Source organism: Sturnira hondurensis, unplaced genomic scaffold (genome assembly GCF_014824575.4).
Source record: "Sturnira hondurensis isolate 20B ecotype Veracruz unplaced genomic scaffold, ASM1482457v3 Scaffold0020237, whole genome shotgun sequence".
Classification (NCBI taxonomy): Eukaryota; Metazoa; Chordata; class Mammalia; order Chiroptera; family Phyllostomidae; genus Sturnira; species Sturnira hondurensis.
In genome coordinates, this window is record NW_028092868.1 from 10,783,031 (window position 1) to 10,854,253 (window position 71,223).

The 71,223-nt window shown below is 44.9% G+C and overlaps 2 protein-coding genes and 1 non-coding gene across 4 annotated transcripts in view; 2 read left to right on the top strand and 1 right to left on the bottom strand.

The window, feature by feature from the left end:
• Positions 1-6,174: 6,174 nt before the first annotated feature.
• LOC118975393 (probable G-protein coupled receptor 148) lies at positions 6,175-34,370 on the top strand. Of its 2 annotated transcripts, none has more exons than XM_037029313.1 (3): positions 6,175-6,352; positions 22,370-22,514; positions 33,352-34,370. In XM_037029313.1, the coding sequence occupies exons 2-3, from the start codon at positions 22,435-22,437 to the stop codon at positions 34,286-34,288; spliced, it is 1,017 nt and encodes a 338-aa protein (XP_036885208.1). In that variant the 5' UTR covers positions 6,175-6,352; positions 22,370-22,434; the 3' UTR covers positions 34,289-34,370. The 2 variants fall into 2 exon arrangements, with proteins under 2 accessions (XP_036885208.1, XP_036885207.1); XM_037029312.1 differs by lacking the exon at positions 6,175-6,352 and adding an exon at positions 19,152-19,405.
• A 3,520-nt stretch (positions 34,371-37,890) lies between these two features.
• LOC118975445 (U2 spliceosomal RNA) lies at positions 37,891-38,084 on the top strand. Its single transcript, XR_005064052.1, has one exon. It is a non-coding gene; the product is annotated as a U2 spliceosomal RNA (small nuclear RNA).
• An 11,347-nt stretch (positions 38,085-49,431) lies between these two features.
• The window catches only part of SP110 (SP110 nuclear body protein), a 42,349-nt gene continuing 20,557 nt past the window's right edge, over positions 49,432-71,223 (bottom strand). The window contains exons 11-21 of the mRNA XM_037029340.1: positions 69,934-69,999; positions 68,293-68,442; positions 65,113-65,181; positions 61,004-61,102; positions 60,470-60,612; positions 59,607-59,651; positions 54,110-54,225; positions 52,711-52,819; positions 52,357-52,428; positions 51,711-51,851; positions 49,432-50,675 (exon numbers count right to left, since the gene is read on the bottom strand). Of these exons, the coding sequence (XP_036885235.1) occupies positions 50,562-50,675; positions 51,711-51,851; positions 52,357-52,428; positions 52,711-52,819; positions 54,110-54,225; positions 59,607-59,651; positions 60,470-60,612; positions 61,004-61,102; positions 65,113-65,181; positions 68,293-68,442; positions 69,934-69,999 (1,124 nt within the window). The 3' untranslated portion in view covers positions 49,432-50,561. The remainder of the gene's footprint in view (positions 50,676-51,710; positions 51,852-52,356; positions 52,429-52,710; positions 52,820-54,109; positions 54,226-59,606; positions 59,652-60,469; positions 60,613-61,003; positions 61,103-65,112; positions 65,182-68,292; positions 68,443-69,933; positions 70,000-71,223) is intronic.

Genomic DNA, 71,223 nt, shown 5'->3' on the forward strand with positions numbered 1-71,223 from the left:
TCGTACTCTTTGCTGTTGGGTGTGTCAGAGGGTCTCACACTGTACCCAGGTGCCTTGGGAAGCCTCTTCTGGTGTGCTGCTCTTGTCCTCTCTTCCTCTGTCTCTGGAAATCAGACTTTCTCTAATTGCCATCGGCAAAGCAGTTGCCGTGGGAAAACATCCTTTTGCTTGTTCAGTGCAGAATCATGACTCATCTTCTCCTTTTTTCAGATAAGTTCTGCCTTGGGGACTAAAAGGGGTGTGTTCCTGGCTTGAAGTTTGTCTCAGGGCATTTAAATCAGCAGCAGTGAGAAGCACAGAAAGGATGAGATTTTCAGGGAGCCATTTCTGAAACAGAGGAGGAGCAAGACAAAGTCTATGGCTGCCTGAGGTTCAGAATTCAAATGATACCTATGAACAGGAACAGTCCAGAGCAAAGTTGCTAAGCAAATTATGAGTCTTTGGAGCACAACTCATTCCCCATTCTGTGGTCCCCCTATTCCCTTCCTGCCGTTCCTCTCCAGGTGGCTTCTTGCTCATTAAGTCATGAAGGTCAACTTGTCCTTTAATTGCGTCCAGCTGGCTCTCTCTCACCATTTACCTTAGACTATTGGAAATTAATACTCCTCATCCTCATCCTCTGGCCCAACTGCCACCTCCTGAGTCCCCAATGTCTTAATTACCACAATTCATTTCAGAAGTAAGTCTCAGATCATGTCACACCTCCGTGGAATCAAGCCTTCCATTCGAAGCACCCACATCCTGCCTGCTTCTCTTCACCCAACCTCCGCCCTCAGCACTTAGTCCCTGGGCCTCTGCATGACCTGGGCTCCAGCCAGACTCCATCTGCCTTCCCTTACTCACTCCAGTCTCTGCATAAGGTTTATATTCTCTACCTGTGTGCCTTCGGTCGTGTGATCTCTTTTCCTGGGATGCCCTGCCCCCATTTCTTCCTGTTGGTCCTTTATATACCTCAAAGACACTTTGACCCTATGTTGTCACTCAGCAAAGATGCTCTTGATCCCCCGTGAACTAACCTGCTGACATAAGAACATCCAAATCCGCAGAGAATTTTTATAAGAAATTCTTCCAACCCAACTGAAGGCAACTGCTAGATAATAAATTCTCAAATGCTTTGGGGGATAGTGCTTTCGCAGCTTCTTTTAAGCTTCAGGAATGAAGGATTACATGAAGGTGGGAAGAACTGAGATGAAGATGGGATTATGAGATAATTGACAAGATTATGGGCTCTCCTGAGGGTGGTCAAGCTTGAGGGGTCTGAAAAGAGGTCTTTCAAAGGTGTGTTAACCTAGGTGCACAGAAGCAATGGGCAGGGCTTGTCCATTGTTAAAGCAAAGATGAACCTTTTATTAAAGGACTTACATGCAAAAATAGGAAAAGAGAAGTGTGACCACAGTGTGACTACACATGACGACCTACCAGATTAACGACCACAGCACCCTGAGAGGTTCTTTGCTGTAGGACCCTTTCTGTCCACAGCCCCGTCACCTGACCTACACCTCATGGCTTCTATCCCATTCCAGCTGTGGCGGAGCCCATCACCTCGGGTTTCTCATTCTCCACCGGCCATTTCTTTAAGGGGCCAGGTGTGTCTTACCATCTTTGCAGAGTAGTGTGGTGAAGTGCTTGTGATCACGGGCTCTGGGTTGGAAGTCTGGCTCTGCCGTTCTCCAGCTGTGTGACCTGGGGCATTTTACTGAATCTTTCTGGTTTCAGTTCTCTGAGGAAATGGGAATCATCATACCTTGTGCCTCACTGGATGACTGGGAGGATTAAATAGAATAATAAATCCAAGAAGATCAGAATAGGGCCTGGTACAGAGTAGTTACTCATAGTGTTGGCTGTCATTGTCATCATCATTATCATCATCATCTTAATCTCATTTGTTCAACAAAATATTCATGGAATGCTCCTATGTGACAGACACTGTTCCAGGCAGTGGGATTCCGTTGATGGGAGTTGCCCTTGTCAGGTTCGTGTTGGGGAGAGGAGAAAGGAGACAACTAGGTCAGTATAAACAAACAGGTAGTCTGAGTTCAGCTAGTGATGAAGGCTGAGAAGCAGTAAGCGAAAACACAAGATGATGTGACAGGGAGGGAGTTGGTGGCTTGGAGATGTATTCTGATTACTTTTTGTTTTTTTTTTTTTAAGATTTTACTTATTTATCTCTAGAGAGGAAGGTAAGGAGAGAAGGAGAGAAATATCACTGTATGGTTGCCTCTCGTGTGTCCCCTGCTGGGAACTGGCCTGCAACCCAGGCATGTGCTCTGACTGGGAATTGAACTGCGATCATGTGTTTCGCAGGCCCGCGCTCAGTCCACTGAGCTACACCAGCCAGGGCCTGATCACTCTTAAGTGGTAAAAATGACAGATGTCTTGCCTATTCACAAGGCTCAAAAACAGCTGGCAAAGATAAATAAATGAATGAACAATTAGTTATGATATTTTTCCAAGGACTGTTTATTTTCATTGATTCCGTGGTCTTAAGAAGATCTTATGATTCAGTGGGTTTTAGGTATCTGACAGAAGGCAGGTGGGAGAAGGTCCTGTTTTGAGACAGGACCTCTTCTCTGCCTGCCGCCCCCCGCCCCCTCCCCCTGTTTCATGTGCTGTGGTCTTTCTTAATCTCAGGTCAAGTCTGAGTTCTGATGAGGTGGTCCTCAAGCTCAGACACTTAGACCTGGCCTAGTCTCACAGTCCCAGCTGACTGACTCAGTGGCCAGGTGGGGTGAGCTGGCTGCTTTGTGGGCCATGGAAGATGGCCTGGCCAGAGAAGTCCTCCTCCTCTTACCCCCCTCAACCCCACAGAGCCCAGTGAGCGTGAGTTTCTGAGAATGAGTCAACTTTATGCACAAGAACTAGAACTAACCCCCAACTGTGCCTTCCATAGCACAGTTTAAAGCTTCCCTCACCGGGTTTGGTTAAGGGGAGGCATTTTGTTATTGGAGGAAAGTGTCAAGCGCATGAGCTGCCTCTTGGTGCAATGGAGGCATCTCAGGGGGTGACGCCTAAACAGAGCACCCAGGGGTGAAGGAGGCCTAGGTCGGGAGAGGGTGAGTGTGCAGGGAGGAGGCTGGGATAAAGGAGTTGCAGAGACGCACCAAGGAGATGCACCAAGTTCGTCCACATGGTGTCTGGCATCAGGTTCCTGGGATCAGAAGCTCTGTTTTGCATGAGGTACTGAGATGGAAAACAACTGGGCACCCTTTGCCCTTCTGGAGTAGTCCTTCGTGCATCGGGGGAACACTATTTGATAACCTCCTCTGTCCCATACTGTCTCCCAGTCCACTTTGAGGACAGCAAGGCTGACGTTCAGCTGGTATTCCCAGGTGTTAACAAGTTGACACACTTCCATCATGGCTGGTAAATAGGAAAACAGCTGCTTCCTGGCCTCTGAACGACCGCTCCCAGTCCCTGCTAGGGCTCGGTCTGTTCCGACTGGTGGGTAGCTGCCTTACCAGATAAGACATATTCTGAATATCACTCCCTGGATACCTAAGAATGCTGCACAAATTAGCTATTATTCTAGACCACACATTTAGACAGTTAAAAATACTGGGTTACAACATTTGCTACCAATTCATACTTTTTGAGTGTCTGCTAGGTGTCAACATTCTGATGAGGCCTACGTGCTGGGCTAGACAGAACATGGGGGAGGCCCCCGTGCCCCCACACAGACACACGTCATCCCCCCAAAGCCCAGGCGCTTGCCTGCGCCAGTCTCTCGTTTTCCCACAGTGAGGCGAAACAGGAAGAGGTGAGACAAACGGTGGACACTGTGAAAGCCAAGCCCAGGCAATCTTTCTCCTACCCTCTACTCTCGGGGGATCTCATAGGACTCTCGTTCTGCAGAGACACATAGCAGGCCTCTTGGGGAGCAGGTGCTGCGAAGTTCTCCCCTCTGGAGATCTGGTCCAGAGCTTCTGTGTGGAACAGTGAGGCCGCTGCAATGAAGACTAAACCCATCAAAGGAATGAACTCACAGCAGAGGCCCCTGGGACTGATTTCTCAGCATCTGAGTGCTGACTGAGGCTTGTGTGTGTGTAGAGGAAGGGCAGGTGGCTGCGTGGCAGAGTCCACAGGACTGGGACACCTGCAGAGGCAGCAGAAATGGGCCAGCAGGTCTCAGGAAGAGCCAAGCGCACACTGTTCTTGTAGTTCTGCCTCCCTTTCCTGAACTGTCTGTTTTCCCTGAAGTGTCCAGCTGTCCTTGGATGAGTTGTGTGAAATGTATTCAGTCCAGAATGGCATAAAATGAAGGCAAAAAATGGAAAGAATAAAAAAGCAAGGGAAAAAAGAAACACTGAAGTTTTTAAAAGATTTTTCCTTGCTCTTAACCCCCTGAAGGCTTGTTTTACTCCTCCACCTCCAGGCCTCTTAGAGAGCAGGTGCCCCTTGTAGATCGGAGGCCCTTACTCTAGGGACTGGCAGGCATCAACTTTCACCTTGCCTCACTGGGGGGTGATGAAACGGGCCTTTCCTCTGCTCTCGCTCTGCACATGTTTTAATGTCATTAATTTCAACACATGGAGGTTGCAGCAAGTAGCACTCTTCTGGCACCGGCCCTCCACTGCTGGGGGGTGGGGCAGCAGGGGGAGGAGCTCTGACCGAAGCTGGCCATGCAGGGTCCCCTCTGAGTTTAGGTCGTCTGCACCCCGAAGGACCAGAGTTTTCGGCAGCCCTGACCCTCATCTGCACACTGACCTCTCCCCAACCATCCCTGGGCCCACCCAGGCCCATTCTCATGTGCAGAGGCAACTTTTTCCACGTGGGATGTAGAACTAATTCTAGGTTCAAGTTCACATAATAGCTTTGGGGGGGGGGGTGTTAGCATTTTGGAGGTTAATCTATCAGTGAATCTGAGGGTTGAAAAAGATGTTGGAGATTATCTAAGCCCGGGGTCAGTAAACTGGGCCAAATTCAGCTTGATTCCCATTTTGGGGAATTCAAATTTTGTTGAAATACCAGGTCTGTTTACTTATAAATATTTTTGTGCTGTAAAGTAGCACCAGTGGCAGAGTCCAGCAGTTGTGCCGAGACCATATGGCTCCCAAAGCCAAACATATTTACTATTTCCTTCTTTACACACAAAGTTTGCCAATAGCTAACCCAAACTAACCCTGTTCACCTCCCCTACAGGAGACCAATTTTGAACACCTTCTGTGGCAGAGAGCCACTTCCTAATACTTCCAAAGACTTGCCAGTTCTTTAACTCGAGAAGGTTCCTTCTTATGTTAAGCTGCATTGCCTTTCTTTCTTTTCTTTTTTTCTACTACTCTCTTAGAAAACTAAAAAGTCAGATAATTCCAAAGAGCTTTTTTCTTTTTTAAATTTTATTTATTTTTAGAGAGAGGGGAAGGGAAGGAGAAAGGGAGGGAGAGAAACATCAATGTGTGTTTTCCTCTCTCGGGCCCCCTACTGGGGACCTGGCCCAAAAGCCAGGTGTGTGCCCTGACTGGGTATCAAACCAGCAACCCTTTGGTTCACAGTCTTGCACTTGATCCACTGAGCCCGTGTGAAAAAGCTGATTTCTAATGGTAGAATTATAAACACTTTTACAGAAGAGATCATTGGAGAGAATGAAAGGAGCTTTAGAAGTAATTACTTTTCAAACCACATGACATAGGTATTTGCCTTTTTTCTACCCACTTGAAAAGTCTGCCCTCGAAGACTTGGGGATTCAGTCTTGCTGTAGACTGAGTCACATCAGCTTTTGGGGGTGCAAGCAACCACACACCAACATTCCCTGTTCAGTGCTTTGGAGATGGCCACAGTATGGCTGTGACCCACACACAGAGAGAATGCAGAAACCATAAAAGAGAAATAATTATGCAAGGGAAGAAAAGTGTCTGAGATTTTATAATTTTAGGGTTCCATTCACATACTGTTCCTTTTGCTATCGCTGAGTAACAACTCACCCCCAAACTGATTGGCTTAACACAATCATTTAATTTTCTCGTGATGTCATGGGTCAGGAACTCAGGAAGGGCTCAGCTGGGCAGTTCTGGTTTGAGGCTCCTCACGTACACACAGTCAGGTGTCAGCCTCCTGGCCGACCACTGATGCTGCCCGGCAGCTGGGCAGCATCAGCCCGGCACCTCCATGTGGCCTCTGCGCATGGCAGACTCAGCTGCTTAATTGGATTCGCTGGCAGCTCAGAGTCCCAAATTCAAGTGCTCCAGAACACCATGGAAGTGTCCTCTATTGATGGAAGCAGCCACAGGCCCACAAGGATTCGGGGGGACTTGCAGTCTACCTTTCAATGGCAGGAGTGGCAAAGTGACCCTGTAGAAGAGCAGGTGGGGTGGGAGAAATTGTTGTGGCCATCTTTGGAAAATGCAGCCGACCACAGGTGTTGTCCCAGAGTTCTATTCCCTGCTTCTTCGGGAATCATGCTGCATCCCAAATAGGACCTGTGAGGGAGGAGCTTTGAAAGGAGGGTTTCTCCATTTCCTACTCCTTAGCCCTTTCTTCTCTTTTGCTTCCTGGCCCTCCATGAATACCAATGGTATGAATGAACTGTCTGGCGCACTGAGGCTTGATTTGGTTTTGGACATTTATGGCGGTGCCATTTGGTTCCACTGTGCTTTGGTGCTAAATTCATGGCTTTGCACAATCATTTTCTCTATTGCATAGTGCTTACAGCTTTGTTTTTCTGATGTTCTACCAGGGTTGGCTGAGGTTAGAGATTATCTGGAAGATCTTTTAGAAAGTTTCCAGGAAGGTGAGAGGATTTATTCTTCATCTCTTCCTCACTAGGCTTCTTCAGGAAATTGTGTTACCTGCTCCCAGAAGGCCTTCTGGCTCTGGGAACGCTGGATAGCATGCCCCATGCAATCTTTGCTTAGTTTCCAATGCAGTGCTCTGAGTGGCATGCCTGCCTTTCCTCCCCTCTCTCTCTTTTCCTTGGTCTAACAACCCTTCTCTTGGTTCTCAGAGTTTTTGAGTAGTTGTTTTGGGAACAATAAAAACAACCACCATGTGAAATACATAAACACAAGAATCACATTTCAATCATTCTCACCAGTACCAGCAGTCTGTGTGCTTGGCAAGCTGTTTAGGAGAGAGAGGTAAGAGCCCGTGGGATAAAACATGGATTATTTACTGATAAGTATCTCATTCACCCTTTGCATATGACTAAGCTGCTTTGCAAGTTAATATAAGTCAAGTCTGTATCAAAATTAAAGGGAGAACTTGCCACAGAGAAATAAAATTTGCAGCATTTTAGGAAGGTAATAGGCAAATTTATATGTATATGTGTATATAGTATGTGTATACCCACGTTATGAATGGTCACATGGCCTATGCACGGTTTTCATCCCTGCGCTGTTGGGAACTCGCTGTGGGTTGGCATGTGACCATGAACTTGCTGTGTCAGCTAGTCTGCTGTTTATTTGGTTTTGCTCCAGGGGTGCACCTCCCCCTGCAGCCCTGTGCTAGTCCTTGCAGGAACTCAGATGGTCTGGGCGCAGGTAGAAGATGTCACCAGGCGTCTGTTAGGCCCAGTATCTATTAGTTTTATCCTAGGGTTGAAAAGGCATTTTCTTATGTTACAAATGCACCCAAACTTTATTTGCACTAAAAACACTGCAGGTATTTGTTGAAAGAGCTTTCTGGGCCCCATCCTGGAAGACTCTGGTTTAGTAGGCTTGAGGTGGGGATCGGGTTTTTTTGTTAACAACTGCAGACCCCACTTTGCCAAGTGTTCCGTCCATTCCAGCTGACATTCATAAGGGTGATAGGAGAACTCAAGAGTTAAAGATTTTAGCCTTTGCTGTAGTTGACAGGCTTAAGCAATTAATGACTGTGGAAAGCTGTTATTCCAGGAACTGGAATGCATGACTACTCCAGGAGCTACCTTTGTGCCCCAGGGGGTCTGGAGGCAGGGAGATGGTATCTGAGCCACCGGGTTCCTGGGAGGGAACGCAGCCCGGGATGCAAATAAAGAACTATTGATCGACAAATAAACAAGTATTAGGAAATTTGCAGCTGGACTGCAACTTTTATATAATTAACCTGTTTTTCAAACCCCTTACCTACCCTTTCTTCTCCTGATAAAAAGGTTGGCTTGAAATGAGATGTTAAGGTGGTTTTGAAGGTACATAATCCACCATCTTCTCAGATCCCCAGCTATCTGAATGAAGTGCCCATAAGTTCATTCCTTGTCTCTTATTGGTTCTGGCAATGAGTGACAGACAATCAGATTTCTCAGCTAGGGAGAATTTGGGAGAGAGGGATTTATTCTGAATGTAGCACATCTCTTTGGTATCCATACTCAAAATGAGTAAATAAGTGGAAATACACACTCGTTTCTTCCTTAAGGATTACTTTAATAAGAGCCAAGGAAGGCAAAGAATATTAGTTGGCCCAAGATACACTTCTAATAATTATCAGTCTTTAAAGATGAAGTGAGTAAATGTGTTTGATGTTTGTGCTTGCACAGCATATAGCTATGGCTGAGCACTGTTTTACTGGCTTCAGAGAAGATTCATTTCTTTTTGTCTTAGACTTGTTTGTTTAAAGTACATAAATGGATGAGGGTCCTTAGTGACATTTACACTAAAGATCAAGTCATCAGGAACTGATGTGTTATCAATGCTTTTCATAGCCTTTTAGCTGCTGTTCTTAAAATAATTAGTAAGACCAGATGAATCGAACCATGATAACAGTACTGAAAATCATTTAAAAGAAAAAAACAACAAATTTCTTTTCCTTGTAGATAAAATATCTCTTCAGAGACTTCTTTGGATTCTCTGTGGTAATCTTAGGTCGGATGGAGGGAAGGCAAGACTGGAACTCTGATTTGAGAACAACTTTCTGCTACAAGGTTCAGACTGAGTTACTGGTGCTCAACAGAACAACCCAAAGCTTTCCTGAAATCTCTGAACATCACAACGCTTCGGCAAAGAGTCCACCATATTTTGCCATGTATAACGCACACCCACGTTTTTGGCCCACATTTTTTCCCTTTCGGGAAAAAAATCTTTTGTTTTAAATTTTTAATTCAATTTAAATCTATTAACTAATTAATTGATTTATTTCTAGAGGGAAAGGGAAGGAGAAAGAGAGGGAGAGAAACATTGATGTATGGTTGCCTCTCACANATCAAGTCATCAGGAACTGATGTGTTATCAATGCTTTTCATAGCCTGTTAGCTGCTGTTCTTAAAATAATTAGTAAGACCAGATGAATCGAACTGTGATAACAGTACTGAAAATCATTTAAAAGAAAAAAACAACAAATTTCTTTTCCTTGTAGGTAAAATATCTCTTCAGAGACTTCTCTGGATTCTCTGTGGTAATCTTAGGTCGGATGGAGGGAAGGCAAGACTGGAACTCTGATTTGAGAACAACTTTCTGCTACAAGGTTCAGACTGAGTTACTGGTGCTCAACAGAACAACCCAAAGCTTTCCTGAAACCTCTGAACATCACAACGCTTCGGCAAAGAGTCCACCATATTTTGCCATGTATAACACACACCCACGTTTTTGGCCCACATTTTTTCCCTTTCGGGAAAAAAATCTTTTGTTTTAAATTTTTAATTCAATTTAAATCTATTAACTAATTAATTGATTTATTTCTAGAGGGAAAGGGAAGGAGAAAGAGAGGGAGAGAAACATTGATGTATGGTTGCCTCTCACATGCCCCCTACTGGGGATCTGGCCCTCAACCCAGGTATGTGTCCTGACTGGGAATTGAACTGGTGACTCTTTGGTTCTCAGGCCAGCACTCAATTCACTGAGCCACATCAAATAGAGCTTTAATTCAATTATTTATTTATTTAGATACTTGTTTTTTGTATTATAAAGGAATTTTAGCATTTATTTTTGAACATAATATGGTATAAAAATTTTTTTAAGAATATGTAAGTCTTTTTTTAAAAAAAGATTTTATTTATTTATTTTTAGAGGGGAAAGGAAGGAGAGAGAGAGAAATATCAATGTATGGTTGCCTCTGGTGTGTCCCCTGCCGGGAACTGGCCTGCAACCCAGGCATGTGCCCCGACTGGGAATCGAACCGAGATCGTGTGGTTCGCAGACCCATGCTCAATCCACTGAGCTACACCAGCCAGGGCTGGTATACAAATTTTATGTGACAAATAATTACAAAACATAAGAACAGATACAAGGTAATTCAGGCACTACCCATATATAATGTACATCTTTATTTTTTTCTCAAAAATTTAAGCAACAAAGTACCCATTACACATGGCAAGATATGGTGATTGATGCTTTGGATACCATATCTTTTTAAAATGCAGGTAAACAATTGAGTAGACCTAATAGAAGAAAAGCCCTGAGCTGGGTTTCAGAGATGAGAGAATGAAAATCTTGGGGATGTCAAGGAGGTGATGTTCAGCTAGTGCGGATTAGCTAGGTATCAGACAGGCCCTAGGGGGTTCTTGGTTTTTTTCACTCCCCCACCTCCTCCATCAAATCTATTACCAATTGAAGCTCAAAAATTTACCCTGCGTCTGTCCACTGCTCCCTTTCTCTCCTACCACCATCCTTGTCCAAGGCGTAGACATCTCTCACCTGGACATAGACAGCAGCTACCAATGGTGTCCGTTCCACTCCAGACACATGGAGTGAGCTGAATACTGCCCCCCCCCCCAAGATATCAAGTCCTTTTCTTTGGAGCCTGTAAATATTACCTTATTTACAGTTGTGATTAGGATCTGGAGAGGAGAGATGATCTTGAATTGTCAGGGTGGGCCCTGAATGCAATCACAAGTGTCTTTGTAAGAGAGAGACAGGGGGAACTTTGACTCACAGGGAAGAGAAGGCAATGGGATGATGGAGGCAGAGTTTGTAGTGATGCAGCCCCGAGCCAAGGACTGCCTGCAGCCACCAGGATCTGTAAGAGGCAGCACCTGCATTTTGGTCCAGTGATGCTGCTGTCCTTCTGTCCTCCAGAACCATGAGAGAGTCAGTTTCTGCTGTTCTAAACCACTGTGCTTGTGATAATTTGTTATAGCAGCCCGGAAACTAAGCCTCTTAATCCACTCTTCCTGCAGAAGTCAGAGTGAATTTTTAAAGGTGAAAATCAGACCGTCCCAGTTTCTTGCTTATACCCTACTCATGCATTAGTATCACAGTGAACATAAATCCAAAGTCTCAGAGAGATAATTGTCGGACAGCTGGGAAATATGAATATGGGCTGGCTACTAGATGATATTATAGAATTATTATGAATTTTTTTAGAATCAGTAATGGTACTGTGGTTATGTAGTCTTGGGAGAAGCAAGCTGAAGTATTTAGGGATAAAGTGCCCTGCAACTTACTTTCAAGCAGCTCATGAAAAATTGTATATTTTTAGAGGGGCCTGGTTGGATAGGTCTAGCTCAGCCTGTCAGCCGGATGTTGCCTGGGGCTGCATTCTTCCTGAAGGCTTTCCTAAGGCTGGAAGACCACTCATGTGGCTGGTGAGTTTCTGATGTCAAGTTTGTTTCTCTCCACATGGACCTCTCCATGAGACTGCTCGAGTGTCCTTACAATATGTGGCAATCTTCCCCAAAGCAATTACAAAGACAAAGACTGCGAGGTCTTTATAAACTACTCTCAAAAGCAATGCACCAACCACCACTTCTGCAAGTTCATGCAAGGCAGCCCCAGATCAGTGCGGGAGGGGCTGATACATGGGTGTGAGCACGAGGAAGTTAGGATTTTTAGGACTCGTGTTAAATGCTGGTTACCATATTGGGAAAAAAAAATCAAACCAAATTAAGTTATAACTAAACTCCTTACTCTTGCTTATAAAGTCCTACATGGTCTGGTTCCTCCTTTTTTCAAACAATTTTCCTTGTCCACTCTGGTGCGACCACACTGGCCTTTCAGCTCTTTCAAGTAGCCAAGTATTTTGATGCCTTCGGGATTTTGCACTGCTTGTCTTAACCAGATATGCTCTTCCTCCTCCTCCTCCTTGCATGGTGGAAGGTAGTAAGTTTTCAGCTTAAATGTCCCCTCAGAGGGGTCCTGTGTTACAGGCTGGAGGTTTGTGTCCTCCCTTTCCACCTCTTCCTCCCACCTCCTCCTCACTCCTTCCCTGCTTCAGATTCATGTGCTGAAAGTGATTCTCCTGTGCTGGTATTGAGGTGCTGAGGGCAGAGTCCTCGTTAATGGTATTAGTGTCTTATAAAGGAGACTTTAGAGAGCTCCCTTGTCCCCTCCTGCCATGTCAGATTACAAAGAGATGACCATTTACGACTCAGGAAGTCCTTACTAGATACCAAGTCTGCCAGAGCCTTGAATCTGAGAAATAATTTTTAGATAGAAAGGGGAAGGAAGGGAGAAAGACAAGGAGAGAAACATCACTGTGTGGTTGCCTCTCATGTGGCCCCCACTGGGGACCTGGCCTGCAATCCAGGGATGTGTCTTGCCTTGGAATCAAACCAGCAACCCTTTGGTTTGCAGCCCATGCTCAATCCACTGAGCTACACCAGCCAGGTAAATTTTCAGTGTTTATAAGCTACCTAGTATTTTGTTATAGCAGGACTAAGGAATGCCCCTTCACTGTTCATTCTGTTACCTAGTCCCTTGTTATGACTTCCACCCTTTTAGTTCTCTACATAACAGTTATTTGATATATTTCTTACGTATTTGTCGGTGTATTTATCATTTATCTTTCCCACTTGTAAATTCCGTGAAGACTTTTCTATGTGGTTATTTTTGGACCCCTAGTGCCTAAAATATTGCCTGACACATATTGGTACTCTGCGACTGTTTGGTGAATGACAATGACGGGCAGGAGTAAGTGCTGAGCAGTAGTTTAAAGAGCATCATGGAAGCACAGGCGAGAGAGCACTTTCCATTTCTATAATCTGGACACTTTATCAGGTGATTGCTCCCTGGAGCTGTCATGTGGAATGGATTGATGGGTGGCCCTATGGGCTCTGTGACGTGGTCTAACGAAATGATCTCCTGACAGAGCCTGAAGACACACCGGTCTTCCTGCCCACAATCACCCGCTGTCAGTTGCCACCCGAATTCTTTCTCTATTTTTGAAATGGTGTAAAATCCACCTTGGTTCTCCTGCTGCGAAGCACACAGCAGCCTTCACAACCTCATTGTGGGCTCAGGGCCCCAGACTTCCCCTCACTGCCCCTTCCCCACAGCTCAAAGACAGGTTTCAGATCATTGCCTCTCTGGATTGGTGGGACGGGGGTTTCTTAGGCTTTTCAGCCCACAAATACGTCTTCACCTGAATCATTGCTAAATCTGGGGTGCTTCTGGAACTTCTACAGCCTGCCTCTGGAACCCCATCTTCTCCATTTTATCCTAGCCACATTTGGTCCCTGGGGTATTGACTCTTGCTCTACTAGACCACAGTGTTGACGCCTTCTGGTTGCCGTCTTTGGCTAGATCCCTCAAGGAGCTTTGAAAAGAGACCTCTGCTGCTTAAGGTGGGATATATGAATGGCAGCCTGGGCCACACCTGGGAGCTTATTATTACAGCTGGAGACTCTGAGACTTCCTGCAGCAAATATGCATTTGAACTCAATCTTTAGCCAATTCCTATGAGCACACAAGTGTGGAAAGCACTGGTGTATAATAGACGTTGGTGTTGCCTTCAACAGGTGCAAAGGAGCTGTCCTTCATCTGCCAGTCACCAGTTAGGGACTGTCCCCCAGGGGAGTGAAATCTTCCCAGGGTCATCCTGGTTTACCAGGTACAAGTTTTGGCAGCCTGAGGGTGGTCTTCCAACACAGAGAAGCAGATGCTGCCTGCCGGGAGCAAGGCATGCAAGTGGGAGAAATGGAAAGCGATCAGAAGGAGTGTGGGAAGAGCATAGATCCCACCCACACCTCTCAGGGGAGCCTATTAGCTCTAATTTGATCTCTCCTGGTTTTCTCCACTACTGCTCATGGCAACTTCCTCTGAGAAGTGAAGCACTTAAAACATCCTTTCTACCCGCACAGCCAGGCTGCCAGCATTAACCCAAACGTGACTCCGCTGCAGGCACAGGGAAAAGCAACGTTAGCAAAGCCAATTTCTTTCTCAACAAGGAAAGAGTCTGTTGCTAAAAATTTTTGCCAACCTGGTGATGTGTGAATGTTTATAGGTATTTAATTGTGTTTTAGGAAATGGTGAATGTAAGTTTGGAGGAAGTAAATGTTCCTGGCTTTCCTTCCGTTTTGTGGAAATCTTCCAAAATTACAAAAATAAGCTTCAATAATAATATAGTTGATTTTTAGTGTGGTAATTGCCAGAGGGAAGGGGGCTGAGGGATGGTAGAAAAAGGTAAAGGGAGAAGAAAAGGCAATGGAAGGAGACTTGACTCGGGGTGGTGAATGCACAGTATACAGATGATGTATTGTGGAATTGTATACCTGAAACCTGTATAATTTTGTTGACCAACGTCACCCCTATAAATTTAATAAATAGAGTAGTTGATTTTTTAAAGTGTTGGATCTGTTGAGACATAATTTACATCTTGTAAAAAATTACCCTTTGAAGCCTATAGTTCTGAGTTTTAACAAATGTTCATAGTTGTACACTCACCACCACAACCAAGATATAGAACAATTTCATCAAAATAAAAAAGTTCCCTTCCACCCCTTTGTGTCTTTCCTTCCCCTACCAACCTGATTTCTGTCTCTACAGTTTGGGCTTTTCCAGAATGTCATACAAATGGAATTACTCACTTGGTATCTTTTTGTGCCTAGTTTCCTTCACTTGGAATAATGCTTTTGAGATTTACCCATATTGTGCCTATCAGTCAGTATTACTATCATGTTAACTGTTCCTTTTTATTGCGGAATAGTATTCTTGGTATGAATGCACCAAGATTTGTTTCTCCATTCACCAAACATTAGGATGGTTTCCACTTTTTGACTATTATGCATAATGCTGCTATGATCATTTGCATGCAGGCTTTTGTGTGAATATATATTTTCATTGCTCTTGGGTAAATACCTGAAGGTGAAATGGCAGGGTCATGTGGTCACTGTACAAACTTTTAAAGAAAATGCCAAACTGATGTTCCAAACTGATAATACCATATCACATTGCTGCCAGTAATGCATGTGCAATGCCAGGTGACTTGCGTAAATATTTGCTAGCACCTGGTATCGCCGTTCCCCCTGCCATTTGAGACATTCTGACAGGTGCATAGGGGTTGCTCGTGGTAGTTTAATGCTTGTTTTCCTAATGACTAATGGTATTGAGCATCTTTTCATGTGCTTATTGGACTTCCTTCTCTCTTTTTTGGTAAAGTGTTCAAATCTTCTATGATTTTTTTTTATGTTGGATGGTGTGTTTTCTTATTGTGTTTTGAGAGTTCTTTGACATTGCGGTTGCCTTTCTTTGATCAGATCTGTTTTGTCCCAGTCTCTGGCTTTTCTTTCCATTTTCTTAATGTAATGTCATTAAAGAGCAGAAGATTTCTCTTTTAACTTTTTTTTAAAAAATATATTTTATTGATTATACCATTACAGTTGTTCTATTCCCCCCCTTCATTCCCCTCCACCTGCACACTCCCTCCCCCACCATTCTCCCCCCCTTAGTTTATAACCACGTGTCTCAAGTTCTTTAGATTCTATATTTCCCCCACTATTCTCGCCCTCCCCCCTATCTATTATCTACCTACCATCTATGCTATTTTCTGTGCCTCCTCCCCCATTCTCCTCCTCCCACCCCCCTGTTTCTAACCCTCCATGTGTTCTTCATTTCTATGGTTCCACTCCTGATCTAGCTGTTCTCTTGGTTTGCTTTTGTTTTAGGTGTGGTTGTTAATAACTGTGAGTTTGCTGTCCTTTCACTGTTCATATTATTCATCATCTTTTCCTTATATAAGTCCCTTTAGCATTTCATATAATAAGGGCTTGGTGATGATGAACTCCTTGAACTTGACCTTATCTGAGAAGCACTTTATCTGTTCTTCCATTCTAAATGAAAGCTTTGCTGGATAAAGCAATCTTGGCTGTAGGTCTTTGGATTTCATGACTTGGAATACTTCTTTCCAGCCCCTTCTTGCCTGTAAGGTCTCTTTTGAGAAATCCGCTGACAGTCTGATGGGTACTCCTTTGTAGGTGACTGTCCCCTTATCCCTTGCTGCTTCTAGGATTCTCTCCTTCATTTTGGTCTTGGCTAATGTAATTATGATGTGCCTTGGTGTGTTCCTTCTTGGGTCCAACTTCTTTGGGACTCTCTGAGCTTCCTGGATTTCCTGGAAGTCTATTTCCTTTGCCAGACTGGGGAAGTTCTCCTTTATTATTTGTTCAAATAAGTTTTCCACTCGTGGCTGTTTCTTTCCCCCTTCTGGTACCCCTATAATCCGGATGTTGGAACGTTTAAAGATGTCCTGGAGGTTCCTAAGCCTCTCCTCATTTTTTTGAATTCTCATTTCTTCATTCCTTTCTGGTGGGATGTTTTGTTCTTCCTTCTGGTCCATTCCATTGATTTGAGTCCCAGTTTCCTTTCCATCACTATTGGTTTCCTGGACATCTCCCTTCATTTCAATTAGTTTAGCCTTCATATGTTCCTCTAATTTATGACTGTAGTCTACCAGTTCTGTGAGCATCCTGATAAATAGTGTCTTAAATTGGGCTTCTGAGAGGCTGGCAATTTCCCGGTCGCTTAGGGTTATTGGCTCTGGGACTTTGAGTTCCTCTCGCACCATCTTTTGGGCTGTTTGTGCCTGTTAAGTAGCAGGATGGAAGCCCTAGGTGTTCACCAGAGCAGGGCAACTCAGTCGCTGGGTTGTGACGTTGTATGTGGGGGCGGGGTCAAAGAGGGACAATGGCTTCCCTCCGCCCGCCCCCCCCCCCCGCTGCCGCGACCCCCACCGGCACCGCAGCCACCACTGTCACCCGGCCCACGCATTTTTCGTTCCACTGCACTTGAGTGTGCCACCACTGTCGGCCCTCCACCACTGGGTTCGTCCCCTGGGGCCTGCGTGGTCCGTCTCACTGTGTGCGAACGTGCGACCTTGGTCACACATTCTGCCCCACACCCCGACTGGCTTTGGGCTGCCCGTGCATCTAGCACCTAGGTTGGGGGATCTGTCCTGCCGGACCCAGCTCCGTTGCTGGTTCCGCCTCTCTTACTGTCCCGTTGAACGGTTCGTAGCTGTCGGACTTCCATATAATTCCGTGTTCTGGTCTTTGGGTGTGTCCTAGTTCTCCAAAACTTTTGTTGTAGTCAAACTTGGTTGTGGGAGAAGGCACAGTGTTTCCACCTATGCCTCCATCTTGGCGGAAGTCCTTCTTTTAACTTTTAAAAAATTGTTGTTCAAGTGCAGTTGTCTCCAAGAAGTTTTTTTTCTTTTCCCAATCTGCTTCTTTAAAGTAAGATGGAGATACAATTCACATATCACAAATTTACCTTTTTAAGGTGTACAATTCAATTGTTTTTAGTAAATGCCCACATTTGTGACTACCATCAATACCCAATTCCAGAACATTTTCATCACCCAAAAGAGAAGCCTCATAGCGGTTTCACAGCCACACCCCATTCTCTTCTCCTCTAGATCCTGGCAGCCACTGTAGATTTATCACCGATCTGGACACTTTGTGTAAATGGAATCATATAATATGTGACTTTTGTTTCTGGCTTCTCTCGTTCAGCATAGTGTTTCCAAGACTCACGCATGTTGTAGGAGGTATCATTCCTTTTTATGGCTGAATAATACTCCGTTGTATGAATATACCCCATTTTGTTTATTCATCATCAGTTCGTGGACATGGGTTGTTTTCACTTTTTAAAAAATATTTTATTCATTTATCTTTAGAGGGGAAGGGAAGGAGAGAGGAGGAGAAACATCAATGTATGGTTGCTTCTTGTGCATCCCCTGCTGGGAACTGGCCCCTGCCGGGAACTGGCCTGCAACCCAGGCATGTGCCCTGACTGGGAATTGAACCGCAGTCCTCTGGTTCACAGGCCCGCACTCAATCCACTGAGCTACACCAGCCAGGGCTCGTTTTCACTTTTTGACTATTATGCATCATGCTACTGTGAACATTTCTGTACCAGTTTTTGTGTGAATGTATGTTTTCACTTCTCTTGGGCACATATCTTAGAGTGAAATGGCTAGGTCACATAGTAACTCTTTTAAAAAAACATTTTTCTTTAATTAAAAAATAATTAAGTCTGTATTTTACTTTTAAAATATAAATATAAGCAAGTACTTCGATTTAAAAGGGGAAACATGTCTGGAAATTCAGAAAAGGAACAACATAGTAAGTGAATAAATATATGAAAAACTAAACACTACAAGCACTCTATATGGTTTTTTATTTTATTTTATTTTTTTGTGCTTTTTAATTTTTATTTTATTTTATTTTATTTTTTTATTTAATGCTTGTTCAAGTACAGCTTTCTGTCTTATATTCCCAACCCTGCCCGCCCCCCGCCTCTATATGGTTTTTTAAAATGTGAATTAAACAGTCATGGGGAACATTTATCCCAGAGATTTTGTGTTGAAACTTCACATGTGTTGAGGGTTCTGGGCTGGGAGGAGGAGGGTGGAAGTTTTGGGGCACATTCTTGTGCTCTGTTGGTAGGAATATAGTCGAAACAATCTTTGGGGAGAGGTTTTGGCAATATGAATGAAAAACCTTTTAAATAGTACATAATATGACTCAGAAATTTTACATCAGAAATGTATCCTAAGGAAATAAGTATGATCCCTAATATTTAGGAGACTTGACACAGAATTGTTTGATATAAAGGAATGAAGGATATAAAGATGAGGAAAAGCTGGTATATAACACAATGAGTAGGTTGAGGGATTTAAAACAGGAACTCTGAGTTTTCAAAATGATCCCACTGTGCCTTGCAGAAGCTTCTAACTTCCTTTCTCTTGCTTCTGTTGGGAAATTGTGGTCATTTCTTAGGAGTAGCCTGAGATCTTTGAAGGCTATTCTGGCTTAAAACCACTGTGGCTTGACTTTTTCTCTTATGTCGGTTGTGTGGGGGAGGTTGGGGGGGACTTGTTTGCTTTCTCTAGAAACATTTTCCCTTGTCACCTTCAAGAGAAATGCCATGAAGTGGGCCCCAACCCTAGAAGGACGCATAGGTCATGTGTTTCTTCTTTGCACAGGGACTGCTGTGTGCAGAGGGGAGGTGCAGAGCCCTGGGGTCCTTCACTTCCTCCTTGGAGAGAAGGCATTGAGTGTTCTTTCAGGAAGTGGGGACTGCAGAGTGTCTGGCTGTCTCTGAGGTCTGGCAGCTCTCTACACTGTGAATCAGTGTGACACTTGCTGCAGGCACCACTGAAGGGGCCCCATTGTTTTGGGAGACTGAGAAATGGGCTGTGTCCCTTGAACCACTTCTGTTAGCTGCTGGGCATTGGAGTTCTTCCTGGGATTCACAGAGAAACTCTTGATGATTTTCCACCAACCTTTTCCTGGGGAAGAGAACTCATTTTTCCCATTGGCAGGAAAGATCTCCTTTGGGAAAGTAAGGTAAGGATTTTTCATGTCAATCTAGACGATCTCATTTCTCACGTTTATTTCTCTGTGAAATCGATTCTCAGTGCTGCAGTTTCAGAAACTTGATTTTATCTGATCATTCCCTTTGGGGCTTATTCCATTGTGATGGTAAGCAATCAGTTGGCATCTTAGTTTGGTTACATAGCAGCTAGGAATGAGCGGCCAGAGGGAAACAAAGACCAAGACATTCTAAAAAAAGAACTGAATACAGGAGGCTAGAAGCAAAGGAAGGCATGTCTCACTCATGGACCCAGCAGTGCTGAGCCTGGTTCAGTCAGGCTGCCAGGTATTCCAAACAACAAGCAACACTGTGGTAGTAAAGGAAGTGGGTAACCTTTGAAACTCTGTGTGTATCATCTCCACTGGCTGGGAAAGGAAAACCTTGAGACTGTGTATTCATCCTAAGCCCTAGCAGAGGGGCGAGGGAAGGGGAGGTTCACAATGACCGAAGAAAAGCCCATAAAACAACTGTGGTTAATTGCCTGCCTCCTGTCACACGTACAAAATGAACAAATGGAGCCTGGAGCAAGATAAAGATTCAGGCTGACAGACCCCCAGAAATACCTACGTTTGGGTAGTCAAGTCTTCCCAGGAAAGCTGGCACTGTCTTTACCTGTCAATCAATATGTAACTCCCTCACCCCCATCCTACACACCATGTAAGTTCTCAGAACAAAGGGCTCTCTTGGTTCTTTCGCTACACTGTGGGGGGTTGGGCAGGGATCCTGTCCAGCTGGCGTCTGGCTTGGGGGGTCCCCTGTCTACCCCCCTTTTGGTTATCTGGCATCTGGTCACCCTGCTCTTGCCACCCTTGCTTTTGTTTTCCCGTTAGAACTTAGCGCTAACACACTCTGTTTGCACATTAATGGGCTTTCTGGTCTGTAATTCTTTACTACGTCAGCAAGAAGAACTGAGGTTCTCTGGGAGTTTCTCCAATAACAGTCTCATGGTGAGAGCTATACTTACCACAAAGATCAAAACGCTCCAGTGTGAGCAGCCAGGACACCCTGTCCCAGTAGGAAAATATATGTGGGAGAGGAATGAGGCCGGAAGGTGAATATTACATGGTTTTAAGGAGCCCATCTGTGTATCTGCTGGTAACTCCACCCATAACCTACCAGAATGTAAATTTCACTGAAGTACAGTTTTGTTGGCCTTGTTCAATGTTGTATCCTCAGCACCCAGAATAGTCAGAGGTACTCAGTACATATGTGAGGAATGGATGGATGGAAGGCTGGCTAGCTGGATGAATGAATTATTATTTTCTAGAGTCACTGTCCTCTGAGAAGCTTTCCCTGACCATTCTAGGAATATTAGACTCCCTCCTCTGGGTTTCCATGGTACTTTGAATCAAAGCACTTAACTCAGTATTGAAACTATTTGCTTACATATCTGTCTTCCCTAAAATAGTGTAAGTTCCACAAATGTAAGGATTCTGCCTTATTTTCCCACTTAACTAACTGGAAACACTTCACAGTACTCTGGCACATAGTAGATATTCATTGAGTAAAATAATAATGCTACGGCAGCCTCATGGTTTTCTCTCAGCTAATGGGATCTTGTTGTTCAGTGGATCAGGATATTACATTAATCAGGACCCACTTTCTTCTTCAGTGTTGGTCCTATATTATTAACTTCTTATTCTTTGCTTTTTATTGCTTCCAAGAGAACAAACATCCTTTTATTTTCAGCTTTCATTTCATTATCTCTCTGTTGAAAGTACAAATACACTGAATGGTTTCCTTGGATTACATTTCTAGGACCAAATTAGTTACTTCCTGATGTTATACAGTGAGGCACCTTACTTAATCTCATCAGCAAACCATCTCCAAGTCTTAGGGTAGGATGCATTATTTCTGGGAGTGCCACCTTGACATAGCACATTCCTCTTGAGTTAGGTGTTTTCTAACAGCTCTGGTCACAAAAACTGATGTCTCCAGCCTGGTCTGCACTCGCTCTGGCTCACCTCTCTTAACACCTGCACTTTTTTCAATAGGTGTACTTGCCTTCTGAGCAGGTCGTGTTGCCATGGGATCCAGGATTTTCTTGGCAACACTCTGATAACTCTGAAAGAGCCAATGGTGTTATGTGACCCCAAGCCCTGGATCATCCAGAAATAATATTCAATGTTTTAAGACCAGGAATCTAGGAAGTCGAGATGTAGACTAAATGGCAAACACACATTTAAAATCAGGGCAGGCTGGGAATCTGAATCAAGGTAAATATTCAAGTTATGTAAAATTGGCAAGAACTGGGGAATAGCGATGTGAGCCTCTTTCTTTGGCAGAGTTTGCTGTCGCGGAGAATTCCAAATTTTCTGTTGCTTTGTGTGGCCTGACCCAATGGATGTGGGTGGTTGGAGAGGCCAAGGAGGTGGTGAAAAGGAAGTTCTATTGGAAGGTTCTTTGGGTGCTGGAGCCAGTCTCACTAGACCAGCGCGACACTGCCATGCATTCGTTGGGTACATACCACCAGGGTTTGTATGTCAGCCTTATCTAAGTCCCCCTGTCATCTCCCAGGAGGCCTTTCAACCTGTACTTGTGTTGTCATTTAGATTCATCCAGTTGTGTTGTACACTGAGGGTACCTGTGATGACTGCTCATCCGTTCTTTGATGGAGTAGTTTTTCCATATGTCTGCATCCCGATGGCACTGAAAACCCATTCGTTTTGGGGTCAAATCCCCATATTGCCCAGGGTATTGATCTAGCTAACTGTCTTCTTCAAACATGGGTTTCCTTAATTTAGATAGTTTCTTTCTGTTTTTCTTCTTCAGGTGTTACCTACAAGTTTACTTTATCAGATTTGCCCTCATTTTCTACCCATAGGGTCAACTTTTTTTCTTCTTCACAGCCATGATTTTCTAGAGGGCTTCCTTACCCTCCTCTGTGTTTCTCAAACAGTCTTACTGAACTTTTTTGGTGTCCTTGCTTTTCCCAGGAAGCTCCTGCCACCATGTCTGTACCAGCTGGGACTCATCTCAACATCACCCGCTCTAGTTTTCTATGCAAGAGAAGGAACAATACCTTTCTCAGATCCTCTTCCTGAAAAAAGGAGAAAGGAATTCACCTTTTTCTAACCAAAGGTTTGTGGTCTTCATACATTTTCTCCCATTCCGAGTGTGTGAAATTGATCTATGTTTTTGCCACCTTGCTCATAAACTATACCTGTGTTTACTACCCTCCCACTTCCACACCAATAAAGCAAATCTTGGGGACAGGCTCCATATCTCATTCATCTCTGCAGGCCCAGCAGTTGACACATGTGCTTAGCTGCACAGTATATGTTTATTGAAGGAATGAATGAGTGAATGTATAAATAAAGAAAGTAGGATATGGGCGTAAATTTTAAAAATCTGATAAAAATTTTTGGATCACTCAAAAGTAGTTTATTGATAATATATCTAGGGCTTTCAAAGTCAATAATTTTCTTTGTCATCAATACTTAGAATGTGAGTCTTTTCAAAAATACAAAATACAATTACAATAATGTTTGTAAAAGTAGTATTAGTGACTATAAAATTTTTCTATTTGGGAATAAGTCCATGAAATAAAAAGGTAAATGTAATGGTTGTATTTAATGATAATCACAAGGGTAAATATTGAAATAGCCATTTTTTTTCAATAAATGTGATTCAAAATTCTATGCCCATTCTAAAAAACAAATATACATGATACTGAAATTAGCCAAAAGCTTTAATGACATGGCATAGTGAACTTTGCCATGAAAACATGCAAGTTCATCCCAATGGGAATAAAGAATTTGCTGTGATTGGTGGGCTTATATCACAGCAAAAGAAACTTTATAAATCTGCAAGTTCTGACAACTGAGAGAAATCAATGATATAATTAAGCAAAAGTTCAAGTTAATAATGCATTATGTACTAAGTAAAAGTTCTTAGACACAGGCAAAACGTTAAGGCATTCCATGAGTTTTCACTTTCAATGATCAGATTTATTTAAAATCATAGTATTTAGGTTCAGGAAGTTGACTTTGCAGGATGTGTATAGTATGAATGGTGCAAAGATACCTAAGACTTCTTAGACAGGGGTATTTAACCAAGCAATGTATATTGCGTGTAGATTTCAAAACTAAAGGTGTTCTTTTTCATTAGTGAAACAAATTACAGCATATAAAAAAAGGTTAGTAAGAAAAGCTATAACTAAATTGCACCTTAATTTGGGAAAATATTGTAGAATTGAATCTGACAGAAGTTTACAATAATTCTCAGTGCTGAGTCAGAGAGAAAAAAACCAAAGCACTTCTTGGAATCTGCTTACTCCTACTTTGCCAAGATTGTACTGATGATGAAGCATTTGGTTTATGGCTAAAGCCAGGCGTGGTCTGCTGAGACAGAAAGCTATGTTTTATTGTTTAGGATGGGGCAATTCTCTTAATTGTGCAATGAAAAGAAACCATGGACTATGAGTAGAGGATTGCCTACTAGCAAAACATGAAACCCACCATTTGGCTGCTATGTATTATTATTATTATTTTTGGACATGTCATTCCCCAAATTTTTCCATGCCCCTGATGGGCTTTCTATACACTTATGGATTAATTTTACAGGTTCTAAAATATTATGTAAATGAACTCATACAATATGTACTTTTTTTAGTCTGATTTCTTTTGTTCAACTATTTTTTTGAAATTTGTATTGTTGCATGCATTGATACTTCATTACATTTTGTTGCTGAGTAGTGTTCTGTAGTGTGGATTTCCAACAGTTCCTGTAAATTCACATTTAATGGGCCTTCTAGGTGTTTTCAGTTGGAAACTATTACAAATAGTATTTCTATACAGATTTTGTGTGGGCATGTTTTCTTTTCTCTGGTGTAAATTTAGATGAATATTTAAATGCCCACTTGTTCGATTGTATGGTAAAATATGTTTAATTTCATAAGAAATGACCACTTTTCCAAAGTGATTTTAACATGCACATTCCTTCCAGAAAGAGGAATGTCCCATTGCTCCAGATTCTTAGTAACACTTAACACTTTCTTGTTGTTATACACACTCTATGCACTTTGTATATACTGGCACCTCAATATGCTTTCCCTTTGCATCTGTTGAGATACATATATATTCCTCTGCTATGTATTATTTTGTAAACTTTAATAATGTTAAAGTCATACGCAGGTAAAATAACTTTTCACTAACTTAGGAATTACTGTCATGCAACATTAAAATAGCTTCCGTGAGCTCTAGCTGGTGTGGCTCAGTGGGTTGAGCACTGGCTTGTGAATCAAAGGGTTGCTGGTTCGATTCCCAGTCAGGGCACATGCCTGGGTCATGGGCCAGGCCCCCAGTAGGGGGCACATGAGAGGCAACCACATATTGATGTTTCTCTCCTTCTCTTTATGTCTCTGTTCCCCTCTCTCACAATAAATAAATAAAATCTTTAAAAAATAAAATAAAATAGCTTCAGTGTATTTCAAAAGAAAATGTTATAAGACAAACTATTTTTTGCTTTTTAAATATTTTATTTATTTATTTTTAGAAAGAGGGGAATGGAGGAAAGGAAAGAGGGAGAGAAACACTGGTGTGCGAGAGAAACAATTGGTTGCCTCTCCCATGCCCCCAGTGGGGACCTGGCCCCCAGCCCAGGCATGTGCCCTGACCAGGAATTGAACCAGCAACCTTTCAGCTTGCAGGCTGGTACTCAATCCATTGAGCCACACTAACCGGGGCTAGGATGAACTCTTGTTAGACAAAAACCAATAAACCAAAGGAAAAAATCTCTTAGATGCAGAGGAATAGGATTGGCAGTGAATCGCTTTCTCAGCAGCAGAATGAGGGCTGTTTGTTCTTTGTGGTTTATAGACATCATATTGACCTTTGGCATCTGGAGAGAAGGGAGGAAAAGGAAAAGGCCATTTGCGTACCGCCTGCTAGGTAACTGTCAGAAGATTCAGGGCTGTGTAAGCTTCATGACATCAAAGACTCGGTGTTTCTTGGTTACTGTCCATTTCCAGCACTTACATTTATGCTGGGGACACACAGGTAGTTGGAATTTACCACGTGTCCATCTTGGCCACTTTTGTTTCTTGGCTAGTCCCACGCCCATGCAGAGAGCTCCACCCCAGAAGAATTGAATGACTGTTTTGTTTTAATGAGTGTACCATAATTTCATAAAAAATTCATTATTTAAGTTTCTAAGATTCATGAAAAATGTCACCATCGCAGTTCGTATGGAACAGTCTTTTTCTGAAATCCCGGGATGACTCCTATGCCTTATTTAAATGTGCAGAAAAAAAAAAGTGCAGATAAGACAGTGAAATGTGCCAGGAACTCGTGCCTTCTTCGTGGACGCAGATTTCATTGCTACAGCAATAACTTGGACCATACGCACTTGTCGTTATCTAACTTATAAAACGAAAGGAGCTTCGTCACTATCCTTATGAGCTAACTTCTTTCCAGCACTTCCTTTTAAAATATTGATGCATATTCCAGGTTTGTGAATTTATTTCACCCCGCCCACATCCACCGGCAGCCTGGTGTTTTAAAATCTTAAGGTGCTCAGTAAAGAGGCATGTGGACATTGCTTTTTTAAGATGTGTTTTTAAGAATTAAGTAGTTTAGAAACGGACCAGGTTTTATTAAAGCAAAATAAGCGGTCTTTAGATTTGTGAACGCTTCGAGTGCTTAGAAGAGTGTCTGTTGATGAAAATTTAGTCCAGATAAAAATGAAACATGAAGCTGGAGAATTTCCATTTTTATATTAAAAAAAGGGTTAACACTCCTTTTAAAAAGTTAATCGCCTAGAAAAGCACTCGTTAGAAAATACGAGATTTTCCTGTCCCCAGAAGTCACAGGATACACCTACAGACGCTTTGCATTTTCTCCCAGTTCTGTGCGTCAAGTGCTGTTTCCAGTTGGCGAACAATCACGGCTAATCCTTAGTGAGTGCTCATTCTTGATGTCAAGTGCTTGGCACTCAGTAAACACCAGTTCCCTCCCTTCCTTCCTTCCCCCTTTGAAGAGAATAACAGAGGAGATCCTCTAAGCATCACAGGCGGGGGTGATTTTTAAAATACCAAAGAAGTATGGACACAATTAGAGCGAAGGACACCTTTAAAGGGAAGGGGCATGTTTATGGTGGGGGAGGTCTGGTCACTCAGAGAGGCTTTTAAGAACCATTCTGGAAGAGTCCACTCTCCTCAGTGCCCTCTGGCAGCAGACCCTGAGCCCCTGAAATCATTTCTGAAGTTTATTCTCTGCGGATGACTTCTTCCCTTTGGGGACAAGTCACACGCTGACTCTCGTGGTACAGTCACTGCCTGCCTGCCTGTGAGTGTCTAGAAAGGAAACGTTCTCCTTCATCTCAGAGATCATAGGTCCCTCCTTCTTCAGAAGTTCCCGCTGTAAGCACGGGGGTAGTCTGGCTAGACCCACAGGAAGCCGTTCTCAGCTCCCTGAAATAAGGGGGTAGCTGGCCCCTGCTTTGCCCTGCTCTATCAGTCTGCTTGGGTTGCCACAGCAAAATGCCAGACTGGGTGGCTTAAACAAGAGAAACTGGAGGCTGGAAGTGCAAGGTCAGGGTGTGGGCAGGATTGGATTCCTCTGAGGCCTCTCTCCTTGGCTTGCTTGTAAGTGACCTTCCTCTTGCTCCCTGTTTCTGTGGTCGTTTACTCTGTGCACACACACCTCTTTTGTCTCCCTCTGCATGTCCTATGTCCTCTTCTTACAAGAACGAAAGGGCACTGATCAGATTGGATGAGGGCCCCCCATGGCCCCCTTTTACCTTAATCACCTCTTTCAAGGCCCTATCCCCAAATCCAGTCATCTTTGGAGGTTCTGGGGCTTAGGGCTTCAACATGTGAATTTGGTGAGGACATAATTCAGACCAGAACATCTGCTTAGTCTTTTTCTTTCTCTTTCTAAAGGAACTTAACCCACACAGTCCGATATGGCACTGTTAAGAGAAAACAATAACAGAACGTCATCTCAGCAATCAGAAGGGCTGGTTTGAAGCCAGACTTCACCATGACCCAGCAACGCCCTGAGCAGAAGTGTGGGGAGCTCATCACAGCCTTTAAATTTTGACCTTTGCTGACATGGGGTCACCTTGCCCAGGATGGAGAGAGCGGGCCCCTGAGGTTGGACTACCTGGTCCAAATTCCAGTATCACTGCTACAAGCTAATTAACTCTGGTCAAATTACTTCCTCTCTCTATCCCTCAGTGTTCTCTTCTGACGAATGGGAATAATGATAGTGCCTACTTTATAGGCTGGTGGTGCAGATTAAAGAAGTCAGCCCCCACCAGAGCCCTCTCAGCGAACAATCGACACACGCTATCTACTATTACATTTTGTCTCTGTCACCATCTCTTCATACGCTCCCACCCAGGCCTTCCACTCACACTACACACAGCCAATACTCACTTGCTCTTCTTCTGACGTGGGCTGTTGGTTCAGGAATGGTTGCTCTGAGGTGAGAGAAGAGGGAAATTCCCCAGCTCAGTGACCAGACCCCATGATGAGGCCAAGGTAGCAATTGCTTGTCCCCCAACAGGGATCTGCCTCACTCGGCCCAAACTGCCTTACCAGGAGGGGCACAGGGTGGAGAGGAAGAGGGTTTCCTACACGGGCCTCGGTAAAGCAAATGTCCTGTTGTAGAGCCACGAACACCATCTTTGTATATGGGCATGGGGGCAAACCGAGACCAACCAAAGGAGAGAAGCAGGGGCTGCTTGTTCAGAGCTTGCTACACAGCAAGGGAGGCAGCCGTCGTCACTGAGGTCTGGGTGGAGACCCCCAGTCAGAGAGAGGAGTGGGAAATCTTTCTGGTGGGGACAGGGGAGGTTTGCCTTGATGGGTGGTTATGGGCCTGGGGGAGCTCTAGGCGGCCAACTGGAAGTGGGTACCCCACGTGACTGGTTAGAGGTGCATATTGGGCTTTCCCTGGTTGGTCCTAAGTTGGAAGCAGGGACTAAAATTAGGCATGTGCCCTGGCCAGTGTGGCTCAGTTGGTTAGAGTGTTGTCCCATGCAGCCGAAGATTGCAGGTTCGATCTCTGGTGAGGGCACATACCGAGGTTGTGGGTTTGGTCCCCAGTTGGGGTGTGGACAGAGCAACCAATTGATGTTTCTCTCTCACATTGATTTTTCTCTCTTTCTCTCCCCCTTTCCTTTTTCTCTAAAAGAAGGAATGAAAAAAATGTCCTCAGGTAAAGATAAAAAAATTAGGGCCCTGGCTGATGTAGCTCAGTGGATTGAGCACCGGCCTGTGAAGCAAAGGTTCACTGGTTTGATTCCCAGTCAGGGCACATGGCTGGGTTGCAGGCCAAGTCCCCCAGTAGGGGCCACGTGAGAGGCAGCCACACATTGATGTTTCTCTCCTTCCCTTTCTCTCTCCCTTCCTCTCTCCCTAAAAATAAATAAATAAAATATTTAAAAAAATTAGGGAAGAGACCCAGCCCAGCCCTCCCCACACATCTGCTTCCTTTTGGGCGGTTTTGCAGGGAGTGGTGTGGTGATGGCTGGTTCTGACTTTTCAGGGCAGTTGTGGATATAATGTATTCTTTCCTGGAGTCCCTTGGCACCAGGGTGTTATTTCAAAGCTGAAGCCAAAGGAACATTTTGGGCTAGAAGGAAACAGGTATTCCCCATTTTTTGATTTGAGAAGAAGAAAAAGGCTCAAGGAATTGTCCTTAAGTGGAAATAATATGAATAGAGGAAGAATTATTACATGGGTTTGGCTGCCATTATCTCCTGACATGCAAATATACCTCTGAAAAGGGATTTAAATTTGGAGATTGGAAGACTCTTTCTGGCTGCACAATACCGAATACATTACTGATTTTTCTGAGGTGCCACAAATAAATGAAAGACAGTGATGGCAGCCCTCTCTGATTTCTCGGGTTGGCAGCCCTCCTGGAGGCGCCATGTGCACAAGAAGTACCCGAGCCCCCCACTATGGTGGCAGTGTCTTCACTGTGCACATGTCCCCTCAGCCCAGCTGCCTGCTCTGCAGACCACCTATTACATTCTGCTAGGAAAGCGAGGGTGGATCTCATGTTGGCTCTTAACCTATGGCATGTGCTGTGCCTAATTTCAATCACGCAGGGCCTACGAAAAAAGTTTTAACCCTCGGAGTGGTATCAAGACCCTCCAAATCTGATTACAGCCTCAGTGTGTCCTTAGTCCTCTAAACAAGCCATCTCTCCACCCAAACTGATCTGTTCATTGAGCCCTGAGCATACCAGGTATGGTCCCACCTTGGCTCCCATGGTTTTCTGTTGCCTGGATTCTGTACCTCTCCTCTCCTCTCTCCCCTCACCCTTGACCCTACTTTGCTTTAGTTTTCATCCTTGAGAAGTCAGTTCAAGTCTCAGCTCCTCCAAGGGGCTTTCTCCCACTACCTCAGTGATCCCTCCATTTCTAAATGGAGCACACCCAACTTCCTTACACATTTGGTCCATGAGTAAATCTAGACGTGATGTTTTGCGTTATTATTCTCTAATTACATTGTATTCTGCATCTTCCACCAGACAGGAAGCTACCATATGGCAGTGATGGTATTTCACCACCTTTAACCTCACTGTGGAGGATTGTGTTGTCTTAAGTGTCAATGCTTGATGAAGATTGGTTGAGTAAAATGATGAACAAGGTGCCCCGCTGATTCGTGTGTCAAACATACTGGAAATCCAAAGACAGTAGCCCTTGCTTGGTCTCAATAAATAGTTCCTCAGAAGCACTCCCGATCTGAAGGGAGGGAGGTTGGTGGCTTCACCTTTGTTACAGCTGCAGCTGCAGTAATTCAGGGGGAAAGGACAGCTTTTAGAATTGTATTCTAAAGGAAGCACAATGACACTCACTCATGCTCAGTGTAGGGTTTCAAGTCTTAGAACACGATGAGCCCAGCCCAGCCCATTGCTATTGGAGAGATGCAGTTGGATAAACTGGACAGGTGTGTGTGTGTGTCGGGGGCGGGGGGCAGATTGGCCCCATCCTGGTGCAGAGAAGTCATGCTGAGCAGGAACCCGGCTGGGATGTTACAGACAATGACTGGGATTCTGGGCAGAATAGTAGGTGGGGAGCAAGACTGAATAAAGGTGAGTATAACCCATAGGTTGGGCCAAAGCCAGCAACATGGAGCTTAGAAGTGGGAATTGTTGGGAGACCCAAGCAGATAGCGAGCCCTCCACCATTGTGGAACCTGCCAGCAGTGGCTACCCTGAGCCTGGGGCTCAGAGGCTGGGTTTCAGGTCCTTACAGGGTCCCTGGCAGGATAAGACAGGCTCTGTCCTAGAGAGCTCAGGGTTCTATTTATGGCTCCAGCATGGGGAATACGATGAAGCTTTTGGGGAAGAGGCAGAACAATCTTGTTCTTCAGGCCCAAGGAAAATGTTGGCCTCTGAGGATGTGAGTGAGGAGGACTCTGTAGATACAGAGCCAAAGGATGTGGAGGTTGGTCATGTTGAACATCTGTGATGAGAGAAACCAAGGGCCAGAGAAATGTGACTATTTCAATGTGCATTTATATTCCTTGTGAGCAGTAAATCTAAGCTTANTCCTGGAGAGCTCAGGGTTCTATTTATGGCTCCAGCATGGGGAATACGATGAAGCTTCTGGGGAAGAGGCAGAACAATCTTGTTCTTCAGGCCCAAGGAAAATGTTGGCCTCTGAGGATGTGAGTGAGGAGGACTCTGTAGATACAGAGCCAAAGGATGTGGAGGTTGGTCATGTTGAACATCTGTGATGAGAGAAACCAAGGGCCAGAGAAATGTGACTATTTCAATGTGCATTTATATTCCTTGTGAGCAGTAAATCTAAGCTTAGAGCCAGTTCCTGTGATGCCCCAGGTCCAAGGGTTGGTTGCTTGTGCCAACTTACCAGGTTTTCATAGTCTTCATGGGAGCCCCCCATTTCTGTGGTGGTGCCCTGAGGATAGGTACAGGGGTGTGCTCTAAGAGGGAACAATTAAAGAGGGGCACTCATTGTGGACAGATGTGCATTTTTCTGTTTATTGTTGAGGGATTCTTATGTAAGATTTTGATCGAAAAATCCACAGCTAAAAGAAGCTTGAGAGTAAGTATGACAATGACAGTTACAATTTCTATCCCTCTCTGGAGAGCTGAAAGGTAGAAAAAATGCCTGGAGTTCAACAGCATGATAATGAAAAAAAAAATTCATTAGGACAGGAAAAATTCTCCACAGACAGTGACAACACAACATGCAGAAAAAAAAATGTCTTCAGAAAGGGATTTTGTAAGAAGCTGTGACATTTTAGATTCTCAGGAAGTTGCAATAGTTGTGTCTCCATTGTGATATGACCTTTAGGAAATCAATAAAATTTATTGTACCTCTTCAGGGTCTATTTTATATACTTTGGACTCTAGGGGCAAGAATAAAGGAATAGAAACCCACTTAAGCTAACTCAAATAATAGACGGCTGTGTTATGTTTTTAGAATATGAAGACAGAAAATGCAGAGCTTATCGGTGGAATCAGAAGCTCAGGAGCTAAGGCTGTTCTCTTTGTCTTGCAAGGGCTTTTGTGGCCTCTCAGGAGCTACATGGTCACCCTCGTCTCTAATTCTCTCCTACTTCTCTCTGTCTCTTTTTTCTACTCATCCACACTCCAAAATGACTGGCAGGCCACTTATACATCATCACACTTGGACTACATTCTCTATGTGAAAATCCTTGGGTTGAATTTTTAAGAGACAGACATTAACTCAGCACAGACTACAGAATGATTTTTGCATAAGTCAGATCTCTACCCCAGGCCCAATCAACTTGGATGGAGGAAGAGGTGATATTATATAGGTCATGCAGAAGCAGGCAGCAAGGCTACGAGTGCAGTCTTGGATGGAGTGCAGGTGGGGAGACAACAGTTGGTTTATCTACAATAGACTTCCAGGTAGACAACAGAGAGACTGTGATTCAGGGGTTCCCTAGGCTGCCACATCATGTACCCTTTATTGCTGTGCATGGCTGAGAAGACTTTTGAGGCTACATACACATCTCATCATTTTAGTGGCCGCAGTCCCTCAGCATACCCGAGATACCAGCACCTTCCTAGCCATTCAGTCTTACAGCTTCTTAACACAAGAAACAATATTCCTACGAATGGGGTTGGCCAGTCAAATGACATTGGCCAGAGAAGGCCTCAGAGGATCCATTCATTTGGCCTTGCATTTGACATAAACTTCCTTGTATAGTGGTTGAGAGACAGGCTCTGGCGCTGCTCTCCAAATTCAACTCCTGGCCCCACGAGGCAATAATCATGTAGCCTGGAGCAAGTTACTTAGCCTCTCCAGGTCTCCCTTTCCCTGTTTGTGAAAAGTACATAATAAAACCACGTGGTGGAAAAGAAGTCCTCAGGGGTTAGTGAGGAATATGCTCTAAGAACAGTTTTGATCCCTAGAAAGTACTCAGTAAGTATCTCGCATGATTGTCGTCATTTCTGTTAATCTCCCTTTCACGTCTTATGATGCCAAATGAATTTAAGTCTCCACACCAATGACATGTCCGCCTTCCTGACAGCTCTGGCCTTAACTTCTTCCCCAGACCTTCGCAAGCACTCAGTGTTAACAAGGGCTTGGTGGTTAACCAGTTGAGTTTTACAATGTTGTGCTTTGTGCTCTGAATTTAAAAAGTCCTCACAATCAAAGATGGAAGAGGATGCACAAGGGGTACAATCTTGACCTGATTTTGTGCAATTTGATGCATATGGAAAGTATGTCTTTTAAATCCTCCTTTTAGGGGATTTAAAGTGTGTGTCTCTCCCTTGAAATAAAGAGAAGACATTGGATGACTTCTCTAGTTTCTTGGATCTGTGCCAATATGATCTCAAATCACCATCCTCTGTGCTGACAAACATGCAGTCTATTCCTTGAGACTGTGGACAAACCAGAGAGCTGGAAAACCACGTGAGAAACCTTGAGCCAGATTCACTCTTGTTCTTCTCTCTGGCAGGAACCAAGTTGCCCTGAAGATCATGAACTTGTCTTCTGAGCACTGCAACATTTCAGATTGGCTGAGGCTCGAAGCAACAGTGAAGGCCTCTGTGTACGTGGTCACTTTCTCTTTTGTCACATTCATCACAATCGTCATCATCGCAATAGTGTTGCAGAACTCCAAACTGAGGAAAGAGGTCCGATACATCCTCCTTTGCCATCATCTGATGTGCATCTCCTCCTACTGTGGCCTGGGGGTGGTCTTCCAAGGGATGCGGGCCCTGCTGGCCAACAGTCCGGTGGTGCTGTGCTGGGTGGTGTTTGGGGCCCAGCTAAGTTTTGGAGACAGTATCCTCTTCACTCTGGCCTTGATGGCTGTCAACACTTACCTGGCCATTTGCTGGCCATTGAAATCTCTGTCCTTTGTAGAGTCAGTTAAATATAAGATTCTGGCTGGGACGTGGATAATCATTGTATTCAAGAATGTTTGCTTATTCATCATAGAGGGCACCAAGTCCACTTTGGTTGCTGTTTTAAGATCTGAACCCCTGTGCCCCGTGGCTTTGAACAGTACTCCTTCCAGAGCCATTGGCATGGTCTTCCTTCTCCTTCTTCTATCTATTATCCTTATAAGTTACTATCTAATATATGAAGAAGGCAAACGTGCTGGCCATTTTAATAGATCGAATATCAAAGCAAGGAAAACAGTCCTTATTCATTTACTGCAGATAAGCTTACATGTAATACCAACCTTGATATTCATAGGTTTGGGAAAGATGTGCGGAGAGTTTTTCTTTGTTTTAAATATGGTGCTTTTTGGAGTCTTTGCATTTGCCCAGTGTTTTAACCCTCTGATCTCTGGGCTGTGGAGTAGAGAGCTGCGAAGCAGGTTATATTATTGGATGCGCTGTCAATTTTGGTGGAATCATACAATGAATGGCAGAGGGCCAGTTTAAACAAAAACCCAGCCTTTTTTTTTCATTTTTAGTCCTCAGAATATGTTTATTGCTTTTAGCGAAGAAGGAGAGAATGGGAGAAAGAGAGAAAGAAACATCAGTGTAAGAGAAACATTGATTGATTGCCTCTTACATGGGCCCTGACCAGGGATTGAACCCACAACCTAGGTATGTACCCTGACTGAGAATTGAGCCCACAACCTTTTGGGGTATAGGACAATGCTCCAACCAATTGAGCCACCTGGTCGGGGCAAAACTCAGCCATTTTGAATAAATAAGTCTAGTCCTAATGGACCATCGGCTAGAGTTAAGAACTTGACTTTTACTCAACCTAAATTTGGTACATCGATTTGATTTTTAAAAAATACTATTTATTTATTTATTTTTATAGAGAGGGGAAGGGAAGGAGAAAGAGTGGGAGAGAAACATCAATGTGTGGTTGCCTCTCATGTGTCCCCTCCTGGGGACCTGGCCTGCAACTCAGGCATGTGCCCTGACTGGGAATCGAACCAGCGACCCTTTGCTTCACAGGCCCGTGTTCAATCCACTGAGCTACACCAGCCAGGGTGCGATTTGATTTTTAAAACAAAATTAGTAAGTCAAAGTTATTTATCTGGGTTACATACTTTGCTGCTGCATATACTTATATGTCCTCAGTGAAATTATTTTATGTCTTTAATTCTAAACCTAGATCAATATTTTTGGCAGAATGCCTTACTGTGTTTCAACAGTTGGGCAGCTTTTGAGAATACTATTTTTAGAAACTGTGAAATAGTCCCTGGTTGATGTGAAAGGAAGAAGTTTGGCTGTTCCCTTTATGTTAATTGAGGGTAGGTTTAGGTATACATCATAACAAAGTGGAAATAAAATAGCAGTGACTTAAAAATGTTAGAGATTGATTTATTTTATGCAAAAGAAATCAGAAGTTACACAACCCAGGTGGATATGGCAGCTCTTCGGGCAAGAGGCTCATTCTCTTTTCCTTTGCCCTAATTCGTACACTACCTCATGACCCACAATAGTGCTCTTGTCATCACATTCACAGTCCAACCAACAGGAAGGAGCAACAGGCAAAGAAGGGTCTGCACTCTGCTTCTGTAGACACTTGCTAGAAGTTACACAAAAGCACTTTTTCTTACATCTAACTGGCCAAAATTTACTCAAATGGCTATGCTTGGCTTTAAGGGAAAGTGAGGATAAATTTTAGCTCAGTAGTAGTTTCCCCAGTTAAAAATTAGGGCTTTTAATACTAAGAAAGGAAAGAAGGAGGCAAAATTATCTCAGGGGTCATTTTCTCAATAAAATAAAGTATGAAGAAGTACAATGGATGCATTATGATTGTCACATAGAAATATATTCTGCATTTCAACGTAATACATAAATACAGCATTTACGATTCAGGATCCCAGAAAACCTTAACTTTGTCACGTCAACTGTGCTCAGGGAGAACGGCATCAATAAGGAGAACGCCAAACTGGTTTAAACGTGAGAATTACCTGGTTATTTAAATCTGAAGAAGTTTGGGGCAATGGTACGAAATACATTCTTTTGCAGGAGTTTGTATATGAGATGTCTTTACACGAACCATCCATTTGTGAATCAGTCAGGATTCATTTCTAAAAACAGGAATTCCTGCTCTAGTTATTTTAAACAGGAAGGAGTCCATACAGGAATTAGATGCTTACAACGTCCTGGGAAGGGCTGGAAGAGTGGAAATCAGGGCCACCACTGCTTGAAGTTGGGAGTGAGCCACCGCAGCTGTGACTGATTGGAGGCCAAGCAGCTGGGATGGGAGGTGAAGCAGCTGCTTCCACCAGGGACCCCCTGGAAACAGCAATAGGAAGATGGTCTATTTCCCAATTTTACATGATGGCCTCTACTTGGGGGAACATAGTTGGCACTCCGACCCTAAGAGCCAAGTGGTTTGGGAAATGTAGTTCTTAGTTTCAAAAGACTTGGCAGTACAGGAAGTTACCCCAAAAGCAGTGTGACAAGGGGGTTGAATGAGCCAATCCATGAGAGCCTGTGCAGGTGTTACTATTCCTGATTTATACGTGGGAGAAGCTGAGGCTTAGAAAGGCCTTGCAGGAGCTTAGGAGATCAGGACCTTCTCTTTAAGATTTGCGGAATACACGGCTTGCTTGGCCCAGGGTGATCTACTCATCATTACTGAGAGATGGACCAATGGCTTGGGAAATCTGGGCCTTGGTTCTTCACTTTGCTTTGGGTGTGGACACCTGGCTTGCAGAAAAGAGCCTTTTCCTATCCTTTGCCTTGACTACACTCTCCCATCCTTAGGCCTTCATTGCTTTTTATTTATTTATTTGGTAAAAAAGTTATGTTTTTGATTAAATTTATTGGGGTGACTTTGGCTAATAAAATTATATAGGTTTCAAGTGTACAATTCTATAATACATCATCTGTATATTACATTAATTGCTCATCACCCAAAGTCAAGTCTCCCTCCATCACCATTTATCCTCTCTATATCCTCGTCAACCTCCCCTCACCCCTTTCCTTCTGGTCATCTCCATACTGCTGTCTGTGTCTATGAGTTTTGCGGATTTTTTTTTCTTTGTCCCTTCATCTTTTTTACCCAGCCTCTCAACCCTGCTCTCCCCTGACAGCTGTCAGTCTGTTCTCTGTTTCAGTGAGTCTGTTCCTCAGTCTGGTTTATTTCATTTAGCATAATACTGTCCAGGTCCATCCATGTTGTTGCAAAGGTAAGGTTTCCTTCTTTTTCATGACTGAATAATATTCCATTATGTAAACGTACCACAGCTTTTTTATCCATTCATCTACTGGTGGGCACTTGGGTTGTTTCCAGATCTTGGCTATTGTAAATAGTGCTGCAATGAACATAGGTGGGCAAGGCTCCTATTATTTTTAGTTTCTAGTGGCTTCTGTGTCATGTCTGGAGTCTATTTTGGCTTCAAGTCCTGCTTATCTCCTCCCTAGATGTTCTGTCTAAGGCTTCCCTCTTCCTTCAACCCCAACTCTGAGAATTCAAAGCACCACCTTCTCTTTTCCAATTTGCAAGTCTCACTCCAGGGTGGACACCAGGGCTCCTTACCTTTGTCTTCTGGTACCCAACACGATACCTGGCAGATGGCAGGCACTTGACAAAAGTTGGAAAGGACTCATTAGTCAGTAAGACATGCCTTTCTACAAACTCCCTCCCCATAATACTCAAACTGTCTTTGTTTTTGTTGAAATTTTACGCAATCTGAGAGGAGAGAGTGGAAGAAAATTTCAAAAAAATTACCAAGTTTAACTTAGTTGTAAGTTCTAAATCTAATATACACAATTTAATTTATCCTTAAAAATTTTAAAGCTCTATTTTCTGACATCAAGAGTAACTTCTACATTGTTACTCTTCTACATCAAGAGTAACATTAATTGAGCGTCACTGTGGCAGTTTTTATTTTCGAATTTGAAGGCTGTAGATAAACAGGCGGTGGGCCAGACTTGGCCCATGAGCCACGGTTTGCCCAACCCTGATCTGTGCCGTTGTCTTTGAGCAGTGCGTTTCACAAATGTAGATGCTGGGAATATTCATCAGGATAGACAGGGTTACGCCACAATAACTGAATCTCAGTGGCATCCCTTCTCAGTTTTTTGGCTTAGATCAAGTGGAGTGTCAGTTCCTATCAGTTTCCTATCTGATTTGTCTCCTGCCTGAGGACAATATATTAAATGGATTTTTGGATCAGGAAGAAGGAATAGGAGCTTGCTCCATCCACTCTGCACATCAACCCCGTCCTACTACAGTACTGCCAAGAGTGGTGCAAAAAAAAAAATCTACATGGCTTAAAACAACAAAGTTTTATTTCTTACTCATGCAAGTTCCCCTGAAGGTCAGGGCTGCTTCCCAAGAAGACAGTGACTCACCTTTTCTCCTCCATATGGACACATGGCCCCCTCAACATTGGCAAAGGACAAGAATGTGGAAAATTGCACACCAGCTCTTGAAGGATTTCAGATTTCTGGGTCCATAAATATTTTTTTGAATGCGCCCCTGCCCATTCATTTCAGTATTGCCCACGGCTGCTTCTGCATCACAGAAGAGCTGAGCGGATGCATGCCCTGCAAAGCCTAAATTATTTACTATCGGGCCCTTGGCAGAAAAATTTGCCTTGATGCAATGTACAGGTAATGTATTAAAGAATTGTATAATTTTATTAACCAATGTCACCTTAATACATTCAACTTAAAAAGATGCTAATACATTAAAAAAACATTTGCCAATCCTGGCCTACAAGACAATTGTATCACAAAACATGAAATTTGATGACTTTGATTTAAAATGTGTTTCAGAAAACAAGACTGAATAAATTTAAGGAACATCCTAATCGACTAATTTTCTGCACATTTATATTTTTATGGGTGATATAGGATAAAAAATCTGTCTAAATAAGTTTAAAAGCTCTTTGAATGAGTACACAGTGAAACTCCTGGGAAATAAGACAGCATTGTGGTGTAGTCACATTTGCAGGTTTTTTCCTTCTTCACAATCTATGGTCTCTTAGACTCAATAAAATATGGTAGTATATGGGGTCTGTCCAGAAAGTATCCAGCTATGTAATATGAAAAATAGAGACATTCATTAATGAAGATACAAGAAACAAGAAACATTGTACATAGGACAATGACATCTCAGTCCCCTTCAAGTGTGCAGAGGACAATGATGCCTCACATGCCTTCAAAGTAGGTGCTATGGGACCTCACACAGTTCTCCCAATCACCATCAGCTGCCCTGTCATATTTTCCTGAATCTCATCTGTGGTCTGAAATCTCTTCCCTTTCAAAGGTGACTTTAGTTTTGGGGAAAAGCTAGAAGTCGCAGGGCACCAAATCTGGGCTGTAGTGGGGCTGAGTCACCTGAGTGATTTGATGTTTTGTCAAAAAAACTCTGCAAGAGACATTGTGCACCAGTGGGCACATTGTTGTGATGGAGCTGCCAATCAACAGTTGCCCATAACTGCAGCCTTCTGACTCATCTGAGTAGATGTTCAAGCTTAATGCAAAATTTGATGCAGATTCATCACTCTACTCAGTCATTTTGAATGTGACAGCCACACAGGACACACGCTCATTCAAGGGTGTCTACCGCCCCCACTGACTAGTACAGTGAAGTCATCATTGTTCACCCATGAGCATTCCAGTCCACTTTCATTGGCTGCCAAATTACACTGACGTTGCACAAACCATTCTCATTATAGCACCAATGGCTGGACTTTTTTTGGACAGACCTCATAAAAGACAAAAAGCAAAAAGACACAACTCTCTGGAAGAGCCTGTGAAAGGATAGTTACGACTAGCAGTTTTCTGCATCAGCTGTGCTCTGTTGCATAGACTCTGCCTGTGGCAGGTGGCAGCATAGACAACCTGGTGGGCTGTGACTTCTTCCACCGGCGGAGGCATCAGGATGGAGGAGTCTTCCATTTAGGGTCTTCCCTGGATTTCATTCGGCCACACAGGGGACCCGGATGGTAAGTGGCAGTGGGAGTGCCCCAGGCAGGTGTTGTTTCTCTTGCTGAAAAGTGATCACATTTGCACCAAGAATGGTAAGTGGTGCCAAAAGAGTCTGGGATGAGTTACTTTGTTTTCTGCCGTCTCCGTGGTCAGCACTTCTGAGGCTAGCAGCCGATGGTGGCCCCACTTTAGAGAATTCAATCATCACTTAACAGTAAGAGAAAGGAAAACAAATGCTCTGAGACGAGATAAGCTGTACTCTTTTTTAAAAATCCTTACCTACTTTGACAATGAAATATTAGTCTGGATGGGAGGCAGAAAAGTAGGCACTTTATTGTAAATCATTATACTTGGTTAAAGGAGGAAAGGCTTATCCATGGACTTCTTGTTCTTTTAAATGGGCCCTTCACTACAAAGGTACTTGCAGAAAACTTCTACAAGACACATTGGAACGTGAAAATAACAAGAATTATCAGTTTAGAAAACCACGTGGGCCAGGTGGGACCAAAATGTGGAGTCTGATTCTGGGTGAGGGTGGGGGCTCAGACTAATCATGTAGTCTTGTTTTTTTTAATTTTAATTCTTATTTTTCAATTACAGTTGAGTTTCAATAGATCAGGTAGTCTTTCTGAAGTCAGGTTAATTGAGGCAAACGTTGTATACAATAACATTCACTCCTTCTAAACATAGGCTCATGAGTTTTGGCAGATGTGTAGAGCCCTGTGACACCAACAATCGAGACAGAACTGTTCTATCTCCCCAGAAAGCTCCTGTGGGCCCCTTGGAAGTCAATTCACCACCCACATCCAGCCACTGGCAACCACCCATCTGTGCTTCGTCTCCATGGTTTTCCCGTCTCTAAAATGTCATATAATCAGCATCATGTAAATGAAATCATACCACTGTCAGCTGTTATGGGCTGAATCGTGTTCCCTCAAATTCATATATTGAAGTCCTAACCCCAGTACCTTCAAATACGATTATATTTGGAGATAGGGCCTTAACAAAATAAATATGGTTAAATGAGATAATTAATATGGGTGGGGCCCCAATCTAATATGACAGGTGTCCTATTGGACAGAAGAGGAAGAGGCATCAAGGGTGCACATACACCATGTGAGGACACAGCCAGAAGGTGGCATCAGCAAGCCAGGAAAAGAATGTTCTTAACAGAAACCAACTCTGCTGATACCTTGAACTTGGGCTTTTAGCCTCCAGAACTGTGCAGTATACATTTCTGTTGCTTAAGCCACCCAGTGTGTGGTATTTTGTTAAGACAACCCTGGCAGACCAATACACAGGTTTCTGAGTCTCACTCTTCAGTTGGTACTATGTTCTTGGGACTCATCCATGTCGTCGCATTCATCAGTAGTTTGTTCTTTACTGCTGAGTAGTATTCCGCTGCACGAATGTACTGTAGTTCGTTTACTGACTCACCTGTTGATGGACATTTGGGCTATTTCCAGTTTTCGGCCATTACAAATAAAGCAACGATGAACACCCCGTGCAGGTCTTTGTGTGGACCTATGTTGTTCAGTTCAGTACCTAGGAGGGGGCTGCTGGATCAGTTGATAAGCATATGTTTAATTTTATAAAAACTACCAAACTATTTTTCAATATGGCTATACCATTTGCATCTCCATTAGGCACGCATAAGAGATCTAGTTGCTCGGCATCCTTGGTTACCCTTAGTATTGTCAAGGGTAACCTTAGTATTGTCATTTAAAATTTCTTTTAAGTTTTAGCCATGGCAATAGCTATGTAATGCTATCTCATTGGGGCTTTACTTTGTATTTTCCTGATGACTAGTGATATTAAACATCTTTTTATGTGCTTAATTTGCCATTTGGATATCTTTTTTGATGAAGTATCTGTTCAAATCTTCTTTCTCACCAATTAAAAAAATTGAGTGTTTTGTCTTCCTAATATCTGAGTTGTAAGATTTAAATATATATATATACACATATATATTATATACAATATATATATATATATATATATATATATATATATATATACATACTCTGGATTCAAGTCTTTCTTCAGATACGTGTTTTCTTCAGATATGATATTTTCTTCTGGTCTTGGCTTGGTTTTTTAGATTTTTATTTTCTTAAAAGTATCTTCAAAGGACAGATGGTTCTGATTTTAATAAAGTTCAATTTATCCAATTTTTTCCCTTGTGGCTCATGTTTTTTATGTCCTATCTTAGACATCTTTGCCTAACCCAAGGTCTCCTTATGAGTTTTCTGTTACTTCCATAGCAAATTAGCACCAGTTTAGGGGCATGAGACAACACAAGTTTATCTAACAGTTCTGAAGGTCAGAAGTTGGGGTTTCTTGGCTGGTTTCTCTGCTCTGGTTTCTGACAAGGACCAAACCAAAGTGTTAGCTGGCTGGGTTGTAACTGAGAATCTCAAGTAGAATCCACTTCCAAGTTCATTCAGGTTGTTGTCAATATCCTGTTCCTTGAGCTTGTAGGACTGTGGTCCCCATTTCCTTGCTAGTGTCAGCTGGGGCTGTCTAAGGCTCCTGGGGGCCTCTCTCTGGTCATTGAACATGGGTCCCTAACTCTCACAGCTAGTAAAGCATATGAAATCTTTCTCATGTTTGGAAGCTCTAACTGCCTCTGCCATAGATGGAGAAAGTTCTCTGTTTTTAAGGGATCTTAGGGTTAGATTAGGCCCACTTGAATAATCTGGGATACTCTCCATATTTCAAACTCTATATCCCTAATTACACCTGCCAAGTTCCTTTTTCCATATCATGTAACATAGTCACAGGTCCTAGGGGTTAGGGGGTAGACACCTTTGGGAACTTTTTGCATACGGATATCCAATTTTCCTGGAATGACTTGTTGAACAAGTTAGGTGTTTAATTTCTATTATGGTGAGAAACTGTGATTTTTACAGTTTCAGAACAAACAGAACCATAGCTCATGTTTCATAACTGTTATTGCTGATTTCATGGAAATTCCTACCATATTTTTGGCATTCACAAAACATATTTTTCTCTGGGAATTTTTAGGAGTGGAGCACACGAGATTCTGTTTCACTCCCCACCTTCCACACACACACCCAGCATTCCATATGGCCATGGAACCCGTAGCTTGGTGGCCAAGTCTGCACTTCTGCTACTTCAAGACAGAGCCAGCAAATCATGGGCCAGCTCTTAGGCTGTTTACAATTTCCTGCTTCTTTTCTAAGCTGTCACTGGTGCTGGTCCTTGGGATAGATCAGGAATGTTCACCCTGAGAGCTGGGGGAGGGGTGGGGTGGGAATTGAGGCAGAGATGACACCTTTCTGTGAATGTCTTTGAGAAACCCCACCCCCCACTTTAAAAAAAAAAGGTTTCCCACAGTTAAAACTATGTTCAGAAAATTGTAGAACAGAAGGTGGTTAGTTTCAGAAATTCCCCCAGTCTCCAGTCATTTTACTCCCTGGGCAGATAAGTCTCCCCCTGAGCTAGGTGGGGTCACTGTTCTCTTTAGGAATCCCCTTGCCTGACCTTAGCCTGGGTCGCTGAATCTGGTCAGTCTGTTAGAAGCTAGTCACCTGTTCTGTACCTGGGCTGAAGCATGTAGCATTATGGGACCTCAGCTCCAAGGGCACAGATGGGCAGGACCTGGATAAGGGAGGACCTGAGACAACTCAGGTCAAGGGCAGGGGACTCGCACTTATCTCGGGCAATGGTGACTCAGCTCGGCTCTGTTGAGCTGTGTGCCAGGCCCTTTGCATATATGGTGACATGACATCTCTTCTGAGAAATTAGGATAATTAATTTGGGGCTGGGCACCCTCCACTATCTGTCAGTGAAAGAAAACTTTACATACTCCAGGGAGGAGGGCAGGTGTTCTTTTAGCAGAAGACAGCCCAAGCCAGGCTTAGTAGTCCTCATGAAATGACTTTTGTGAAATAGACCATGTTAAATAATTAAATAGAAGAAAGTTTGGTAGCAGGACTCTACTGGCTAAATAGAACTATGACTCTTTCCTGGGGATCAGGAGCAGGAGTCAGAAGGAAATTAATTCTTCAGGGTAAGGTGTACGTTTTTTTGAAATCCTTACCCTGAGGACATTTTTTCATTGCCTTTTAGAGAGACAGGAAGGGAGAGAGGAAAGGAGAGAAAGAAGCATTGATGTGAGGGAGATGCATCCATTGGTTGCCTCCCACATGCCCCGACAGGGGTCGAGTGTGCAACCTAGGTCTGTGCCCTGACTAGGAATTGAACCTGAACCATTTTGGTTACAGGATGAATCTCAAACCAGCTGAGTCACACCGGACAGGGCAGGTAAGGTGTGCTTTGGTCTTTAGGTATTTTAGGACAGAAGGTGGAGCCCATCCCTATACATCCTCACCCCCCTCCCCTGGGTATAGCGGCCCTCCTCCCCCACCCCCACTATATCCCCGGAAAGGCGGGACAGTGAGAATTGATTCTTCGAAGCACTCAGAGGGAAGGGCGTTGTTACATTAGGAGCGTCCCTTTCCCATAATATCTCTAGTCTTCCTTCCTCACCGGGTGGGTCCCTAGAAGGTGGGTGTCCCCAATTTTCTCTCAAGGGGTCACTGCATCACTGCCACTTGCAGCCTCTGGTCCTCAGCTCTGGGTTCCCCCTGTCTTCACTTTTTGTTTCTCTATGTGGCCACTGCAGGAAAGCATTTCAATCTGGATCTGTCAATAGTCCGACTTCCATGCTGCTTACAACTGACTGTAGCCCTAATATAACGGGGGTGCCTGGCAGCCAGCTCAGGGCAAGTTCACGTTCATGTAAATACCAGCCCACCATCCAAAAAAGCTTCAGAACTTATCTCAAGGACACAGCTCACATTTAAAGACTGATCCACAGCATAGCGTCTCGAAGGTCCTCTCCACCCACCCATCTGTGAAGTCCTGTTGACAGCTGCTCAGTAGTAGTCTTTTTTCTTCTCTCATATGATCTCTCCCCTCCCCACAAATGTGGTCCACTCTGCTGCTTTTTTAATTAGTCCTCTCTGTCTCCTTACCTCAACTCCTTTTTCTTCCTGTTTTTTTTTCTTCTGCAACTGGTTTCATTCTTTTCTTATTATTGTTTCTCAAACTGGTTCTACTTAAAGAGACTCTGAAACATTAAACATTCAAATAACACAACCACAAAAATCAGTCGAACCTCACCCATGGGGCTGTCTCACCCCACAGGGCAGGGCTGCCAGAAACTCGATGACCCCTTAGTTAGATTTGTTCTTTTGTCAAAAGTTTAATTCAGCCCTGGCTGGTGTAGCTCAGTGGATTGAGCACGGGCCTGTGAACCAGAGGATCGCAGTTCGATTCCCAGTCAGGGCACATGCCTGGGTTGCAGGCCAGTTTCCGGCAGGGGACAAATGATACATTGTGTGTCCTCAGCAGAGGCAACCATACATTGATATTTCTGTCCCTCTCTCCTTCCCTTCCCCTCTAAAGATAAATAAATAAAATATTTAAAAAAAAGTTTAATTCAGACAAAAGACGAATCTTATCTTAGTGCGATGGATATCAAACCCAACTGTGCCAAAGAAGTGTTACCTGGCAAACTTGGCAAACTTGTTAATGGCAAACTTGTTAAAGACGCCACTTCCCAGGCATCAAACGTAGATTCTTGGCCAGAGTCAGGGACCCCAGAATCTGCATTTTTACAAGCTCCTTGGTGATTCTGAAGTGAGTGACCATTTAGTAGAAAAGCAGGAGTTTTCCACCCCAAAATATGTCTCTTTGGCATGAGGATTATTTAGGCTGATTATTTTTAAGAAGCAAACTTTTTATCTCCTTAACTGCCTAAAGCAACCTTAGACGGAGGGCCCGTTCCTGGAAGAGCACTGTCACCAGAAATAACTACGAAGAATGTGGCCCAGCCGTGGTGGGCTAGGGGGTTGCCTGGCAGGGCCTGGGGATTGCATTCCTCCCTGTGTCCCATGGTGACTGCAGAGTACGGCAGACAGTCACTTACCAGACATTTGCTCTCCCCACCTTCCTGTGAATTGCCTTCCTCCTCTTTGAAGTCCCAGACTTTTACCCTCTTCTCCTTAGTACAGAATGACATATAGGGCCCAATCACCTGACCACCCGTGGGCCCCCATATTGCGATGGAGCTCCCATATGCACAAAATTAAATTTGTGTTTTCCTCTTGTGTCCATTTAATTCTTCTAGCCAGAAGACTCTGGAAAGGTAGAGGAGAAATTTTTCCTCCTCAGTGAGTTCAGTGGGAAGCAGACATACATACAACCATCTCAGAGGACCTCTCTCCCTCAACACCACTGGGTTCAGTTTACTTTATCAGGACCGAAGACAGCTCTGGTCGTGAGGACCTGATCCATGGCCTGCCCCGCCTTAGAGAACAGGTCATGTTCTTGCAAATGGGAGGACTGGCAATCCAGGTCTGAGTCAAGGGGAGATGCTACAACCCTGGTCTGAGGGGGCTGTTGGCCATCTCCTGGCTGGCCTACCAGGAGACCACAACCTGTTCCATGGAAACCTGGACCACCCTGCCCTCTTTCCGGTTCACACTGTTTAGTGCACCTCAGCGGCTGCGTTTCGCTCCCTGGGAGGTTTCAAGCTTGTGGTAGAGAAGGGACCTCTGACCTCTGACCTCTGACCTCTGACCTCTGTCACGGTAAGAAAATCTTCATTTACATTTTCCCCAGGCATAAACATATGCCTAAGCACGCCTGTCCGTGGTTATTCTTAGCCAGTCTAATCTGGAAAAGATCTGGCTGATGTTCTTGGCTAGTGCTCCTGTTCCCAGATGTTCCATCACTGAGTCATTGAGAGCATCTTTGCCCCCTTTCCAGTCCCAGTGTCTGGTTCCCCCATGAGTTTTACTACCTCAGTTTCTTTCCATCTCTGGAGAGGGTCCGCTCTGCCCTCTGGTGGTGGAACAGCATTGTACGCAATACAGCTGCCTGTGGGAGTCCAGAACGTGGGAGCTCAGAAAGCCCCGCAGGAAGGTAATACCCCTCCCCCAGATGCCGATTGCCAATGAAGTCCACCTCTCCCGAGGGCAGACGTACTGGATCAGGAGATCGAGGCTTTCCAGCTCTTATTAAAAATGAGTTTTCCAAGCTTGAATTCTGGTGTCAGCTGGAGGGGGGAATGTGTATTTCCATTGGACTCCTCCAGTCACTTTTCGGTAGAGCTTTTGTCTCCTTTTCGAAGCATCAGTGTTGCCAAGCTTTGGGGGACCCTTTTAGAGTCCTTTATAACTGCTTGTATCACAACTCGGGTGGAAGCAGTCCTGAGTTGACCTGGCGTCTTGGCAGCCCTGGCCAGGGCAGGAGGAAAGCAATGAAACTGGGCTGGACCAAGAAGAGAGACAGTACCTGGGACGGGGCTCAAAGGGATTCCTGGGGAGAGGCAACTGGCATTGTCCCACGCAGGGTGGTCACCGGCACTGGTTCCATTAGGAGCCTTTAATGTCTGAGGAGCTGTGTGCCAAAACTGGGCGGGCTTGGGCAGCCGGACACCAGGATGGCGGGAGCCTGCAGCTCATAGGGACAGAGAAAGCCAGCTGACCTAAGCAGAATAAACCAAACCCTGCTCTTGGGGGTGGGGATAGTTTGAGAACCAGGAGAGCAGCCCAGCAACAAAAGGGAGCCAATGGAAGATACAGTCCCAGAGATGGGGTCTTAACCCTCATGGCAACCAGACTGCTAGTGGTTGAAACTTTTCGAAAGATATAAATGACTCCTTAACGTGTTTTTGTTTGTTTGTGTGTGTGTATGTGTGTTTAGGTAATAAAGCAACCAAGACCGCTGATGTTGGGGGTGGGGAAGAGAGAGACTTCATTCTGCTTACCCATGCCAGAATGACAGAAAGGGTCACAAATGGAGGCAAGATTATTTAAATCACAGCAATTCTGCCCACTGGGAACCAGCGGGGAGGGGACTCTTTTATCATAATGTGTTAAGATGACGCTAGGAAGAGAAAGGTTTAGCGGTCGCCTTAGAAGGATCTGGAAATCCGAACACTATACCAATGGGACTGTCACCTCTAGGACCCACCGTTCCCTCCCGGAATGGCATCAGGAGTGGCCGTCTTTAGGGCCGTGTTTGTCATTCTGCCATACAGTAAAAGAAATTCTATTTCATTCCGCGCTTTTCTTAAGTGTTCAAACTGCCCCCGCCTTTTTCTGGGTCGTAGATGAAGCCGGCCCATTCCACAGTCCACATTACTGTGGAAACACTGGGACGCACAAACGAAGGAGACTTCTACAGTTCTGTTTGTCGGCGTGCGGCACTAGGCGCCTCCACGGAAACCCTGGTCGCGGTTCCGCACTGAGAATCCAGGAGCTCCCGTCGGAGGGTTTCGGCCTTGCCCTGTGGCAGAGGACGGGGCTCCGATGGGGCCACTCACTCTTTGCATTAGTCAGCTCGGGCTGCCCTGGAGAACCCCGCAGACCCAGCGGCTTAAACAGCACAAGTGCCCGTGGATTCAGTGCCGGGTGAGCGCTCCCCCGTCCTGCAGATGGCCACCCTCTTGCCGCGCCCTCACGCGGCCTTTCCCCGTGTCCGTGTCCGTGTCCGTGTCCGTGTGGAGAGTGGTCTCTGCTGTCTCTTCCTCCTCGTATAAGGGCACTACTTCCATCTGATTAAAACCTTACCGTTTTGACCTCATTTAACCTTTAACTGTCTCCTTAGAGGCCCTCTCTCCAAATACTGTCACACTGGGGGTTAGGTCTTCAACCCATGAATGGGCGCAGGTGGGGGGTTGGGGGCAATTCAGTTCACAACGATCCTCCATGGACAGTAAAGAAAATGAAAAACAGAAGCAGATCAGGAACATTGCCATTTTGTAAGTTGCAATGACTTTTTCTATTTTTGTGATGAGGAAAGTACTGTGATAAAAATTTATATTCTTTGAGGCTTCGTCAATAGACAGCAATTTGCATTAATTTGCAAATGACTAAACAGTCATTCAGTTTAAAAATATTGGCCATAAAATTACAATTGTTTTAAGTTAATATATATCAGTCTCATACTAATGACCTAAGAGGAGGAGTGCTTTCTGGAACTTTCTTCTTCATTTTTTCATGATAAGTAGGGAGACAGAGAACGGAGAATCAGCATATAGATAATAGATGTTCTTGAAAGTGAGCCCAGAGTAAATGGATCAGAAAGACGTAGTGGAGCTGAAAAAAAGAAAAACCCAGTACGTACATTGAAAGGGCTCAGGGTGCCAGGCAACATCACTGATAAGAACATTACGTCAAATCCTAGACTGTTAAACACCACTAAATACACAGCTCCAGAGGCAAAGGTGGAAATTCCACCTGTGTCCTCACACCAACACACAAACAGAATTTTGGCTGAACTCAGACTTCGGGGTCACAGACAAAATGCTCCAAGATAGTGGAACAAAGTTCAGTCGATCGTGAAGGTGAGAAGTTCTGTTAAGACAGATGTTGTAGCAGTTTGAACTCCAGTTGACTAAGAGATAGGGCAAAAACAAGATATGAAGAAGTCATGCAAGTGAAGGCCCGTGGGGAAACCCAAACAGTAATAACAGCAATAGAGCAATGTCATTTTCAAGACTGTGGATTACCATATAACACAGTTTTCATTTTTGTTTTTCAGTTGTGTTAAATGTTAATTGACTGAATGAATACTTGATGTAAAAACAACAAAATAATGCCATGTAATTAAACAAAATTAAAGTAATAAGAGTAGAAGATAATATTTTAATAATAATAATGAATATCTACATTGTAAAACAGCAGATAGACCAGAATTAGGGAGCTGAGGGCCACAAAGTTGACAGTTTCACTTAAACATGTGGCACATTAAAGGCATTTCATTTTTGTCTCTGGTATTTGAAAAAATAAGTTAAAATGAAATTACAAAACTTTCAGGTAAGTATTAGAAGAATTAAAAACTGTCATCACGCCTCCAGAATAGAAGATAAAAAACAAAGAAATATAGACAAAAATAATACAAAAGTATTCAAAAGGGAAAAAATGAAATAAGATGGAAATCAGGCCAACTATGAAAAAACAGATGCAATGGATTACTTTTTAGAAAAACATAAAAGTGGAACTGATTCAAAAAGCAATAGGTATCTGAATAGTCTAATTACCATGAAAAAGCAGAGAAAACAGTCAATACTACCTATCTAAAGAACTCTCGGCTGTATAATTTTATGAATTTAAAGCACTATAAACTATTCCAGAATGTATACAATGGTAGAAAATTTTATGTTATTTTCTCAAGTGGAGACAATCCTATACTGGACTATGGCATTATACAAAAATTTACGGACCAATTTCACTTATAAATACAAATGCAAAATCCTAAAAATATCCTATCTGCAATGATATATTAAATATGCAACAGAAACAAATAAACTCCACACAAATTAGGTCAACTTAATGAATATTTCATAGTGGTATGGGTGTAGAAAAGTCTAGAATATGAAAAATTTTATGGGACAGGGGCCCCAGATTCTCCAATGAATAGATGGCAAGGAAAAAAGTTGGCAAACTGACAGCATAAAAGGGACTTAAGAGACAAATAAACCAAAAACAATTAACTGTAAAAAGATTTATAAGAAATGAGGAGAAGGTGAACTATGATGGGTATTTAATGGTATTAAGGAAGTCCTCAATTTTGTAGGTGTGAGGTAAGACTTTTTTAGCTGCACAAAGGCGGAGGGTGTGATAATGTTGTGAAGGGCCTGGACTGGAGTCCAGAGGACATCTGACCACATTTCTAGACCCACGGGCAATCTGAGGATGACTAGGGTCACATCGTCTGGATCCTGAAGTTGGGTAGCCTCAGTCCTTCCAGAATGGGGTCAAGGAGGAGCCTGGGAGCTCTTCTCCTTGGCTTCATGAAAAATAAACATCTCTTTGAGAGCCTTTTCAAATTCTGTCTCTAAATCCAGTCCTACTTGACCACAGTTGAAAGCCTAAAAGAGAAAAGAAGCAAACACACAGATGTCTAAGGACCAAGGATGAGGACCGCTGAGTCACGTGTCTATTTTAGGAGCCCCACCCTCCCTCTTCCAGCACTCAGACAGCATGGTGGGGAGATGCTGCTGCTTCCCTGATGCCGATGAGGCTCTGTCTGGTTGTTAACTCGGACCTGACAGGTGGTCTGCACTGAAGAGCTGAATCTGATCACTGCCAAGCCTGAAACTGCTGTGAAATGGGTAACGTGAAAGCATTTCTTGAAAGCCGGCTTTCTGAAGCAAGGATGACCCTCCTGTTCTCCAAGGCTAAGACTGAGTCAGGCATGGAGGGGCTCCCTGGGTAGACCCCGCCAGCTCCAGCTCCACACATGGACGGACTGTGGCTTGTGAAGGTGCCGCCTTGTGGCATGGAGGAGGGAGCGAGGCTGGGTGCAGAGGAGCATCTTCCTTAGCTGCCTCCCCGAAAAAGTCAGGACAAGGGAGAGTAAATATCAGGAGAAACTCAAGAAACTAAAGTTAAGAATGCCTTCGATTGCAAAGCGACTCAAGTAATTGTCTCTCCCTTTGAAGGAAAGTGGAAGGCGACATCTGTGGACAGTTTCAGATGATGCCTGAGTCCACTGGGAAACTCAGGTTACGAAGACCAAGCATGAGCATCCTGGAAGTTTATTTCATTTTGTTTAATTCATTCATTCATTTATATATCTCTGGGGCATGAAGAACAACGGAAGCATGAACGGCCCCTCTCAGTTTGAACAAGGAGGTTGGGGGAGATGGACTGTCTCAGTTGGAACAGCCCGCCCACCTGGGGACTCCGTGGATTTTTTCAGGCACCGTGTCCTGCTTGTGGCTCTTTTCGACATCCACCCCTGGGAAGCAGACATTTTTTTTTTTGCTTTTGTTTTTCTTATAATCTTTGTCTTTTGAGCCATCTCCAGAAAGAGAATGGGTACAATTCTTGCACAATTCTGTCATCCAGAAGTTAGAGGAAAGTAGAAAGGACACGAGAAGGAAGCAGGACAAGTCCTTTACCTTGTGGAATATTTTATGGTTGTGAAAGATCAGGCGCATGTCCCGTACGAACCATGCCACTGTGTATACTTTCGAAGTCAGCCTTTCCTTCACCAGGTCCAACCACATGGATTCCTTAAAGGGCTCACCGTAATCTAGAATCTAGGGACAAAGCCACCAAAGGCATGGCGTCAGCCCACTCATCAGGACTGGATGGATCCAACTTAAATACGAGTCTGTACTTTCAGGATAATAATAATAATAATACCCTCTGACACCTATATGCCAGACTTTTTTCCTAAGCACTGCCATTATAATGACATGTGATCTCCACAATGACCCTGTGACATAGATGCTAAAATTACACCCACTTCAGATGAGGGAACCCGGGGATGGAGAGGTTAAGTAACCCACCTGAGACATCTCAGCAACAAAGTGGTAGAGCTGGGACTTGAACCCACAGTTTGACTCTGAGTTTGAGCTCTTAATCCACAAGCTATCCTTAAGAAAGACATTGCCCCCAGAGAGAAGGTGAAACCAGGACCCAAGGCAGGTGAAGCTAGCACCTGCGGACAGTAGCATCTGCAGGACTTGTCCTCCAAGTTTCTAGGGTGAGTTTGACATCAGAGAGGTGACTGGAGGGTGAGAGTCATTGAATGTGACTTACATTATGTGGGGTCTTCGCAAAAAAGGTGCTTTCTGGATGACAGTAGGTCTTCAAGAGGATGAACTCGCATTTCTGTAAGATGTCAAGAGGGCTTTAAAGAGAAATGTAGCTCGTAGGCAGGGCAGCCAGGCCGGCGTCCAGACCTGCACATGGGAGCGGCCAGATACACTGGCCCTCTGTCTGCTTTTGTCTAAGAGCCCTGAGCAGAGTTGAATTCTACTCAGATGCCATTTTGGCGCGATGAATTACCACCTTCAGAAGCAAGCCACCCTTAGGTGCCCTTTCCCTGAGCCTATGACGGACTTGTCACGTGTGAACAGAAACAAGGTGGCCTGGGGTTTGAATCTGACTCACCAGCTGCTCCTCAGGCCCCATCCGCCTTGCCCGGGCCTCAGATTCCCCGAGACCCTGCTGATTTCCTGAAGATGCCTTCACCCTGCAGAAGGTGCAACTCCACGGGCTCCTGAGAGGTCGGGCAGAGGGAGTAAGGCAACGCCCAGAAACAGGCACCATTCCTACGGCTGCCCCTTTTCTTCATTCAGGAATGACTGATGGACACAGCAGGGGCATGAAAGGGACATTTCCCAGAGTCGCCAAGATTGCCCGGAGGGCTCCGACAGTGTGACTCTCCTCCCACCGAGGGTAGCAGCTGGAGGTCAGTAGGTGGAGGGCCATGTCAGGGTGGGTGGTGGAGCCTCCTCTCCCTGTTTGAGCTGCTGGGGGCACAAGGAGCCCTGCCCACCAGGCCTGAATGTCAGACTGGACCTTGACCCCTGAGGCCCTCGGTCCCCATCAGGGCGTTGAAAATGCAGCAAAGTGGGGGAGCCAGGCCTTTTATGAATAAGCACAGAACACAGACAGCTGGCATTTCCCGTGCCCATTCCCCTTGGACAGGAATCAATGCTGCAGTCCTAAGAAAGGACATTTCCACTCCCTGACTGGTGTAGCTCAGTGCATTGAGCACGGGCCTGAGAACCAAGGGATCCTGGTTCGATTCCCAGTCGGGGCACATGCCTGGGTTGCCGCCGGTTCCCAGGGGGGGACACATGAGGGGCAACCATACATTGCTATTTCTCTCCCTCTCTCCTTCCCTTCCCCGTTAAAAATAATAAATAAAATCTTAAAAAAAAAAAAAGGAAAAAAGACATCTCCACAGTGTAGTGGCAGGCTGGGGCCAAGGTGGCCCAGCTGCAGACTCACAAACACAAGGCTGTTACCGACCCCAGAGGGAACTTAGGCTGCCCCCCACCAGGCTGCTCTGAGCACACCTTCGCCCGCCATGCTCACAGGTCCTGCTCTTCCTGCTGGGGCTGAGAGGCCAGAGGCCAAGCGGGGGTGCGGGCTGCACAAGGTGGCTGCGTCTCACTAACCTCTCAGCCTCCACAGGCGGGATGTGACAGTCCTCATGAAAGGCTCGGGGACAAGTGTTGCAGCAGAGCAGCCGTCCCCCTCTGCANTTTCTCTCCCTCTCTCCTTCCCTTCCCTGTTAAAAATAATAAATAAAACCTTAAAAAAAAAGGAAAAAAGACATCTCCACAGTGTAGTGGCAGGCTGGGGCCAAGGTGGCCCAGCTGCAGACTCACAAACACAAGGCTGTTACCGACCCCAGAGGGAACTTAGGCTGCCCCCCACCAGGCTGCTCTGAGCACACCTTCGCCCGCCATGCTCACAGGTCCTGCTCTTCCTGCTGGGGCTGAGAGGCCAGAGGCCAAGCGGGGGTGCGGGCTGCACAAGGTGGCTGCGTCTCACTAACCTCTCAGCCTCCACAGGCAGGATGTGACAGTCCTCATGAAAGGCTCGGGGACAAGTGTTGCAGCAGAGCAGCCGTCCCCCTCTGCAGCACACCTCACATCCATCCGGTTTTTGCTGCTGGAAGAGGAGATGATGCGGGCACCGCTGGGATCAGCAGGGCCCACTGAGCACGAACACTGTGGGGCTCTGGGATGCCCCGCTTTTGCCTGTCTCAGAGTGGATGCTCTCAGCTCCACTGACCAGGGTGTCTGGGCTGAATGGCGATGGAGGACCAGTCTGGCCTTTCCGTCCTGGGAGAGCCAAGTGTCAAAAGCAGTCCTACTGCCACCTGAACCACAGACTGTCAGAGCCAGAAGGGACTGGACTCGATGGTCATGTGAGCCCGTTCCACTCAGCACAGTTCGGTGGCCTCAGCGTCATCCGGGAGATGATTAGAAACACAGACCTACTGAACCAAAACCTACATCTAACAGGATCCCAGGCAGTCTGTCTGTGCAATTTGAGAAAACACGGCTGTAGGCAACTCCCTCGCGTGAAAACCTGGAAAGACGAAATGCTTTTTTCTGCCGAGTCAGAGTATCTTAGTACCTGACCCAGGCTGTCCCTGGGTCGGAGCTGTTCCCACCTGCTGAGTGCCAACTTGGGCAAGTGTGTGGGCAACTCAGAGAACGCCCCCTAATGCTATGGCTGACCAACAGGACACAAACACCGAGACAGAGCTGCTGTGAAACGGGCCATTTGTGGCCTTAAAAATGTGACCCAGTAAACCCTGTCAGTGTTTCACCTGAGAAACGACATCTCTACTGCTGGGTGAGGTACTGGCTGTGGTCCCAGCCCCCAAGGCCAGACAGCGTGGGCTTCACCTGGAGAAGAGACCAATTTCTCTATGCTCAAGGTCGGGGTCAGGAGGAGGTGTTTTTCCTCTATACCTGTGTGCGGCACTCTCCCCACCCCCAAATGGACCGTGGGGGGTGAAAAGGCAGGAAATAGATCATCAGGAGCTGGAGCAAAGGATCCAAGGGCTGGGACAGGCCACCTCTAAGGAGAGTAACCCTGCCATTACCCTCAACTGTCCATAACCCAGGCATGAGGATCTGGCCAAAGGCTCAGAGAGAGAAAAGTTTTTCCATTCCCCACACTGGCCACTCAGCAAAAGCAAAAATTCCCTTTTTTTTTAAAAAAAGAGTATATTTTATTGATTATGCTATTCTGGTTGTCTCATTTTTTTCTCTTTTATTCCCCTCTGCCCTGCACCCTCCCTCCCACCAGCATTCTCTCACCCTTAGTTCATGTCCATGGGTCATACATATAAGTTCTTTGGTTTCTCCATTTCCTACACTATTCTTAACTGTCCCCTGTTTATTTTGTACCTACCATGTATGCTTCTTATTCCCTGTACCTTTTTCCCCATTCTCCCCCTTCCTGCTGATACCCCTCCCTGTGATCTCCATTTCTGTGATTCTGTTCCTTTTCTAGTTGTTTGTTTAGTTCGTATTTTTTTTTTTAGGTTCAGTTGTTGATAGTTGTGATTTTGTTGTCATTTTACTGTTCATAGTTTTGATCATCTTCATTTTCTTACATAAGTCCCTTTAACAGCTCATATAGTAAGGGCTTGGTGATGGTGAACTCCTTGAACTTGACCTTATCTGGGAAGCACTTTATCTGTCCTTCCACTCTAAATGAGAGTTTTGCTGGATAGAGTAATCTTGGATGTAGGTCCTTGCCTTTCATGACTTTGATATTTCTTTCCCTCCTTGCCTGCAAGGTTTCTTTTGAGAAATCAGCTCATAGTCTTATGGGAGCTCCTTGGTAGGTAACTGTCTCCTTTTCTTCTGCTGCTTTTAAGATTCTCTTCTTCTCCTTAATCCTGGATAATGTAATTATGATGTGCCTTGATGTGTGCTTCCTTGGGTCCAACTTCTTTAGGACTCTCTGAGCTTCCTGGACTTCCTGGAAGTCTATTTCCTTTGCCAGATTAGGGAAGCTCTCCTTCCTTATGTTTTTCATTTCTTGCCTTTCCTCTTCTCCTTCTGGCACCCCTATGATTCAGATGTTGGAATGTTTAAAGTTGTCCCAGAGGTTCCTAAGCCTCTCCTGCTTATTCTGAATTCTTGTTTTTTAATTCTGTTCTGGTCAAATGTTTATTTCATCCCTCTGTTCCAAATTGTTAATTTGACTCCTGGTTTCCTTCCTGTCACTGTTGGTTCCCTGTAGATTTTTATTTCACTTTGCATAGCCTTCACTTTTTCCTTTCTTTTGTGACCATACTCAACCATTTCTGTGAACATCCTGATCACTAGTGTTTAGAAACCTGCAAATGATAGTTTGGCTATCTCTTTATCACTTAGTTCTATTTTTGGAGTTTTGATCTGTTCTTTCTCTTGGCACAGCTGTTACATTGTAAGGGGAAGAGCCTTAGGTATTCACCAGGGCAGGACAACCTGTATTGCTGGTTGCGGAGCTGTATGTGGGGGAGGAGTCGGAGAGGGAACAATGCCACTTACCTGGCTCTTGACCTGCTGTCAGTCACTTCCTCCACTACCCCCAAGCAAATTGGGCTCTTCTGGTGCTGATTCGTGGGCGGGCGGGTTTGCGTACATTCTAGGACCCTGTGGGTCTCTCCAACAAACTCTCCTGTGAGACTGGGAGTTTCTCCTGCAATCTCGACCCCCATAAGTTTTTTCCAGCTAGAGGTTTTCAGGCTTCATTTTTCCACACTGGAACCTTGGGTTGTGCAGTCTGTCTCATTCCCCAGTTGTTCCTCCTTGTTTCTATGCACGCAGATGTGGGACTGCCAGGTCCACCAGCTGCTGCCTCACTGGCCTGCTCCTCCAGCTGCTCCTTGGTGTGCATCTTCTCTGGCCTGGCTGCCTGTCTCTGTCCCTCCTACTGGTCTGAATAAATGTTTCTTCTTTAACTCCTTGGTTGTTAGAGTTCCATACAGTTCAATTTTCTGGTAGTTCTGGTTACTTTTTGTTTTTAAATTTATTGTTGTCTTTCTTTGGTTGTGTGAGGAGGTGAGGTTAGCTACCTATGCCTTCATCTTGGCTGGAAGTCCAAAAATTCCCTTCGGTTTGGGGATGGTGTTCATCTTTCTCTTAACTGGGGAGGCTTCTTAGCAGCTCCCTCCATTTCCTGGGCCCTAGGACTTCCTCAAAGAGAGATCCCTCCACCCTGAAGTTTGGTGGATCTTTCTGGCCTTCCCACCTTGAACTCTCCATTCTTCTTTCTGTGTCTTTGGGGTTGATACTCCATGGCCTTTCTTGCCCTCTGCCTGGACACCCACTCTGCCTTACTCCGGGGTGCAGACGCCAGTTCTCCAGGGAGCCCAGACTTACTCACTCTCCCTAGTTGAGATGCTGGTTGAGTCTAGAGTCCTGAGCCCAACCCCAGGCACCAGCGACCCTGTGCTCTGGAGTGAAACTGTTTCCAGCACACGCGTGATGTGATGGAGAAATGACAGAGGAAGGACATACAGCGCCACAATCATGTTCTGTAATAAAGACCGAGACTCTGGGTTTCAGGAAGACTGCCGACAGCGTCAAACCCCACGGCCTCTCTTCCCCTGTTGCCACGTCTGGGCCAGTTGATAAAAAAGCTGTGGGTTTCTCCCCTCAGCTCTAGTAGAAAGTTCAAGCCAGACAGGCCCTGGCCCAGCAAGAGAATCCTCACCCTACTTTTAACTGTCTCTGTCAGCCCCACACTCCCATAGGATGGCACGTCGTGCCTGCATGCTGGCCCCTTGGAAATGGAGGTTCTCACGAGCCCTGAGGCCGGGACTCTGCACGGGCCACCCATTTGCCTTGGGCCTTGAGACCCACACCCTGCAGGGAAGCCACAAAACACACGTTTGTGGTATCAGCATCTGATGTCTTGATGGTACCCATGTACAGAGGTGCACGCCAGTGAGGACTGGGTATAGTGCCGCACAGCAGTGACACAGGGGATGAGGAAGCTCAGGGAAGGGCCAGAGTTGGTCCGTTTGTAGTCAGAACTAGACTTGATTCTCATTACCCGGATGGGGCCACTGACAGGGGGGACTGCAGGTTGGGTCATGTGTGCCCCAGGCTATCATGTGCTGACACATGGCATTACGAGTAAGAAGAAACTATTATGTTGGGGCCATTCATGAATGATCTGATTTTTATTATCTTTATTGCTTTTTTTTCTGGTTACAAAAGTAGTAGATGGTCATCATAAAAATTCCACATGTACGTAAATGTATAATTTGGAAGGCAAATTTCCCCTGTAACCCCATCCCAGCAGAGCCAATTCTTTCAGATTTTTAAAAAGTCACAGTCACATAAATAAAAATGGGCTCGTTCCACACATATTACCAGCAGTTTGAGCTTCCGAAAGCTTTCCTGACCTCAACGCCCCTGTGTGGTTTCCCACTGACTGCAGATGAATCCTTACCCATGAATCCATTCATTTAAAAAACACCATTCTGTAAGATGTCTTAGGTTACTTTAAAATACTGACGGACATTTGTAGTTTCTGATTTTTTGCTATGATAAACATCTCTTGTATCAGGNGTTCATTCCACACATATTACCAGCAGTTTGAGCTTCCGAAAGCTTTCCTGACCTCAACGCCCCTGTGTGGTTTCCCACTGACTGCAGATGAATCCTTACCCATGAATCCATTCATTTAAAAAACACCATTCTGTAAGATGTCTTAGGTTACTTTAAAATACTGATGGACATTTGTAGTTTCTGATTTTTTGCTATGATAAACATCTCTTGTATCAGGGTGTTTCAAATCATCATGGAACAGATAGTTTATACAAGAAGTGGCATGGAGGGGGGGACCACTGCCTGACCAACTCTGAATGGATCCAACCGAGGGCCAGGGGAGCCTACAGGGCAAGATGGGGCAGGAGCTATTATTGCGTCTGCTGGGGGTTCATACCCAATGGGAAGCCCACGAATGGGACTTGAGTTTGGAAGGTGCATCTAAGCAAGCAAAGAAGGCTGAGAAAAAGCTGCTGGTACAGCCAGTGGACTGTCATTTTCCCCCGGAGGGAGGCTCTGCAGAGACAAAGCTTAGTTGAAGCACAGGCTTCCATTCTGGTGCTGCTGATACAGAGTGTGTGGAACTGGGATGATCGGTGTTCAATGAAGGGTGACCGTCTTGCCCTTTCTGTTCTTTTCTGTTTCAATATCATGTTTACTTTTCGAACAAGAGCACTCCATTTCTGACACCCTGGGTTTGTAATCATCCGTATATCCAGATCTTTGTCGGCAACACATGTACATCATCAGCTTTGGTCCTGATATTTATTTTAAAGAGTTATTTCTTTCCTTATCTCAAATCAGCTACGAAAACACTGGCGGCACGTGCTGTACCACGGAGCTAAAGTGGTCGACTTGGAGAGAGTGTCTAAATGTGAAGCTCACTGGGGCTGGGGCACTCAAGGACTGGAAGGTGAGCCTTTGAACTTGGAAAGTCCACCACCTGGCGACTGAGAATGTGGTAGAAAGTCACTTGCTATTTACCTCTCTCTCGGGACTTATTCTTGAAGGACAGACCATGAATCCTTCCTGAAAGAGAGAAGAGGTCAAAGAATTAGGTTATTCCAGAGGCTTTTCTTTTGTAATGATCAAAGTTCCTACTTCCTAATGAATCTTTATACCTAGACATCCTACTGGGTCTCAAACCCCAGGTGTCTAAAGGAAAAATGAGCTCCTTCCTCCAATCGATTCCTCCTCTGGACTTGATAAAATCATTTTTCTTTCTCGATTACTCAAACCCAAGATCTGCCAGTTCTTTTTTCTCAGTCCCCTCCCCACCCACTCCTTTTAATTTGCATTTCCTCCTCTCCAGATAAAACCCTGTGGTTTCATCCCAGAGATCATTTTTGAGTGTAATTGAGAGCCTTCGCGTTGGGATCACGAGTACCCTCGTTTGTTGCTCACGGATGGAACAGTGAGTGTGCTGGGAAGCACAGAGGAGAGACTCACCATGGACAGGAGGGACTGGGAACACTCCGCCAAGGGGTCCATCTGGAACGGGGCCTGGAGGAGGTGCTTAGTGGTTGTAGGACATATTGGGAAGCTATGATGGCTCACGTGTATGTCTTCATCCAGTTTCCTTCCAGTCCACCCTACCCCACACCAGGCAAAACTTCTTACACCTCTCCTGACCTCAAAACCCTTTGCTTGCACTCAAAGGTCTCCACCACCAGCACTAATTTGCGTTTTTAACATTACCACCCACATCTTTTCTATGAAGGTGTAGCTCTTTCTCGGTTGTGCTGTGGAATCCTAATGGGAATCTCTTCACAGTTCCATTATTAGCATGTCACTCCTGCTTCAAGAAATTAAACCCACTATCTGTCTGCTCTTCATCACTCTAGTACCTTTGTTAGCTGTTGTAAGGTCTTTTCTCCGTAACGCATATTCCGCTTCCAGTTCTTTGACTTTTTCCCCTTTCCTTGAATTTCAAATTCATATGGTGTCAACCAAACTCCCTTCTCATCCTGAATGCACTTCCCTGAGGATCCTGGAAGGCAAAAACGGCCCATCTCATGACCCACTGCCATCCTGAATTCACCCCAAACCGCTAGGCTCTCAGAAGGAAGCCCTAAGACCTGGCAGAGTGGTGAGGGAGGGGGAGAATATTTGTATTTTTGGTGCCACCTATATGTGGCAAGGACATGATGATCAGTGTCACGGCATCCATGGATGGATGACTCCCATGTGGGAGTGCAGTGGCCTGGCTACCAGGGGTACCACGACATGGAAAAGTTTGAAAATTCCTCCTTCAGAAACCTTCCCCCCTGCTTCTGCAGCCTAATTTGCAGACTCCACTCCCTGCACACAAGGCTACTTTCCTCCCCTCTAGTGATCCCTTCATCCAGGGGATCCAAAGCGCAGAGTACCAAGGAACGCACCACTTTTCATTTTCTTTAGATAAAAAACCCCTTTCGCTGCGCCACAGGTCACGGGGAAGTTAAGAGACTGCAAATCCATGGTTTCATCTTCGGGTGTTTCTGAAAGCAGAAGAACACAGTCCGTCACTCATTCTTCATGCTATCTCCCTCATGAGTTCACCTTCCCACGAATTCTAACAACAGTCTTAACGACATGAAGGGCATTGGGGAACACTCTCTGGTTAATAGGCAGGGATGATTTATTTTGAGTGGGAGATTAGATACACAAAACCACTCCTGCCAACACTGCATCGAATAAAAGATTTCTGTCAACCCCGTTGGGTGGCTGTGTTTTAATTCACAAGCTAATGGGCCATCACCTAACACACACCATCCCACCCAGGAGAGCCAGTTCTTTTCAGATTCTTTTGTCATGCCTCCTGCTTCTCCCACTGTGCTGATGGAAGCTGCCTGCTTGGAATGTTTCTCCGTGTTCACCCAGCTGGAGAAAAGGTCTTTGCCTATGAAATTATTGGCTGATTCCAGTGAGGGCAGGGGGTAAGTGAGGCAGTTAGCACTGAGGGAATCCTGAGAGGCTTCATCGTTTGCTTTATTATCCCCATTTCATCACTGCCCTGTTCCTTTCTCTATGAGTAAGAAAAAACCCTGGAGAGCTCTGGACTAATCTGCCAATTGCACATGGAGAGATTTGGCCACTCAGGACCCTGAGTAGGGATCTGGGGAAGCAGTTTAAAAGGATTTAAGAGGGACAGCAGCAATTTCTGCTCCCCCTACCCCCAGCCTCACTGTGGGTGACTTCATTAAAGGCAGATGGCCAGCTGTTCCCTGGAGGCAAGGGGAAGGGGCTGTCCACGGTTTGTGTGAGTGGCACACTTACACCTGGAGTGAGGCTGGGAGAACCACAGGTGCAACGCTCTCCCTTGTCTCAGCACTTACTGAAAGAGCCAAAGGGAAATGTATGGAAAAACAAGGATATCATTGAAAAAAGAACAGAGCAGCATCAATGGCGAAGAAAGCATGAGTTACTTGGGAAAGATATAAACCAGAAAGAACCAGATGACAGAGGAGAGATCCTCGAGAAGCGAGGCGATGGTCCCCCCAACAGAGCCCCAGAGGACGCCCGGCCTGGAGGAGTGGGGGCCGTCGCCAGGCTAAGTAGGAATGAGGGGGTGGGAAGAATTTTGTCTCAGCAGCTGGCCAGCATCGTTGCATGGAGTGGCTGCTCCATCACTGGCCTCCAGACTCTGCCTGCTAATTACGGCCCAGTGGAGAGCGCACGGCCTTGGGAGCCAGACTGGATGGGCTTGTACTCCTGGCTTTGCAGTTCACCAGGAAGGTCACATAAATGTGTGTCACCATTGCCCAAGCTGAGTGGGGGATTTGCCTACGTGACAGGTCACTTTGGGCCTTCATTGTAAACCCCAAGGGGAGTTAGCTTGGCAAAGGGACCTTCCAGTTCTCTGTCTCGGGGAACCGTCTTCCCTAACTCCTACAGTAAGTCTGAGCCCAATGCACACAGGTGACCCGGATTTGTTTATAAGCAGATGCAGGAGCAGTGGGTGACTTTGGGAGCTCTGGTCAGCAAGCCAAAGGGCAGGGTCATGGGCATAAGCAGTACACAATCACTTCCGGAGCGACCACCCTGTCCCTAAGTGGGGAGAGAACTTCCTGGTGTGTTCCCCCACATATGTTGGCTCAGCCTTTCCACTCATCTGAGTGAGCAGTCCTGTAAGCATGGGACCCTGGGCGAGGCCTGCCTGGAGCTCCACAGCATGGATTCGGTCACCATCAGTAAGTGTGAGCCGGCGGGAGGAGCCTGCAATGAAATGCAAGCAACTAAAGAGCAAAGCATTCATGGAAACAGAAAGCACCGTGGAGGAAATGAAAAGAAAAGCCCACAAGAGACAAAGAAGAACAGAATGGAAAAAAACCTACGTAGCAATCAGGAAGACCAACTCCCAGAATTCTTACAGAACATGGGAAAAGGGCCCCAGGTGAGAATTACATGGAAAGACACAACCTGGGCTAAGATCTGGGAGCTTCACGATCAGTGCACACACTGCACTGTTCATCTTCACAGCAGTCTACCACAGGGGGGCAATGATGATCCCCACTTTATAAACGGGGGGTGCAGGCTTGGATCTGGAGAGAATTCCTGGTGTCATGAGGGGCGGCTGGCGCTGGAATCCAGAGGGCCGTCTTAGTCTAGTGTTCATGCCGTGGCATCAGAAGGGCCTCAACACTAGTCCCTGTCACATAACCGATGACAGCAGGGAGACACTGCATGAAATCAGATGTCACAGAGAGGGCAAAAATGTTAAGGAGGCAGGGGAAGCCGATGCTGGTGGGTAACTGTCAGTGTTTGCCTGGATTCTTGCCTGCATTTTTTAGTGGTTTTTTAAAAAAGATCAGGGGTACTTTTTTTTTCCTCAGTGTAAAGAGCAAAGAACTTGACATGGGAAGATTTTAGCTTACGCAAGTCCTTTCTGTTCTAACTGTCTCTGTAAAATGCACTGAATTCGTACTTGCTTGGGGATTAAATAGTACGGTGCTTTGACAATTGTAAAGTGATGTACACACTTATATTGAGATCAGGGCCTCTGTGTATGGCTGGGTGGGTTGTGCACGGAGCCAGGATTCCACGTTGGAGTGGGCTTTGGTTTGCCTCTAAGATACAATCCATCTCTGTACTTCCTACAACAATCTGCCAGCAGAGGGCAGAAGAGGCCGTGGTTTCAGAAATCAGCTCTGGCGGATGTGGGGAAAGTACGTAAGCAGCACCTTTCCTAGTTCACGCAGGTGCATCGTACAGGTAAATAGAGGCCCTGATGTTGGTGTTCACCTTGATGAAGAGGAATGAATACAATATTGATGACTTGACGGTTACTTTCGCACAAAATGTGCGAGGCACGGAGGAGGCCTTCCTGACTCCATTTGACTTTCACACAGTGAGTAGAACTGACGGAGACAGCTAATGACCACTGTGATGAGGGGCGGAGAAAAAGCGCAGGGCTCCAATAAGGCACAGCAGGAGGCGCTACCGCTGCCTGCAGGGCCAAGAACGCTGTGTTCACCGTGCAGCCTGAGGATGTGTATCGAAGGGAGGGATGAGGATGTGGGGGGGGTGTGTGTTGGGAAGTCCCGCAGGAAGGAGGGAGACGCATGTGGTGTCCCAGGGACCTACGCATTGAGAAATCAGGCTGGTGTGTGGGTAGGGATTGGATTATGAAAGTGGATTAGGTTCTGTTTCTTGACCCCCGAGGTGGGGGGATTGGCTCCATGTGGGCTCTCAATTTGTGTTAATTCCTCGTTTTGTCTGTGAGCATGTCACACCAGTTCTACTCCGCATGTGCCTCTGTCGAGACAGGGGCTTGATCAGGCTAGAAGCCAGAGCACTGCTCTCTTGACTGGGGAGGTCTGGCCACCAAAGCAGTGTGTTCTGAGTCACAGCTGATGTACAAGCTCTGTCATTGTCCAGCCCTGTAACAAACAGGCTCGCAGGTGACCCCGGTCTGGAGACCTACCTTGATTAGCACCTGCTATACTTGAATCATAAATTAATGGGGCAAAAAGGCCAACCTGGATTGTGCCAAAAGAGAGAGGAAAGAGAGGGGGACGAGAGAGAATGCTGAGGACGTAAGTTAGGAAAGCAGAAGTAAAGTGGAGGAGCGGGAGGAGGAGAGGACAGTGGCCCCAACAGGCACAAGAAGAGTCCAGGGGGCAGAAGCAAGCCCAGGGCCCGACGCTCAGAGACCAGTCCTCCAGCCCTGGCTAACACAGGAAGTGGGAACCCTTTTGTTAGGATTAGGGTTTTTCCAATTCCTAGAATAAAGAAAGTGGGAGTTTTTATTAGAACTTGACATATGGGTTCGGTCATTCTCCCTGAATCACTCTGGGGTCTTTGGGGTGTTGAAGAATGCTTCCCTGGGCAGACATGGGTGGATGGGGTGGGCAGCTGTCATTCACTGGGGGTGTGTCACACGTGAGTGGAAAAGAGACCTAGGAGGGGGACAGGGACAATGGGAGGGAAGGCAGAGGAGGGGAGGGAGAACGGAGGCTTCAGCAGCTGGCAGGGCACCTGAGGGCAGGTCTGCCTCTCTTTTACTTACCCTTCTGGGGAATGTTTTTCTGCGGAGTCTTTGTTGAACTTTTACAGACATCTGTTTTCATTTTCTTTTCTAAAAAATTTTAAGAAGTCAGCTGTAATTGGAAACATACATGTACATGCTTTATATGTGAACTACTTTGAAATAATTTTTCTCATGTTTTTCTTCCAGTTTGGAGAAAGATAGATATGAATTCTTAAGAAAGGAAAATCATAGCATCGACTAAGTAAAAATAGCAAACTTATGTTAATGGATAAGGAGACTAAAATATTACAGAAGTCAACCCTTCAAATTGTTATGCATAGTAACATGTATAACGTGTTTATATATATTTCATACAAATACTAGAAGTTAATAAATGATTACTCCTATAAATATTATACAGAAAGGGCTTTTTAAGGCAGAAGTATGGGGCAAAAAGCAGTTATTCTCAGTGCGGGGTGATTTGGCATCCAGGGGATATTTGGCAATGTTGGGATTTTGTGTGTGTGTGTGTGTGTGTGTGTGTGACTGGGAGGCAGGTGCTACTGCCCTCCGATTGGTAGAGGCCAGGGATGTTGCTAAGCGTCCTGTGGTGCACAGTGCAGCCCCCACAACAGAGAATTGTCTGGCCCAGTGTGCCAATAATGCCAGCTTTGTAAAACTCTAGCATAAACCGTACTGGAAAAGATAAACTGATTTATCTAACTCAAATTTTAAAAACCATTTCCACAACCAAAAATGTCTTGTTCCATGACAAAAACAAAATAAGAGAAATTGCAATAAGATTACAAGGGGTTAATTTTGATTAAACCAAAAAAATAAATAGTCTTATATAAAAATGGGTGTACATGAACAGGTGATCCCCCAAAGGGAAAAATTCTAATAAAAATTGATTGGAAAACAGGTTCTGGTAATTTAGGATCCTCCCAAACCTCGGAGGTTTATTTAGAAGGGTCAACGAACTGCAGCCTGAGGGCCAAATAGGCCCAGTGCCTGTTTTTGTAACTAACATGTTATTGAACACAGCGGGCCCATTTGTTTAGGCATTTGGTAATGGGTCACAAATGCCTAAACAAATGCCACAATGGCAGTGTTGAATCGCTACAGCAGAGACCGTAAGTCCAGCAGAGCCTAAATTACTTATTATCTGTCCCTTTTTTAGAAACAGTTTGCCGAACGCCGGTTTGGAACAACACAGGTTTACTTCTGGCTGATGCCGTTTGTTGACTGCACATTAGGTGAGGTCCCATGTCAATGACGCTCATGGACCCTGGGGCAGAGAAGCCTCTGCCTAGAACGTCACTGGTTCTGTGGCCGAGAGAATGACGACACAAGGGCTCTTAAAGCTCTGGTTTGAAAGCGACCCTCTCCTGTCTGCCCACACTTCTTTGTTCCTGTCAGACCACATGGCTGTTCCTGAGTCCACAGGGCAGGGGCATTAACCTCCTGAAATGCTGGTCAGCAGTGACCCAACCTGCCCCAGCGTGTTTAGTCGAATGCACGGTGCACAGAAATTCAAAGGGAAATGCTGGCAGAATAGCATTCTTTGCTTAAAATTTTTTTAAAATTTATAGACAGAGGGGAAGGGAGGGAGAAAGAGAGGGAAACAGCAATGTGCGCTCGTCCCTTGTGCGCCCCCTACTGGAGACCTGGCCGGCTACCCAGACTGGGAATCGAACCGGCATCCCTTTGGTTCATAGGCTGGCCCCCAGTCCCCTGGGCCACACCAGCCAGGGCCATTCTTTGCTTTTAATTTGTAAAAAACAGAAAGTCTCATTATTTCAAGTGTTGGTGATGGTGTAGGAAAAAGGGCGTCCCCATGATGTAAATGGGTGCCTAAAGTGGCAACAATTTGATCATCACTAGGTGCCAATTTTAAATATGTAGGTTAATTGACTAATTGACTTCACTTCTGGAAATTAACCATGGACAAATACTATTGAGAGTGGGGACTGGTGATCCTCCCCATTGGGTCAGCTGGAATCGGAGAGGAGACTCAGACTCAGGAGCGGAAAGGTAAACAGTGGGACCTGGGAAACGGTCATGTGAGTCCACGGTGCCTAGTGGAGGTCAACTGCACCTTGGGGACACATTTACTTCTTTCAATATGTGGACAGCAGGACCAACAGAATGGCATTGGTCCAATTAAAATAGCATACAGTATATAAAACAAAGTGGAGTCACTTAAGCTAACTAAAATGGCTGTCTGTCAGCCATGACACTTCGGTTCAAGAGGAAAATTCCCTGAGTCAGAGTAAACACTTGTGGCAAGGAGACAGGTCTGCCCACGTGGCCAGAGCAGAGATGTGTGTCAAGGAGCCACACCTACGATATCTGCACACATGGTCAGAGGAGCAGTGTCAGCGGGACCACCCACAGCCAGGCTCCTGGGAAGATTCCACACTGGCCAGCAGGGGTGTCCAGCAGAACAGACGTGTACCACCCATAAGCTCCTGAGCAAATCCCACAGTTGGCATCATGGGTGCCAAGACATTTACGGAAAGGACCCAGAAGGGTGGAGTGCACCACTCTCAAGGTGTAACTGAGGCAGCTCCAGACCACGGTGGAGACAGCCGGGCTCCACATACCAGAGTGCTGCTCCCTGCCCTGCCGATCTCCCTGGGCATCGGCCACCAGGGGCTCTGCCTGCTGGACTGAGGACTTCGCCTGCCCTGCTGCCCACCTGGCTCCGGAGGTCCTTCCCTGCAGGACACTGACAACTCCCATGCCCACCATGCTGACTCCTAGACCTGCAGATGGAGACTCTGGGACTCGGGTTCATTATCTCCCAACTGATTGCTGTACGTGTGTGTTATATTCCTCTTACATCAATAGAGTGCAAGTAGGATATTAATGTACGTTGATGGTCTACTTTGAGTGAACCTGCATTCAATAAAAGCTGAGAGAATAGCATAGTTACTGTGTGTGACTCTGGTCTACTCTTTGGTCCCAGGCTGCTCGGCAGGAGGCCAGCTGAGCAGGTGCCCAGCTGACTTAGAGGAGAGGCTATATTGCAAACAGACACTCGTGCCACAACACCATGCTCAGACCGACAGACCCTTGCTCTGTCTTCATGCTCTTCTTGTCTATGTTGCTCCCTCCTTCTAGTACTAACGTCTCACGTCCCCCTAGTCCTGTGCCTGCTGCACTAGACCCTCCCACACTGAGCCGTCAAATGGCAGATTTGGTCACCAGCCTTACCCTCAGGTCCAGATGTCTGAGCACCTTCGATCTTTTTTCTTTGGGCCCTTGTCATAATCTTCAAGGTGCTAGTTGAGTTGTCCTTCCTCTGGGACTCCTGATCCACTGCTTGGTGCTTCTTTTGGATTCTCTGCCCAGGTAAGGCAGTACCTGGCCCAAAGAATGATTTGTGAGTAGTTTCAATTGGGGTCCCCAGTGGGCCTCCTTCTCCCCCATAGTGACCTTCCTTCTCATGCTCCCTGTCCCCACATTGTCACGGAATCCTGTATCCCTGGATCTCACTTTTATCTTACTGTGTCTCTACAAATAATCCTCTTTTTCCCCACAATACACCTGCCCGATCTCTGTCCCCCTTCAGCTCCTTTTTGTCTATTAATTACATGTGTAACGGTGAGAAAGTAGACTCCACGTCTGTTTTGCTCCCTGAGTTCCCAGGACCTAAGACATGTGCCTGGCATCCACCTCCACTCAACTGACCTGTGTTGAAAGACTAGACACGGGCAGAATATTTTTAAAGATACCAGAATTATGCATTTTGCATCCTCCTAAATCACAAGGTTCCAGGGTTCCCTATCAGTAAGTCTCAGGGAAAGGGCTGATGCTGGCTAGAACTGAGAAGTCATGACTCAGTTGAGACCTTTATGGAGATAATATACATCCTGAAACATAGAACTTGCTGAGAGTGAAAGGGATTTCTAAGTTCCAAAAATGATCTTCATGTCCCAGGAAGAAAAGTTTGGAGGTTTTCTGCATGAGGAGTTTGCCTAGAATTCACTGGTGACAGAGAACCCAGCATTTGACAGGCCACAAATTTCCTCCAGCCTAGGGAGGCACAGGGGTTGGGAGTCCGAAGAGACCAGGGTTGGAGAAGGGCAGGCAAGGACATCTGAGTCCCCTCACCTTCAAGGCTGAGGGGTGCTGAAACCAAGCCGAAAAAGTGGGTTATGTTCAAAGCAGTGAGGTTCATGAGATGCTGCATGTTTTGGGGGCTGAGATGAGGTTCCCTCACAGAGCACCCCAGGCCCCCATATGGTAGGGAACCCAAGAGATTCCTCCCGCACTAGCAAACCTCGAAAAAGGAAAGGAGAGAGAATGGAGAGCAGGGAGGGAAAAAATGTGGGGAGACGAACAGGATGGTGAAGACAATAGAGAGGACCGAGGAGCCAGAAAAATGCAGTTTCATGAATTTTTACTGCACGTACAAAAATAACACAAGTGTCAGAGTAGATCCATGGTAAGTAGGTATGAATCCCTTCGGGGGGTTGTGAAGGCTCAGTGAGCACAGATCTAACTCCAGTTTGATACTGGGGGTCTGAATCCTGCCTGCACATGCGGTTTGCTTTGTCTGCTCTTCCTGGCTCTGAACGTGCACTGGACACAGTCCTCATCTCAAAACTGTCTGAGGCCTCTTGTCCACCTCTGCCCCATTCCTTCCCAATGGTAAGAGAAGAACCCTTTGTGACAAACTCCAGGGTGTCTGGGTTCTCCCTTTGTGAGGAGGAGTCATTTGACAGGGTGGCCTAGGGGACAGAGACAGCACTGGCCACGTGCCAGTAACACCCATGTGGCCATGTGGCTTGTCACCTAAATGAGGACCCTGATGAAGAGCAAGGGAGAGGTGACTTCACTCCTCTCACTTACCTTTCGGGAGCCTTTTCCTCTGTCTTGTTTTTGAACTTGACCGGCTACATGTTTTTTTCTTTTTTTCTGAAACAGGAAAAAATAGTTTTTTATGGCTATGAATATTGATCTATAAACTCGATATGTCAATACTTTAAAAATAAATTTATTTCTGTCTTTTCATCACTTTGGGGAAGCAGAAAACCATGAAATCTGTGTAAAAAAAAAGTACTTTTTTCGCTTGGAAATAAAAAAGGTTGAATCAGGAAGTAACAAAGATATACTAAATTATTAACATTTAAATTAGGCCCTTTTTTCAAATTTATAACCAGGTTTTTTAAGACTTGAAGAAATTATTGTAAGCTACAGCTATACAAAAAAATTTCTTAGCTCAAACTCAAGGCCAGAAATCATAAAGGTAAAAGATAGATCTGACCATTTAAAAAATTAAAAATGTCCATACTTCAAAAAACATCCTACAACATTGAAACGAAAAATAGAAAAAAATTCAATATAGTAAATTATAGAGGGTTAATAACCATAATAAATAATACAAAAGATGAATACTACACAAGAAAAATAAGCCAAGAACATAAATTAAAACTTTTTAATTTTGACTTTTTATTTTATTTATTATTATTATTTATTTTATTTGCCTTTTCCCCCACCACTCCAGCCCTCCCCGCCTCCCTCCCCCATTCCCCCCCAATTAAAACATGGGCAAAGGACTTGAACAGTCACTTCTCCAAGGAGGACATACAGAGGATCCAGAGACACACAAAAAGATGCTCAGTATCATTAGCCATCAGAAACATGCAAATAAAAACCACAATAAGACACCACTTCACATAAATTAAAATTTTTTAAAGCAGAAATACAAATAATAAATTTATTGAAAAGTCATCTTTAGACTACTACTGATGAAAACTACATTGCTTGGTTTTCAGGACACCCCCACTGTTTAGGAAGTTTCCTCTCACCCATGTTGATGAGGATCTAGTTAATGGGCACTCATGCCTTATTAAAGAGGATGTAAGCAATTACATTTTCTGCAGAGCAATTTGGTGACACACATGAACTTTAAGGTACGAAGAGTCAAACCAAGTGATCGCACATTTAGAAATTAATTTCAAGAAAATTACTGGCAACTGTGCAAACACAGAAACACATGTGAATGTGATTTCTATTTTCATATAAAAATTGGAAGTAGCCTAGCTGCCCATCAATAAGTGATTGCTTCAATCGCTAATCATACGGTAATGTGTAATGCAGCTAAAAGAAAGGAAAATAGGTAACACTGACATTGAGATA

Coding starts and splice junctions, on each gene's coding strand:
- LOC118975393 (XM_037029313.1), top strand. CDS start 22,435: ATGCAAGAGAAGGAACAATACCTTTCTCAGATCCTCTTCCTGAAAAAA. Junction 22,515..33,351: donor TCACCTTTTTCTAACCAAAG/GTTTGTGGTCTT, acceptor TCTCTCTGGCAG/GAACCAAGTTGCCCTGAAGA.